The sequence below is a fragment of the Ailuropoda melanoleuca genome, chromosome 13 (genome assembly GCF_002007445.2).
Source record: "Ailuropoda melanoleuca isolate Jingjing chromosome 13, ASM200744v2, whole genome shotgun sequence".
Taxonomy (NCBI): Eukaryota; Metazoa; Chordata; class Mammalia; order Carnivora; family Ursidae; genus Ailuropoda; species Ailuropoda melanoleuca.
In genome coordinates, this window is record NC_048230.1 from 76,109,095 (window position 1) to 76,181,183 (window position 72,089).

Consider the following 72,089-nt stretch of genomic DNA (forward strand, 5'->3'; position numbering starts at 1 on the left):
CACACAGTTTAATAGGAATGCTTATCAAACCATCAACGAACAGACAGAGGATACTAACATACACACTGTTCCACATGATAGAAAAACCTGAAAGGCTAACTCAACTGCCCTTATAAGGCTATCCTAATGTTCTCTAAAACTAGGCATAAATAGCAGAAGAAAACTAATTCAACCTCATTTATGAATATAGATAATAAATCCTAAACAAATCAACCGGTCACTGTCAAAAGAATATCAATAGGTTTATGCCAATTATTGAAGGGTAATTCAACATTAGAAAATATATCAGCATCATTCACTCTATTAAAATTAACAGGTAAGTGAAAAACTATGGTTGTTTTCTAACTCCTCAAAAACTCACTGAATAAATTCCACACCTGTCCCTTGGGGGTGGAGTGGGGCTGGGGGGAAGAGATCCTTTAACAAATCAAGGAGAAAAAGAAATTTTCTTAATTTGATAAGGGTAATCTACTAGAAACCGCAGCAGCCATACTATTTCCCATTACAGTCAGTAAAGAAACAAGGGTGCCTACAATTATTAGTTACTGAAATAAGATAAAGAAAAAGCTGCATTAAAAATTAGAAAAATGCATTTGCAGATATGATAAACCAACTAGAAAATCCCAGACACTTAAATAACAAAATATTCTAACTGAATTCAGCAGAGTAGCTACCAGTGAGATCAATAAGCAAAAATTAACTGCCTATTATTGAAGAAGGTATGTAAGAAGATAGGAATTAAATTCATAACTAGTTTTTTAAAAATATAAGAATAAACCTTAAAAAGTACACAACACGTAAATGAAAAAACTCATCTTACTGGAAGACGTAAAAATTCTGAAAAAATGGAGACACGCTCTGTGTTCTGGATAGAAAGACTTCCTATTTTTAAAACATTAATCCTTCTCACATATTAATCCAGAAAATCAGTCCAACACTGTTCAAAATCCCAAGTGAACTTTTCTGGCACTTGGTAAGATGATTCTATGCTATTAAGCAAAAGAATATGTGGAGATTTTTTTTTTAATTGAAAAGAAACAAATGGGCAGCTGACCTGTCACGTGTCATAATATGAAGTTCCATGACTTCTCTCTTATTGGTAACTTGTGATTAGTGTAACACTGCTGGGTGTCACTTACTGTGACACAGATCACTGGAGCAGGTGGGATGGGTTTTAGCAGACGAAGGGTTTTTGGGAGGTACATTACATGTGAGCTGCCCATTACACCTCCAAGCGGAGATGTGGGCAGATAGCTGGATGTGTGAATCTGAGCTCACGGGAGAAGTCTGGGCTGCAGAGAGACACACTTGAAACCATGCAATGGACTTGTGCTAAACTTTGAGTTTTCTTCCTGTGACAGTACACAGTTTAGCTCTGCACATGTGCAAGTAAGTTTCAGAAGCTCACTCATCCCATCTGCATTTCTGTGTTTGGTCGGAGCCGGTAAGATGTATGCTTGGACCAATTTAGTGGAGGGGTAGACAAATTAATCTCTGCGCTTCTTTTATTATTCCTGTACTAATACTTTCCTCGTTATTTTAAAATACATTTCTCTCATTTTCCTTTACAATCTGTAAAAAAAAAATCTCCTCTCCATTGTTGGGATGGCTCCTTCATTCTCTCTGAACACACCACAACTACTACCATGGCCTCTGAGTTTACAAAGGCTGTGCCCCCAAGTGGCTTCACGACTACCCTGATCTCTACCCCGTTCTGCAAGGGCTCTAGAGCCTTGCTTCAACCTATTTTCCTTTCCTCTTATCTCCAACACACACTTGTATGGTCTTAACCATAAGCTCTCTTGCATTTTAAACATTTCAAATCCATTTCTCAAACTAGATGAACTCACTAAGGGATTATATTTGAATAAATTTCCACTGAGGAAAAACAAAATAATGCAATGTTCTTCACATGTACATTTTGGTTCCTACCCCCCAAAATACACAATCCAAACCTAAAATGCAAAGGAGTTATAGCCAAATCTAAATTAGCAGGACCCCGCGGCCAACCTAGAGTACCAAACTAGTAAACACGTGCAGCAGAACGCAGTCCACGGCAGAAGGGCAGTGACACTTCACCAGGGCTAATGGGACGGCCAGCTCACGGGTCACCCAAGTCCTAGCCAAGGCAGCACATCCTGCGCTCCCAGACCACGGGCTGCAGGATTTAGGTGTATCAGCCCAGGAAGGGCCAGCCAGGCCTGGGGGAGAAACTGGACCTCATCTTCCATTTAGTCCCATGATTGTCCTCGTTCTGCACACAGTAGTAAACAGGTTTACGGTAACCCGTCTGTGACCCGGGACAACTCGAGCCGAGTGAGAACTCCACGAGTATACATGCAAACACACATGCACACGCATGCCCACAGGCACACACACTCCAGACAACATAGCCAAGCATGCCATACAAAACTGTATGTAGACTGGGAAACAATCTGAGTTAGGAAACTAGGATTGTTGCCACCGCCGTTTATTTGTCTAGTTCGTAACTAAGGAGAGAACACTATAGCAGTGCTAGAAATGCAGAAAAGTCCCTGCCCGTAAGGGGCTTACAATCTTAGGGAAATAGTACAGGCACATAAAAAGACCGTAAGAAAGCACATGCTAACAAATGCCACAAGAATCCAGAAGGCAGCATAGTTTAAGAACACGGGATTAGGTATCTCAAAACCCAGCGCTAGTCCCAACCTGGTCAGTCAGTTAACTTTTCTGGGTTTAGCAGCCCCGCTGCAAAATGAAGCAGTGAGATTTAGAGGCTGCATGCATTTGTTTGCATCATGATTCTGATCAAAAGCTGAGCAAGGTCTGTGGATGAGGTGGCACCTGAGCTGGACACTGCAGGAAGACAGAGAAGGCATTTCGGACAGGGAAAGCGGCACTGAGGTAGGCGGAAGCATGGGGTTTGGAGGGGAGGAGACACAGGGACCATGGGAGTGAGGTAATGGGTGGCTGTGGTAGCCCTTAGGCACTACCGACACAGGAATGAACTGGATTCCTCACATTTACATCCGGTCAGTTACAGTACATAATTCCAGAGAGTAGAAAACATGAGAGAACAATGGCGGCGTTTTATCAAACATTGCACTCGATTTCCAGAAAATATAAAATGATTTTAACATTATACCTCTACATTTAAAATTGACATCAACAAACTGTTCCAACTGTCAAAATGTAAACCAAAGTTTACATTCTTAGTAAACATAATTAAATCTCTTAATTCAAAAGGACATTTCATACAAATTATATCATCCCGACAATTCCAACATTGATTTTCTACCATGTTCCATGCACTGTGGAAATAAAGAGTAAGACAAGTTCCCTGCCCTTGAAAGAGCCCGCAGCCTGGTAGGTGAGGCAAACTATGCCTACCTAGAATGTACTAGGACGCATTGCATGATCAAGGTATGAACATACAGCTATGGAGTAAAAGATGGATTCACCCCTTCCGCAGAAGTTTCCGCAAGAACTCAGAGAGGCTGATGGCTCAGGAGAAAGGAGTCTGGCAGGAAGAGTGTCTGTGGGGAGCAGAGGGCCTCCAGGCAGAGGGCACATGGCTACAGACAGGGAATAGTGTAGGAGCATGGCGTGGCCAGGGCCTCTCATGGGTACAGAGTGTACAGGGCAATAGCTAGTGATATGGAAATCTGGACTTAGTCCTATAGGAAAGGGGCTACTGCTTGCTATGCTTTAACTGTCTGCTAACCCTGGTTTGTAAGGTAGGGAAGGGACAGGAGAGAAAGGGAGCAGTGAGGTTCTGTCTGGGGCATAACCAGTCCTTGTAAGCTCTTCACAGCAAATTACACTGTTTGGGGAACACTCTCCCATCACCTCTCCTTTCCCTTAATGATCTGTGAGTCTTCGGCATGGAGCTGCACTGCCACTGGATGGAAAGGCATAGGGGAGGAGAGCAAACACACAAGACCAGAAACGCAATGGCTAATCAAGTTACCATAAGGTAACAGTCACTGCATTGTACAAAGGTCTGTAGACAAAGAAAATGAATTCTTTTTTAGGAGTTTTCTAAAACTGCCTAACTCACACCAAAGCGTTGGAAAATCTCATTCAATGTGGGAAAAGTATATAGAACCCTTGCAGAAGACTGCACTTCCTAAACTCTTTTCCATTAAACATCGGTGTTACAGCACAACACCACAGGATTTCAAAGCCTGTCTTCACACAATTAAGACTGAACCACAATTGCTTTGATTGGCTTAAAAAATAAAAAGATACAACGTGTAATTCCAAGTCTTAGGTTTTCAGCTAGTGCTAAAATACGTCAATGCCTGAATAAATTACCTAGTGAAGAACGTGCAGTCAAAGGTAGATGCAAATAAACCATAACTGTAGGGTAGGATTCCAATTCCTAAATTCCAACTTCTCATAACAAAATTAGAGAATCAATTCTATAAAAGTAATACCTTCTTGAAATTTCGTTTTATAAGGAAGAAAATAAATCTGTATATTTTATTTAACATTCATTCTTAAGTTACAGTTATGCCCAAACAATCAGCATCTAATGAAAGAAACCTTAGCATAACCCTAAAGCCATGCATCCACATTTAGAAGGATCTTCCACAGTTCTAAATAAATTACATGCCTGATGTACATTAACCAATAAAGAATACCAGTATGAGAATTCAGAACATTTATTTTTCTGCATGGGGATTTAACTACTGCACAACACACAAAACAAACCCACAAAGCAATGGTGTGTAATAGGTAGTGAGAGACTTAAAATAAGCATACTGAAAATGCCTACAGTTTTTTTTTTTTTAAGGGAACAACATATTTTCAGTCCTTGACATCTTCTCACACTCACCTAGCACCACAGATGCAAGGACTTACAGTAAACGTGTACAATCTCATGCTTAAAACCTAAAGCATGCACTGAATAGAATTTATACATTATGATCTACTCTATTAAGTATGCAGTACATACTTCTGATAGTTTATACATTAAATTACCCTGCAGCATTTTGAAACTTTTAACATTTATGCAAAACAACTTCTGAAAGACTTATGAAACAAGTTTTCAAGGATCACCTCCAGGCTGTTTACACAGGCATTGGTTTGGTTAAGTGGGAGAATGGCAGCAGCCTCAAGGTTCATACTGAATGAAAATGGTGTCTGTGCATGTCAATCCATGTAAAAAATACATATATACATAGATGGCACAAAGATTTGTGCAGTTGGAATCACCAGTGCAAATGCATGCATTTGAGGTACTTATTTTTTCCATGGTCAGGTATAATTCTGCATAGTCGTGTTCCTCAAGTGCTAAATGTTTCGGATCTGATCAAATGAAAGCTGTAGGAACTGTAAATATAAGATATTTATAGAGTTAATTTCAAAGCACTATGCTTTTAATGAACATCTGTTTAACGTTATATGTTTATATATTTAGTTTAATATAATATGTTTGCCAACCAATAAATTTTCTCATTGTAAAGAGACTGGTAATTATACCTGGCCAAGTGATTTAAATAGCATACTTGAAAGTTTAGCAAGAATCGTAGTGAAAGAGTGAAATCCTTCATTATTGCTTCATTGGACTGAGAAACCGAGAAGGCATAGAGAAACGGTGCTCAATGGAAAGTGAATACCAGAGCAGCGGTGCCTGCCCCCAGATGGCCTCTGCCCAATAAAAACTAAGCACTCTCCACGCTATCGATGCCGTTGGCATCCACATGGATATCAGGCTCCCCACACAAAGACGAGGGGACAAAACGGCTAACAGTGGGACACAAACAGCTCTTAAGCTCTGGCAATTCTTGCTTCAGGCGTTCCAACTGCTCCACTTGGAATATATTTGGCTGTTCAGGCATCCAATCGTATATCCTATGATGAAACAAACACAAAACACATAAAATAGTGTAATTTTACGGTTTACTTAAGACCTGTCTGACTTAGCCTTTTCAGGATGATTTGATTACAGAATGCCTGGAACAGCCATAGCACAATTGCCCCCCTCCCTTTTAAAAGACCTAAGTATCAGTTCAATTTAAAAATACATCTCCTCCATCTTTCCAACAACGCAGAATAGCGGCATTTCCTTTTGTGCCCATAATGAAGAACGGATTACAAAGCAACTGAATCAGAAAATGAAATAAACCTGTAGTTTACTAGTGATTGATTCTTCGGGTATCTTCTCTCCAAGCCAATCAGTCGGCAATGCTGTATTTTACAGATGGGAAGCTATTAAGAGTCAGAGTTGGAATTCATACCCAGTTGTGACTTCAAAGCACTGAAGATCTGCACTGTGAGAACCGTCCTAAAGTTGTGCAGCCCAGGCCGAGGGACCCATAGTTGAGAGGCCAGAAAAAGCCCCATGTGACAACGGCAGCACAGAGAGAGGATGGCCTTCCAGGCCTAAATGTGAGGCCAGGCAACTCATGTGAGGTGCTACTACAACAGAGGTCGTGGTGACATCACGGTAGGAAAGAATTTCTAGAGAATGAGAAGTGACCCCTGGGTCAAGATAGCAGACCGAAAACAGAAGCAAATACTTTTCCTGTATATCCCATTAAAAAGAAAACAAAGGGATTAAAAAAGAATCCATGCATATGGGGAAAAAAAAAAACAACAGAGACACAGCAACAAAATTTTGGAAGCTGGAAAACAGGTGCATAGGTAATAACAAAGTGTTTCAGTGAGCACGACGGAAAAGGCCAAATCACAAGCCAGTAGTGGAAAACATGAAAAGGCTGAGTTAAAAGCAGCGCCAGATTCCCCTAGAACTGGGGAAGGGGGGAGGGGGGCAGCTAAAACAGGGAGGGTGAGTGAAGGCTCTGAGCAGCAGTAAGCACCTCCCTTCCTCCTAACTTCCTGCCCTGGAGGCTGCCCGCACCCCACTCCCCCACTCAGGCTGATTTCGAGAACTTAACAGGAAATCTCTCGGAATGAAGGACTGGACCACCAGGCGGAATGGAGGACTGGACCACCAGGCGAGGGAGGGTGTGGGCATTTTACAAAAGCCACCAGCACCAGGGGAATTAGAGACAGTCCATACATATAACACATGCAAAATTCAGAGACATGCCCTCCCTTCCCCAGCTCTCTTCCCTTACCTGAATCCCAAGAACCCTGGGAGCCAGAGCTGGATCCTCTAGGTAGTTTATATAGATTCTTCTGTGAGGAATCTGGTCAGCCAAAAAGTAAAGTTCTAAATCTACTGACATCAGAAGTATGACCAAACAGGCCACCCAGATCACCCCACAGTGAAATCCAAGTTAACAAGCCCCACTTCACACACTCAGAGCCTCCAACAAGCTTTTTAGATCCCAATTTCTTACCATGAGAAGCAGGCAAAGAGTTCCAAACAACTGAGGAAAGCTTCTAACATGTAAGATAGTGAGTCAAAGAGAAGAAAATTCCAAAGACCAAAAAAAAAAAAAAAAAGTCCTTGATGCCTTCACAGAAATAGTTCACTGAACCAAAACAGGATGTTATATAGAGAGGAAAAAAGCATTCAGAGGAAAAAAGACAGAAAAAACTCAATCAAACAGTGGATGATAAGGCTGGTGAAATGTTTTAAAGTAGAGCAAAAAGACAAAAGTAGAAAATAGGAGAAAACATAAGAGAATCAGAAGTCTGGCCCAAGAGTGACTAGTACGTCAACTAAAGGATTTCTATAAAGGCGGAGGGAAAAAACCCAGAAAAACAGAAGAGACAAAAATCAAAGAATAATTCACAAAATCTTTGCATCTTCAAAGGACATATAGCAACAGATTAAATGGGCTGCTGCGTGCCCAGCACAAGGGATGAAACCAGACCCACACCAAGATCCATCTCTATGAAATTTTCCAGCACTGGTGTCAAAAAGACGACTCTGCAAGCTTCCAGACAGGAAACAAAGAAATCACACGTGTGGGAACAAGAATCAACGTGGCTTCACACTCCTCAACAGTAACACTGAAACTGTGAATGCGACGGAGAAATGCTTTTAAAATTCTACAAGAAGATGATTTCTAACACAAAATTTTAGGCCCAGTCACAATACTTCCAGGCACGCAAGACCAAACATGTACCTTCCTTATGTCCTCCCTTGCTCAAGAAGATGCTGAAGGATGTGTTCCATAAAAATGACAGGAAAGTGAAAAAGATCAGGACTACAGGAGATGGGAGCTCTGACACAGGAACGGTCAGGGAGCAGTCTTCACTCAGGATGACACTGGTACCCAAGTAAGTCAGTGAGTCTACACTGGAGCAGTCTGAGTGAAAAGGCAGGCGTGTGAAGGACTCTCACTCCAAGACAGCCACTGCCACTCGACCAGCACCATAGCCTAAGGACTGAGTGCCCGAGCAAGCCTGAATCAGAATATGTGGCTTGTCTTAACCATGTGCTGATGTCCGGATGTCCACATGACAGTTTACTATGCACTGGCCTACTCCTGAGAACTGGCAGCAGGCTACAATGGGTACAGAACCAAAGAATACAGAACCACCCACTCCAGAGGACCCGATTCCTGATGTACTTCCAATACCTGACCCATAGACAGATGCCTTACGATGGGTTGCAAAACATGTTTGGAAAGTTACGACTAGCGTTTAAAAAGGTGAAGGCCAGTGGCAAAATGGACTAGCATTTCAAAAGTACACATACAAACAGAAAATATCCAAGGGCCATTATTTTTAAAATTCTGTTTCAGGTACATACTTGTAGACGTGTGCACTGTGTCACAAGGCAGAATGCATTTCTAACTGGGTTGGGTCAAAAAGGTTTGAAAGTCATTGCCCTAGAGAAAATTTACACATGTATTCCAGAAGGCCTGGTTCAACAACGTTTACAGCAAACACTACAAAAGCAAAAACTTGGCAACTACCTAAATGTTCTCATACAGAACTGTGAAAGAAACATAGTCATGAATATTATATAGCCAAAAATATGAATAAATTATAGCTATATACAACAAATAAATTTTAAGAACATTATAACAAGTGGGAAAAAAGTATAAATAAAGTTTAAAGAATGCTATATTACTTAGTGATAGAAATAATTAAAAATTTTTACTATGAGAATAGTAATTTGATAAGCAGTTATATCTGAGGGAGGAGATAAAGGAACTGAATTAGGGAGAGGCATATGGGAGACTTCAAATCTAATAATGTTCTTTACTTTAAACATGGGTGTCTGTTACTAGATTTATTTTTTAATCATTTGAGCAGACACAGTAATTTTTTTATAAAAAAAGGAAATATTGCCTAATTACTCTATGAGGCAAGAATTTTCCCCATACCAAAATGAGACAACAACCAGTTGAGAAAGGTAAATTAAAGGTCATCTTACTCATTATCACAAATGCAAAACCCCCAAATATATCAGCAAATCAAACATAGCACAAAACCATGATTAAATGTAAAATCTACAATGTGTCACTGCCTTTATAAAAGATCAGTTTTGACCAACTAAAATACCCACTCTCATCAACGATTCTCCCCAACGTAAAACAGATCAAAGGCTCCAAAAATCACTAATCGTTCAAAACCTTCTCTATTATGTCTAGATTTGATATTAAAAAAATAATAGCATAAGCACATTAAGTACCAGAAGAAACAGATTAAAAAAAACATGAGGGCGGGGCACCTGGATGGCTCAGTTGGTTAAGCATGACTTTGGCTTTGGTTGTCATCTCAGGGTCATGAGACTGAGCCCCGAGTCAGGCTCCACACACTGGGCATGGAGCTTGCTTAAGATTCTCTCTCCCTCTCCTTCTGACCCCCACCCCGTGCTTACATGTGCCGCTCACACACTCTCTCTCAAAAAAATACAAAAACATTTGCGCCCAGGAACTCCGCTAAAAACGATGAAAGGGATAGGCAGAGGGACTGCTGGTTTTTATTGTAAACATTGCATACACACACACACACACAGCTCTTTTGATTAAAACGTTAAAAAAAACAAAAACAAAAAACTTTCAAGAGTAAACACCCCGTCCTGAGCTGTCTCCTCAATGTCTTCCACACCTTCAACACAGTCCTGCCCTGAGTCACGCTATTGCTTCTGCCTAAAACTCAAAACCTGTCAAAGCAAACTTAGCCACTATCAAAAACCAACTCAATGCTTCCTCTTTAAAAGTATTCATATTGGGGCGCCTGGGTGGCTCAGTTGTTAAGCGTCTGCCTTTGGATCAGGGTGTGATCCCAGAGTCCTGGGATCGAGCCCCACATCAGGCTCCTCCACTGGGAGCCTGCTTTTCTCTCTCCCACTCCCCCTGCCTGTGTTCCCTCTCTCGCTGGCTGTCTCTCTGTCAAATAAATAAATAAAATCTTTAAAAAAAATAAAAGTGTTCTTATTGACTGTGAGCCAGGAAGAACTCACTTTCTTCACGGCCTTTTATATCACAAAGTATCTTCCTGTTCTCCATTACATGTCACAGTTTGGCTCCAACCAAGTAAGGCCCTTCAAAGGATTTGTCTAAAACCTGTACACCCTACAAAGTCATACATAGTATGTCTCACATTTTCTTGCCTGAAAATATTTGCCATCATTCCTTCCTCCTCCTCAAAGAAATATTCTTCAAAAATTTTGCTAAAGCCAGCACTTGTTTCAAATGGTTACTGTAAAAATTTTATCTTCCTTTAATGAGTTGGAATTGTCTATTATAAGTGGTGATATTAACTACATAAGACAAGCAGTAAAGTGAACTAAACCCAAGGAAAGTATTCTCTAAAGCAGGCCTGGTAAGAATTTCATCACTTACTCTTTATATGATGTTGCTCAAGTATTAGCAAGCCTGTTAACCCCCAGCAGACTAAATGACATCCCTTCTAACCCAAAATTTCTTTATATTAAGCAATCTTTTCATCTCTCAGATTAGTGGCTCTCAAACTTGTTATCAAAAACACCTAGGGAGCTTATAAAAAAAGGAAAAAACTTTTTTCAACAAATATTTGAACCCCTACCGTGTATCACACATCGTTCTAACTTTTGGAGATACAAGAGAGAACAAAACAGGCAAAGAGCCTGTCCTCATGGAGCTTATGTTTGTGTGGGTGTGTTGGGGTGGGAGCTGAGGAAGAAAGATGGGAATCAGCTCATGTGGGGCCTTGGAAGGACCTTGGATTTTACTCTAGGTGACAAAGAGAACCGTGGGAGAGTTTTAAGCAATAACAGGATCTGACTTCAGTTAGAACAGGCTCCCCTCTGGCTGCTGTGCTGAGAACAGATAGCAAGGAAGCAGAGATAGAGGAGTGGACAGTCAGCAGACGGACTTCAATAAGCCACATGAGAAATGAGGTGCCTTAGCAGAGAGTGACAACAGTAAATATGGTGAGTGGATACATTCAGGATATATTCAGAAGACAGAATCAACAAGATTCTGTCTGACTGGTTTTAGCATATGAGTTTAAGAACAGAGCGAGGAAAAACTCCAAGGATTTGGACTGAGAAACCGGAAAGACAGAGTTGTCATTTATACTGAAATCAGGAAGTCTACAGAAAGGATAGGGTTAATAGCTGGATATAAAAATTTAAGAGGTCAGGGGAAAAAGACAAAAGTTGGAGATACAAAAATTGAAGAATAAAGGTATGAAGAGCCACAGAACTGGATGAGATCCCCAAGAAAGTTGGTGCAAAGAGGTCTGTGGGAGACAACCCCCACACCCCCAAGATGACAGTACATCTGGTGTAGAGCCCGGTCATCCAAATGTTTAATAAGCTTCCCACATTGGTTGTGCTATACTCCAGAGTTCGAAAAATTCCACAGACAAATGTTAACATAAACCTCAGGCTGAACTACAGAATTTTAACTTAACTAAGTTTAATATTATTTTTAATTTTATAAAACTATTTTTTTCTAACAATCCATGAAAACTTTTCATGAAAAACAAATACCTATCATAAATTAGACCATTAACTCCAAGTTCCTTCAGTTTCTTTCTGTTTTCGGGATCGTTGGTATCATCGCCCCAGCAGAATATGACTAGTCCCTTAGCTTTTGCCTCCTGAATATAGGACGGGTTTCTGAGCAGGTCTTCAGTATGTGCATTTATTCCCTAAAAGAAGAAAATAAGTTACTCATGAAAAAGTAACTTATTAACTGCAAGTGCTAAACGGTCATACTCTACATCAGTAATGTTCCCCAAAGGAGAGTGGGCAGAGAAAAATATTAGAACTTTTTCTTCCAATGTATTTTATCAAACAAATTTACAGTCTAGCCATTTTAGATGACTCATAAAATCCACTCAGAAAACTATAAAAACTTACTTAACTAGGCCCACAAGAAAATATTTTGTTGTTCATTTAAACTGCATTTCATTCTAAGATCTAATATCCTTATTTAAGTGGAGCTCTCAGCTTGTTATAAATGTGTCAAAACTAACAAATGAGATGTGTAAAATAACATGAAAATTTACTACTACTACTCTAAGACGTTTCTTAAAAAATTAAAATAATATTAATAAAAAAACATCAAGCATAACTTACCAGTAGGTTTTCAAACTGTGCAAAGCTCATCGCAATGGGGGTTGTCCGAGATCTGAGGTCCATGAGTTCAGGGTAAATATCAGATTTTCCTTGAGTCAAAAATAATATGGGGTATTTGTTCTGCTTCTGCCGAACCCTAAAAAAGACAATTTAAAAATACTTCTCATCAGGGATAGAATTCTAACATATTGTTTTAGAATTTCAGGAAACTCTAAAAATATAAAGAAACCACCTCCCCCAAAAAGAGAATAATCCCGTTACTGATATAATCACCATGAAGAACATGTACTGTACCTTTCAATCAAAAAAAGAAAAATTTTAAATCATTCTATACAAGAGCTAAAATATTTTCAGAAATGGGTGACAAGAAAGCCCTTGAGGGCTTACAATTTGGTAAGGAGGATGTCACATGCCTATAAAACAAAACACAGGGTGTGAGGCACTAGGACCCAGTGGGTGTGGAGTTCACTGGCGGAGCTGGGAGGGCATCCTGTAGGTAGCCCTGAAGGGATGTGGAAATATATGTAACTTAACTGAGAGGTCGTCAAGGGTGAAGTCCAGGCAACCTCCCTACCTCCAACCACAATCTTTGTACCCTAAGTCCCAGCTACTGTCTAAGAGTACGGTGAAAATACTCACATCGTGCAAATATCTGCATCAAATGAAGAAAACACTATTCTCCTCTTCCCAGAATTTTCTAAGACAGTTTTTAAAATTATATCCAAAAACAGATTCATGTCAAAATATGTTGATAAGTTACCATCCCACATTCCATCCTATGTGGAAGAAATAAACAGGAAAATAAAAGCCATTAGATACCCTAGAATCACAGTGCCAGAAAAAAATCTTGGGAACATCTAACCCAACTCTTACTTCACATGAGGAAAGCAAAGGCCTGAAAGGATGAAGTAACTTTTGCCCAAGATCACGCAGCTACTTAGCGATAATGCAGCTGTCATAACTCAGGTAGAGACACTTACAGACAAAGTGATTATACCATCAGTAAACTTTTGCTTTAATAAAGTTAACAAAATAAAAGCTAAAACTCTGGAAATCTGCACTCTACTGACGTTAAAATATTTTTATATAGGGGTGCCTGGGTGGATCAGTCAGTTAAACTTCTGACTCCGGCTCAGTCATGATCTCAGGATCCTGGGATTGAGCCCTGCGGCAGGCTCCTCGCTCAGCAGGGAGTCTGCGTCTCCCTCTCCCTCCTCCCCCCCACCCCATGCTCATTCTCGCTCTCTCTCAAATAAAATCTTAAAAAATACATTTATGCAATCTTCATGAACTTTAAGACAAAAGGACTTCGTTTGCTGATTCATTACCAAAAAAACCCAGGTAATTTTTTTTTTAAGTAGGTTCCATGCCCAGTGTGGAGCCCAACGAGGGGCTTGAAGTCATGACTCGGAGATCAAGACCTGAGTTGAGATCAAGAGTTGGCTGCTCAACCAACTGAGACACCCAGGTGCCCCACCCTGCTAAAACCCAGGTAATTATTAATTATTAATTAAAAACCTCATTCTTTGACTCTTAAGACATTATCAAGTACTCTCAACAAATAATAAAAATATTCTCTAAATATAGCTAAGAGAATGAGAGCCTGTTGATATTCAAATATTAGATGTTTTACATATTAGTCATTAAAATAATCCTAAAAGCACAGAAAACTAAAAATCACTTATTAAGAAAAATCACTATGTTAACTGGGAACAGCTTATCATGAACAGCTACTCAGAAGGCAATACTTGAAGGCAGTTATATTTGAGGGCACATTATTCTGACCAAAACAAATTCCAGGATATTGCTCTGATTGCCCAATCATACCTGAATTAACCACTTTCAGCATCCCCCAGGGCCAACAACCCTCTTACCATGCATCCCAACCATTTATACATATCTCCATCTGATATATTCAATAGATAACTGTTTTCCTCAACGAGACTCTAAGTTCCAAGAAGGCAAGGTATTATTCTGTTTGTTCACAACTTGAATCCAGCACCCACAAAATGCCTCACTCACAGCAGCTTTTCAATATGAACTGTTGAACAAAAAAATGACTAAATCTGGGAATGACTTAAAACACACCTGCAGAAATTTCTTTTCTTGGTTAACTATTACTAGCTACTACTGCCACTTAACAGAAAACTGCTTAGGGAATTATTTAAAATACATGTTTAGATGGAGAATAAGAAAACAAAAACTAATCAGTTATAAAGTTAACTGTCCAGTTTTCACTGTTCATTTTATAATTATATCCAGAAACCATCCATATTAATGTGCACATGAGACACACGTAAATTAAAATTTATACAATACATTCATCACTACTTTTAAGTACTCACATATTATATTGTATGGATATAGTACGCTTTATTAAAAAGGTACAATAATGTTGGAAGAAGCCACAGTAAGATTTCAGCATCACTTTTCCATTAAAATAAGGAGATGGAAACAAACGCATTTAAGAAATGAGGGGGAGAGAGGAAGAAGGTGTTACATTAAGGATTACTTACCCTCTGTTGACAGATCCATTTTATTTCTATGTTAAACCCTACATCTTCTGGCAAAGACTCTAAAACCTAGAGTTTTGTTTGTTGTAGGTGAATTTTATTTTGTTTTTGGTGAGATGAATGGCAGAATAAGAGAAGAAAAAAGAAAAAAGGAATCATTACAAAAAGCAACCTATAGTAAAACGTATCACTAAGTAAGGATAAAATGTTTTGTGCCTTCAACATAAACTACTATCTTTTCTCATACCCAAACTGATAAAGCAGCTGCTGGTTAAATAAGAAAGTCAGAAGAAACTGAACAGCAAAAGCAGTAGTCTTAGGCAACGTCTGTGATGGCAGATGCACTACCGCTACAAAGACGCATTTTTAACCTCAAATCCTTTCACCATCATGGGTCTTGGATCTACACTAACCAGCTGCATGGAAAGTACAGGGCCTAAAACAGTGTATACTCAATTTCATGTGGGGCTTCCGACTTTCTTCTCGGATACCTTTAGCCTTATTTTATTTAATATACCTATCATGTTTTTACTGGACTAACACAAAATTAGAAAAACTAAGGACAAAAGTGTATATTAGTGTTGAGACTGCTAAACATCAAATTTAGGGGCAACTGGGTGGCTCGGTCGGTTAAGCATCCGACTCTTGATTTCGGCTCAGGTCAAGATCTCAGGGTCATGAAATCGCGCTGAGCTCGAGCCTGCGTAAGATTCTCTCTTCTCCCTAGCCCTCTGCCCTCCCCCCCCAACTCCCCCCCATTGAGCTCTCTCTTTCCCTCTCTTACAAACAAACAAATAAACAGATTTTATTTGGCCTTTTCTAGTTTTTAAAATTTCTGGGGCGCCTGGGTGGCACAGCGGTTGGGCGTCTGCCTTGGGCTCAGGGCGTGATCCCGGCGTTATGGGATCGAGCCCCACATCAGGCTCCTCTGCTATGAGCCTGCTTCTTCCTCTCCCACTCCCCCTGCTTGTGTTCCCTCTCTGCTGGCTGTCTCTATCTCTGTCGAATAAAAAAATAAAATCTCTAAAAAAAATAAAATAAAATTTCTGTGATTAAATTATAGTGACAGTGGCAAAGTACATGAATAAAAGTGTGTTTAACTTATCTGGCTAACTAAATGCTAAACTGTTAATACACAATTTTTTAAAAGTTGTTTTTAATCACAAGTCTAGGAATCATGAGATTTCTCAGAACCAAATGATTTCAGATTTTTGAACCAGGAGTGACGTTACTTGGCTGGGCTTCGTAAATATCTGGAAAATTATTCCAAGCATGTTTTAGGAGCTCCCTTGTAGGTTCTTTTCTGTTGTGTGAATAATCATGGTAAACTGCTGCCTAAGACATCTACTGTACCTGACATCACCAGAAAAAGACAATGGAGAAGAACAGAAGTTAAGAAATGGAGCCAGTAGGAAAAAAAGCAGACCCAGCATGAGCAAGGAGTGCCCGGCATCCACAGGGGCTTGCCTGATACTGTTAAAGGGATTCCTGTTTGAAATGGGTTTAATTTTTATATCTTCATGCTAGTATTTGTTACACTTTTTCAAGTGAATTCTTGAAATTTGTGTCTCATTTTAAATAATGAGGGTATTTATTTTCTTTGGTTGGAGAATCTCATTTCTCTCTAAAAGCTAAGGAACAGTTTGGTTTGTTTGTTTCCCAAGTTTTTATTTAAGTAATCTCTACGCCCAAATGGGGCTAGAACTCACGACCCCAAGATCAAGAGCCACATGCTCCTCTGACTGAGCCAGCCATGCATCCCAGGAACAGTTTTAAATATTGTAAAAATGCTCTCCCACTGTCACACGTCCCTCCCACCCCTTTTTCTGTGCCCTATATATCTTGTTTATATACAGAAATACATGAATTTCCTGTTCTTACCAAATAAACCCATGGAGGTGGGGATTTTTATTCATTTGAGCAGATAAGTTACTCTTAAAAAAAAAAGTAGCATAGGTACACCATACAAAAATATATCTTCTCTAAAAAGAATCAATGACAAGTTTGTATAAATGTTGTCTTTTTAGTGCCCACCTAAAAGACCAAAATAACTTATTCGGTTATAACAGAATGAGATAGCCTTGTGCTAGTTTCCCTAAGGAACTTACCATCTTAAGAGAAGGAAACGGCTGATTTTCAGAAAAAGAATTTTCTTCCTCAACCACAGATTCTGAAAATTTAAATTATAAAAACTCAGGAGATAAAATACCATTTTATCATTAAGATCTTACCCTAAACTCTTAGGACAAGAAAAAAAAGAGAGACGTAGAGGTAATTATGAGATGCTTTCATGTGCAGTATTTTTTGCAAGTTCTTATATCTATTGCATTTAACCATTAAAACCTCCATTTTGAGGCGCCTGGGTGGCTCAGTTGGTTAAGCAACTGCCTTTGGTTTGGGTCATGACTCTAGGATCCTGGGATTGAGCCCCGCATCGGGCTCCCAGGGAACCTGATTCTCCCTCTCCCTCTGCCGCTCCCCCTGCTTGTGCTCTCCTGCTCTCTGTCAAATAAATAAATAAAATCTTAAAAACAAAAAAAACCCCTCCATTTTGAAGAAGCATCCTTTATGAAAACTAGTTTGCAACATTTCACAGAAACATCAAGTTTGAGGCCCCAACAGTGAATATTTTCTTATAAACACTGTAATACTACTTTTTACAAAGTAGTCACCAGCAGTGATTTGTTATTTCTCAATGGAATTAAGAGCTGTGTCCTCTTGCTAAGGCTTCTATTTGAAATATCAAAACCAGCTCAGAAGTTAGAAATTAAGAGAATTTAAAAAGAAATTAAAATAATGCTTTTGTTACCACTACCATTTAATTCAAAATAGATTATATCTCAAGACACCTAAGAATTTTTTCCCAAGAGGGGAAAAAAATTGATATCAAACTAAATACCAAACTTTTCTTTTCTTAAAAAAAAAAAAAACAAACCCTGTGTATTATGAAGACTGAAGTCATATAAAAATTTCCAACTAAAAATATAATAAATAAATAAATTTCATTTTATTATTAACACTCATGATATAGTCACAAAGCCTACAAAGTCACATCAATGCTCTGGGGATAACCTTTGGAGTCTTTAACACGTCACATCTTCATCAAGTCATTCCAGCCATCCTGTTATCACAGCTGAGCACCTACTACATACGGAGCACTGTATGTGTCTTGGGGATTACAAAAACATGTTTTCCACCCTAGCGAGATTTACATTCTAGTTGAAGTGACAGGACATATACAGAATCAAGGGTTAAAAAAAGGATCCATTAAACCTCAAATGAATGGCACAAACTATGAAGTTCTATGAGAGTGCCAGGTAAAGCAGAATTACAAAGGGATTTTGTAGGCAGGACAAGTTTTAGGGAAACTGAGTAACAAACTGGTTAAAGTAACCTGCCCAAGGTCACAGCTCGTAAACGTTAGAGCTGGATTCAAACCCCTGACTCTAGAGCCAGCTTTATACTTGATATATTCTCCACTTTATTCTTTGGTTAAGAATGTTTGGAAAAAATGGTTAAGTACAAAATTACAAAGAATTCTGATCATCAAGCTAAGAAAACTCATAAAAGTAAAAACTCATAATTACTATACACATGACAAAATATATCTGAAAATTAATATATGTAAAGACTTCATGTCTATAAAATTTAGACAGTCCAATATTATATTCATTAAAATGACCAAGGGTAGGTTAAAAAAAAAAAAAGGAAATACCACATATATGTTAACTACAAAATGAAAATTAGTGCTTCCATATCGGTACATACCTTTCAGATCTTTAGATTTTAGGGCAGTCACATGAGCGAGCTAGAAAACACACACACACACACACACACACAAAATGCAATCAGAAAAAAGCCTTAGTTTATGAAGATATGGTTAACAGAACTGTAACTTGAAAAGCTAGCAAGTTAAAGAAAACCATAAAATGTAGAATTATCAGTTTAGTAAGAATAATCACTAACCACTGTATGTATTTTATATGTGCATACCTACATATAAGATCATGATCAAATACCCAAGTAGGGAAGGAAAATAAAAAAATTCTTAAGAAACTGTTTATACTCAATTAACCATTTATATAGGTATCTAGTGAGAACAGGAAGAGTGATCATATAAAATTTCATGGTATAAAAAACAGATCTTAGATATTAACAGAAGTATAAAAACCAAGGACAGCATAAAAGGCCAATTATAAAACAGGTATATAAAGAAGTGCTAATGCAGACCAGAGGTAACCTAAGATTATGGATAAGAAAGGTCAGTCCCTATCTACAGTCTACTAACACACTTATAGCCCAGCCCCTTCACATATGCAAAACAGTGGGGTCCATGGAAACTGTTAGAGAAGACAGATGGATTAGCGCAAACCCATTCTTCCTAACAGAACAGAGAACCAAAGCATACACTCTACTCATGCTGAATATATTGTCATCTCCATGCACAAAGAGAACATAAAGTATAAATCACTCTAAAACTAAAAGATTATTTACATTTTATGTTATCATTATTACCTTTAACAACTGGAGTTGGTCAAATGTTAATTCCTTTACTGGAATTTCAAATAATTCAACTGGATCAGCATCAAATTTCTAAAAATAAAGAGAAAAACAGGCCTCAAATTATTATTGAACATTTCACCCTAGACAGGCTTAACATCCCAACTTAGTGAATAATGAGAACAACTGTTCAGAGGCCATAGCAAGCCCATGCAGGGGGGCCCCTCTTTTCTAAACGCCACCTTCTAGCTCTTAAATTCTGGTTTTTGTTTTTGATGTAGGTGGGAGTGCCTGGAAGAAAAAAAACAGCTAAGAAGAGGATAGGGCCCTGACATAATGAGACGCTGAGAACAAAGCCAAAAATCAGTCATTTCCCCTACTTCCTGTCATGCTGTTGACATTTTATTTGACATACATATATCAATGCGACATGACTAGGCAATCAACATGTACAAGTACTATACAAGGATTAATTTCTGTCAATAAGTTTCTAAACTTTTCTAAACCTTTTAAACTTAAGTTTGGTTAAAAATAGCAACAGAAATCAATGGTCATGGAAAAAAAAGTCTGATTAGCTTTAAGCAGTAATACTTAGCAGGAACTCTATTTTATTTTATTTATTTATTTTTTTAAGATTTTATTTATTTATTTGACAGAGAGACAGCCAGCGAGAGAGGGAACACAAGCAGGGGGAGTGGGAGAGGAAGAAGCAGGCTCATAGCGGAAGAGCCTGATGTGGGGCTCGATCCCACAACACCGGGATCACGCCCTGAGCCGAAGGCAGACGCTTAACCGCTGTGCAACCAAGGCGCCCCATAGCAGGAACTCTATTTTAATAAATGTTTTCCCCATGAACAAATTTGTTTTATTAGATTTTACTACCATGTCAAATGTCACAGTATTTAGGCACTCCTACCTTAAGGAAACGAATTAATGGGCCACCAATTAATCATCAATCCAACAAAGATGCTAAAATCCATTACATTCATATTCATTCACATACATATGGTATAAACCTGTGCATACGGCCCTTCTAGATGACACACAAGAAACTGTTAAGAGTAAGAGAGTGTGACCAAGGAGAAAGTGGAAAGGAATATTTATTTTTCATTTCATAATCTTCTGCAGTTTTACAATGAACATGAATTGATTTTGTTAAGGAAAATACCAGCTTAAAAATTAAAAACTAAAAATCAATTTGTTACTTTCATTCTCTAACTCATCCAGGTTCAAATTAAGAGCAAGATAAAGGCTGGTGAAAACAGGATCAGTAATACTTTTCAATTAACTCTCATAGGTGTTTTTTTTTTTTAATTACAGCTTGATTCATGAACCTCAATCTTGGTTACAAAGATCTTTACTGCTCCATTCCTTCCTGTTCCACTTTTACTTTGATTTTTTTCCCCAGAGCAAAACAATCTGCTCCTTCTCTACTAAGTTATTTTACCTCTATTATCTGAAAAGGTGCATTTCCTTCCCTCTCTCTACTAAGACTACAGATTATAAGGGTCAGCCCCTGTGGTCTACCAACAAGGACTTATACCCTAGCCCCTTCACATATGCAAAAACAGTGGGGTTCCCAAAAACAGTAGGGTCCACTTCTAGAAATGGAAGCGTGCTTTTCCATACATCATAGTAATCCAAACCCCCATGACTGATTCAAATCCACGAGCAGGCACAGCCAGGCACCTTGCCATATACCCTACAACAGTCATGTCTGGTAGAGTGTCCAATATGTTAGCAAACTAGCCTTAACTTTAAATCACCTCAATGGAAAATGATACCCAATGGTTTTATAGAAAATGCCAAATGAACCCCCCTAGTTTAAGTTCTTAAGAAATCACCTGGTTAATTTGTACCCTGAAGTTTAAGCTCTATGCAATTATCACAATTAAGTTTGCACAGCAATTACAATTTTTAGGAAACAATATGCATTTTCAAATCTCCTTCTGGACTTTCTCCTCCATCATGCCATTCTCCATTCTTTCTCTACTCTGGTCCAGGCTTACTGTACCTTTGGCCACATTACCACACCCCTGGCCTTCAGTCTCTGTCCTTTTAAATTCCCCTTATATCAGGTACTTACATCTAAAGGCTGAGTTCTGAATATTTCCCTTTTTGAGTCAAAAGTCTGTTGCATCTCCCTAGCTCCTAAATCTAGACCCCTTTCCTGAGGCCATCCACTACCTGGCTCCAAAGTGCTTTTCCACCGTGGCTCTCCTCTTTTTGGCCCAATCATACTAACCTAATAATCTGAGGAAAAGCTTGAGGCAGAAATAGAAGGGAGCCTGGAAAACAGACACTATGACAGCTTCCTCTCTTGCTTCAAACAGGATCAGTGGCAGACTGATATAGAAGCCACCTGGAATGTCCTTTTGTTAGATAGTAGAAGGCAAATCAGCAATACAGAGACCCTACTCCAGGCAATTATTATTCCTGTGTCCTTACTCTCTCGATGTTGAAGGCTTGACAGAGGAAAGAACTGGCAGTAATTGAGCAAAAAAATGAACTGATCAACTCTAATAAGTAACTATACACTTATATGTAAAACAAACTTCCTAGTGTTTAAACCTATCTAACTGTAAGGGTTTAAAATGAAGGAATTTGGGGGCACCAGGGCGGCTCAGTCGGTTAAGCATCCACCTCTTGATTCCAGCTCAGGTCATGATCTCAGAGTTGTGAGATCGAGCCCCGTGTCAGGCTCTGCGCTGGGCACAGAGCCTGCTTAAGATTCTCTCTCCCCTCCCTCTCTTAAAAAAAATAAATAAGATGGGGGCGCCTGGGTGGCAACAGCGGTTAAGCGTCTGCCTTCGGCTCAGGGCGTGATCCCGGCATTCTGGGATCGAGCCCCACGTCAGGATCCTCTGCTGGGAGCCTGCTTCTTCCTCTCCCACTCCCCCTGCTGTGTTCCCTCTCTCGCTGGCTGTCTCTATCTCTGTCGAATAAATAAATAAAATCTTTAAAAAAAAATAAAAAATAAAATAAAATAAAACGAAGGAATTTCAACATACCTTTTTCATTGTCAAACAACAGGTGAGATCATGATACACCACAGGCACAAAATCTTTCGAAAGATGTACATCAAATTCTACAAAGGCTGCACCCTAAACGGAAACAAAGGACACAGGTACCTGAAAAACATTACCTGGCCCACAATACATCCAAAACTACAAGGACATAAGAAATTTACTGTTCACTATAAACTCATAGACCTGTACACAAAACAAAAAACTTCCTCGTGAATTAATATTACGCTTCAAGATTTTTCTAAAAAGTAACTTCTCTTACAATTCATTTATTGTCATTGTGATAGCATAGCAATTTGTTTCTGGCAAAAACATGGGCACCGATCCACCCTAACATGCCCCAGGGCCACTCTGTGGCAGCGGCCAGCCTGTCCCCTCTGCTACTGCTCTTAGCAGAAGGGGAGCCTGCCAGGAACAGGGAGTGGGGCCTCTTTGTGCCTTACTGCCCCTAAGTACCACAGCCAGACAGCTGACCCTCAAAGATGAGGAGGGACTGGGAAACCGCCACAACGTCTCAGCTCTGCACCTGGTGCACTTGAGCAGCGCACCTTCCAGCCTTTCCTGGCAAAACCCCAGGAGCAGAGTCAAGAGAAAATGACAGGTGCTGCTGAAAAGACAGAAAGCAGCAAGGGGGTCAAGTACAGCGCCGCACAAGCCCAATCTCCTGACAGAGCCTCAAAAGGAGGAAGCATGACGAGAATGAGTTAAGGATGCATTTTTCCAAGTTGGACCCATTCTGACATAGGAATTAATCCAAATGAAGCTGAGAACATAAACTGACCCACAAAGGTGTGCATTCACTGAAAGAAAGCTGGCTGGGACCAAAGGAAACAAGGTCTGAGTATTCTGTATGTGACTGCAGCCCAGAGAAGTGCTTGTGTAAGGACGGATGACACACTTCCACCCCTCCCCGAGCTTTAGGTCACAGAGGGGGAGGGGTGTCCAACTTGGGAGCACACATGGATCACAGACTAGAATCGAAGAAGCCTACTTCCTTAATGACTTCCGAAGCAGGAAATAAGTTTAGCTCCTTCTAGTGCTATAAACAAGACAATAACACAAAGCATTTCTACCAAGAGAACAAACCCCTAGCATCCTAAAATAGTTACAATAATTAAACAAATTATAGCTCTGTGGTTTAAATGTTCAACTTTACAGGATAATTTTACGAAGAGATAAAACCTGATCCCAAAATCCATGTGTGAGCTTTAAGAAATAAGTCGATAACATATGAGTACCCCTTCAAGGATATGTTTTTAACATTAAAATAAACAAGCCATTAATAACTAGCATATGGCATTCTAAAATGTAATTCTTACAAAGGATCCCAACAGAACATGGAAGAAAAAAAGCTTAATGAAATTTTCTCTCAAAAAGCATGGAGGGATGCCTGGGTGGCTCAGTCAGTTAAGTAACTGACTCTTGATTTTGGCTCAGGTCATGATTTCAGGGCTGTGAGATCGAGCTCTGTGTCGGACTCTGTGCTAGGCGTGAAGCCTGCTTAAGATTCTCTCCACCTTCTCCTTCTCCCCACCTCCCTCTCTTAAAAAAAAAAAAAAAAAGGCATGGGGACACTGAAAGTTCCTTAACAGGATCTCACATGCTTACAGAATAAACCAATGTTTAGAATAGTTAGCTACAATGAACAAAAACTGGTTGCAAATCATGAACTAGAGCCCAACACTCATAGATTTAATATCATCCAAAGACAAAGGAATCCACTATTAATAATTTTAAACACTAAAATAATTAATGTAAATTGATATGAATTATAAAATGCTTCATATACCAATAAATGGGGAAAAAAATACTGCCCATGACACCAGAATGCAAAGCTAAGAAAGTTGTAAAACCCTTCACCAATCGTAGAGATGCTCAAATATGAAAAAAGTATGTCTTAGAATAGAGGTTTACTTATATAAGTGATAAAATTAAACATCACACTAATCAAGTTTACTTGCACAACAAGTTTTTAAAATGGCAAAGTTTAAGGCATGTGGAGAACACTGCAGGAAAAAAATGAAAATAAAAAAATGAGCTGTTCCTCATTTCCCCCAGTTTAACTTTGGAGCACGAGGTTTTTCAGTCAGGTACAAGGCAGCAGGGGGAGACGGGACTCTCAGGTTCTTCATGAAAAATGTCACGTTGTAGTTGCTGAAAACGCTAAAAGCTAAAAAATGGACTCTAACCTTTTATAAATGGATAAAAGGAATTAAGAAATTTAACATAATCAAGTTGGTATACAGGATATAAACTGACAGACTTATGTGTTACATAAAACCACCATCAAATCCTTCTGGAAGCATTATTTCCAAAGTATCTGAAGGAGCACAATATTCAGTTAATGAAAACCAATGCTGAATGGGGAATGTTTTTCTTGTCCCAATCACTCAAAACTTGTAATCTCAGGGGCTCCTGGGTGGCAGCTGAACACCTGCCTTCGCCTGGGGTCATGATCCGAGGGTCCTGGGACTGAGCCCCACGTGGGGCTCCCTGCTGAGTGGGGAGCCTGCTTCTCCCTCTCCCTCTGCCCCCACCCCGACCTGTGCTCTCTCTCTCAAATAAATAAAATCTTTTAAAACAAAAAAAAAAAACTTTAATCTCAAAGATGCTAATGATTCTATAACTTTCATCACAATCTTCACCAAGAATCTTAAAAAAAATACTCAAAGATACTTTATCTTTATTCAGAAGAAGCATGCATTTTTAACCTACTTAGCCTTTTTAAGCTATTAATGGAAGAGACTCCCCAGACCCACATTTCTCTACTTCGCCACCTTTGGACAAACAGTTCCAAGTTGTTAAAGAAGAGAGGGTCACTTACATGACTAGCAGCATTTCTTAAAGACGCGATAGTATTTTCTTGAACTTTAGCAAGCCTGAAAGAGAAGAAATATATAGATATATAGTTATCATCCACTATAGGAAAGACAAAGAAAACAAATGTAATAAAGAAACCAACTGTGGCGCCTGGGTGGCTCAGTCGTTAAGTGTCTGACTTAATTAAACTCAGGTCAGGACCTCAGGGTCCTGGGATGGAGCCCTGCGGACGTCAGGCTCTGCGCTTGGCGAGGAGTCTGTTTGTCCCTCTCCCTCTGTCCCTCCCCCTGTTCGTGCTCTCTCTCTCTCAAATAAATAAATTAAATCTTAAAAAAAAAAAAAGCCAACTCTATCTTTAACAATGGAAACAGTTCAATATTCTCTCTTCTGAAGCTACTTCTCCCATCCCCAAATTAAGACTGTGACCACCACTTGGTGGGTGTATGCATTTATTCCAAAAACACAAGCTCTAATGATTATAGGTATTTATAAGCCAAATATAAACTTATCCCACACCCACACATACCTCCCCAAGTGAGGTGACCAGTCAAGGAAAACAATCCCTTGCAGTGGCATAAAGAAGAAGAGACACAGAGAGTTGCTCCTTGCAATGATGCCTCAAAGGACTTAATCCTGGCAGACCAGGGGAAAAGGAAAAGGCGGACACCCAGGACAGCAGTATGGAAATGTTACCAAGAACGGGTGAGGAAACCGAGACCCAGAGAGGGGAGCATGCCCAAAGTTGGGACCACAACACACACTGAGTTTCCGGCTGCCTTCGCTTCAAGCTTCCTTTCCTGGCTTTCTCTTTTTAATGTCCCTCTTGGCATCAGTTCAGTAGATATTAGAGAGACTGACCAGACAGAGTCTCACAAGTTAGTCTCTATTTAATTTGAAGTGGGAACCCTAAAATCACTGAATTACATTAAATTCCAGGTAATAATAAAAGGATCCTTTGACCTTTAATGGGCCAGACCAATGGAACCTTATCATGCGTAAGCTCCCAAACGCTAATACCACGCAAATATTCAACCTACTGAGCAGTTGTTGTAGAATTCCCTGCACCTCGATGTCCAACATCCAAGGGTGTTCTCGGCTTCCAATACTTAGAAAATGAAGATTTCATGTCACAACTGTATCCTGGTAATGGCTTAATAATTATATAGTCAACTTCCATAAAAAAAAGGGGGAGAAACAAAGATAAAGCTGATTAAAAAGGCCACAATGAGCATTTAAAGTATTTACATTTAAATACCACTGGAACAAACTTTATCAATCTCTATCAAATAGAAAATAAGTAACAAGTCAAAACTGATTCAAAGTAAAGCTTCCAGAAAATTTCACAGATGCCCCTTATTTCTGTTGTAGTTAATATTCTAAAAACAAATTAATTTAACACCATTCTCAAAAGCTCAATTTGAAGCTAACTAAAATTTGAACCTAAACCTTTGTTCATTTGTAAAGAGCCACTCTTCTTCTCCCAGCTTACCTCTCACTTTGCCTATTGTTTTTCTGGAATTTCTGCTCATGATGGGAAGAGTGAGAATTCCAGCACTCTTCCCACTCTCAGCAATGGTGGATGATAAGAGGCATGCTGTCCCTACATGTCCAGGAAGGGCATCACCCTGAACTACATGTTCACTGAGATCTTCCTGAAATAAAAAATGAGGTTTAAAATAAGCCAAATTCTTTTTTTTTTTTTAAAGATTTTATTTATTTATTTGACAGAGATAGAGACAGCCAGTGAGAGAGGGAACACAAGCAGGGGGAGTGGGAGAGGAAGAAGCAGGCTCATAGCGGAGGAGCCTGATGTGGGGCTCGATCCCAGAACGCCGGGATCACGCCCTGAGCCGAAGGCAGACGTAAAATAAGCCAAATTCTTATACTTCGGTATTTCCCATTTAAGAATCAAAAAACTCCCTTAAAATTAATTCAGATTCTATTGAGGAAGATCAATAATAAACAGGAATCAAATTTATATTCAGGTAATTTCGATAGATTCTTTGTAAAATGATACATTTTCTTTTAGTATATAAAATTTTAAGATTTTATATGGTACTTTATTAGTCATAACTCTGTTGATTGGCACTTCTGATCCTCTAACATGTATCAGATGAATTTAAAACACTGACAAAGTTTCTAAGTATTTTTTTTTCCCAAGACTAACAAACACCTATAGCAAGCTGTTAATGTGTATTATATTCCCTGAAAATGCATCCACACAGAGGACATAAAGGGATAGTTAACTCTCCAGGAAACTTAATTCTCATTTGGAGATTACACTGGATATTTTATCAGCCTGGTCTACGAATAAAATAGTTTTTCTAAAACTACTAAACAAAAAGGAAGTTAGGATGTTTAAAAGAGTATTAAAAGGTAGGTCCTTAAGAAATAAGGAAACATTCAACCAAAACCTAAAGTCCCACAGATCTTACTACTTAGGTAAGATCAAATTACAGGTTTTTTTAAAAATAAAATTCCTTATTATAGGTTTTTGGAAGGAAAGAGTTTACATTTTGTACAATGCAAAGTAGCCAAAAAGCCAGTTGCAAAGGCAATGCATAAAGGCATCATCAAATTAAATAATTCAAAGACTATAATGATTTTAATTAACAAGTGTAGCAAATGTTACTTGTGGTTAAGTTTAAATCCATTTTGTATTCTGTTTTCACAAAACTGTGGCTAGGTGCTCTCATCTAATGGAAATGGGAGTGGAAGTGCCAAAGAGCAAGAGCCTCAGGAAAGCAGTACACATAACCATGAGCTGGGCACAATAAAGCAAGGACCTTAGCCAAGGACCCTGCATGACTCGGGAAGACGAGACCATCTGAACAGCCAACAAGCCAGAAGGCTCTGGTGTTGAGTCTCGAGTAGCTCTGGAAAGCTGGCAGCAGATTCTGAACAACCTGGCATAATGTTCATAGTAATTTCTTTTTCACTACATATTTATAATATCAAGTTGTAAAAATGAGTCCAGTGTTATGAATTCATAATAATAAAATGCCTCGGTAAACGACAGATTTTAGTCATGAGGAAGACTCAATCATGTTAGTTACACTGGGTTGCCCATCAGGAGTTATACAGTCTGATCGTCCCTCTATCCTTGGAGGCTCCTTTGGATATTATTCATTTATATTTAGAACAGGCACAGGGGGCGCTGGTTGGCTCAGTCAGCAGAGCAGGCAACTCTTGATCTCGGGGTTGTGAGTTCAAGCCCCATACTGGTTTTAAAAATTAAAAAAAGATCTTAAAAAAAAAAACAAAACAAAACAGGCACAGACATTAAGACATCTGGTCTTGATGTAAAACATCAATTCAGCTGAGATTTTTTTATAGTACTTGAGTTTATCAATTCCAAGTTTCTTAAGTCTGCTAAAATGTATAGAAAAATAAACATCTAAAAAGGTGTATGAATCATGGGTTTACACTCAGACTAAAATAAAAATCAAAACATAAAAATAAGCGGCGCTGGGTGGCTCAGTCGTTAAGCATCTGCCTTTGGTTCAGGGCGTGATCCCGGTGTCCTGGGATCGAGCCTGGCATCAGGATCCCTGCTGGGAGTCTGCTTCCTCCTCTCCCACTCCCCCTGCTTGTGTTCCCTCTCTCCTTGGCTATCTCTCTGTCAAATACATAAATAAAATCTTTAAAAAAATAAATAAATAAAAATAAGCCTATGCCTGCATTCTTTCTCAACTCCTTCCGTGAAATAATTACTCACCTCAAAAAAATCAAATATTAGTTCCAGGTTATCTGGCTCCATTGTCTGTATGCTGTACTCTGTCCAACGATCGGGCTGTAAGCCATACCCACACTCTGGCTGTGAATGCCTGCACTTGAACTCATTGTCGCTTATTAAGGATATCTCTAGGCTGTTGGACATTTTGTGAAGAACAGTGGGAGACACCCTATCATCATCATCTTCTTCCAAGCCCTCTAGCGTCAGCTTTACCCTACACAAATAGAAAAAATAATGAAATGCAAAAAAATGGAAAAGGAAAACTCATACAAATGTTACCTAAACGCTAACTTTAAAAGTGCTCCCTGAATATGCTAATCCTGCAAGTAACAAAAATACGGTATCATACAAAACTACACATGCTACTGGTTTAGGCATTAGTTATGTTTTATAAGATACTGATGTTTTCATCTACATATATTTCTGCAAAGAATTAAAACAAGATAAATGCTCATTATGCCTAAGGTTGTTTTCAGTAATTCTTTTTCTATAGAGGCATTTACTGTTATCTCATTTATAACTGGCTATCTCAGCTTCTTTTGAAAAGTCTCACAAAAGAATATATGTATAAAACAAGCACAAAACTGAACCATATTCTGTTAGTGTACATTAAAAGACGAGAGTTGGAGGCTTAAATTTTCCCCTTTCTTCTACCGTACCACAGTTGAGTCCAGGTATTTTGTGAAAAGTACATTATTTAAAAAAATATATTGCATTAAATGTTTACTGGTATGCATGCACACTTTTTACATGTGTGTATGTATTTACATGTAAGTACTTTTTAAATCAAACAAATAAACAGGGTGCCTGGGTGGCTTAGTCGGTTAAGTGTCTGCCTTCAGTTCAGGTCATGATCTCAGGGTCCTGGCATCAAGCCCTGCATAGGGCTCCCTGCCCCTCCACCCTGCTTGTGCTCTGTCTCTCTCTTGCTCTCTCTCAAATAAATAAATAAAATCTTAAAAAATTTTTTTAAAAAAGAATAGCTCTGGATAACTGACTCTATTAAGTGAACCTGAAGGAACGTTCTCTACCAGGATATATGAAGAGAGACCACATTTGGACAGTAATAAATAAGCAATAAAGGCACAAAGATAAAAATAACTCTTCTGCTAACAGCAATGTGCATTTACCAAAAGAAAAAAAAAATCAAGTTTAAAGGGATTCATGAAAAAATTTTGGTCATTTATGTTAAAGTTTTTCTTCAAATAGTTCTATAACGGTTATAACCTATCTTTCCACTTACAAGAGAAACTTGTTTAAATCCTGGTGGTAATGAAAAAAGATAAAAAATAAAACTTGCTGGTAATGAGAAAGAACAGCATGCCTAGTATTTTATTTAAAATGCATAAGCTGGGGCGCCTGGGTGGCGCAGTCATTAAGTGTCTGCCTTCGGCTCAGGGCGTGTCCCCAGAGTCCTGGGATCAAGCCCCTCATCAGGCTCCCTGCTCCGCTGGGAGCCTGTTTCTTCTTCTCCCACTCCCCCTGCTTGTGTTCCCTCTCTCATTGGCTGTCTCTCTATCAAATGAATAAACAAAATCTTTAAAAAATAAAAATAAAATAAAAATAAAATGCATAAGCTGTTGCTGAGTTTTTAAAGTCCTGATATTCTTGCAGATAAATTTATTTCCTACCCCATGAAGGTTTAGTTTATCATTAAATACGAATCTGGAGGAAAAGGTGGTCAGAACACAAATTTCTAGGTATACACAATTTTTTAATAAAGCTTATTACTTTTTTTTTTTACACCCAACATGGGGCTCAAACTCACAGCCCTGAGATCAAGAGTCACACACTCCTCAGACTGAGCCAGCCAGGTACCCCATACACAATTATTTCAACAGCAATCAGTTACTTAATTTGTGGAGCCCACCAAAGTTTAAGCCTCACTGACACAATAATATATACTAACACTCAAAATAACTTCTATACAAACAAGAATGGTATAAGGACTCAGGATGCATTTGCAATCAGAAATCTGCAAGCAGAACCCCAACCATTAATTATCTATTAATTTCTTAACTAAAGTCAAGGAAAGAAACAAATCCTCATAAGCCCAACCAACCATCTGGTTTATCTTCTACAGCTATCCTTATTTCAAGGTCTTGTTCTAAGAAGACACTTTATAGTTGTTAACACAATTTGTTTCTTTTCACACGTAAATAAAATATTCAATTATGTTAAACACACTCCACCCCAAGTGCAGAGTCAGATCTCACCACCCTGAGATCAATACTTGAGCCAAACTCAAGAGGTTTAACTAAGCCACCCAGCCTATGCCTTTCCCCCCAGAAGAAAAAAGGGTTCAATTATGTATGAAAAAGGCCTAGAAACGCTATGCACAAAGGTAAGATACACCCCAAACCTTTCACGTCCTCTCAGAACAGCCAAAGCAAAGGACTGTGAAGTGCTACTGACCCTTTCCCTTTTTAATTTATGACTGGGATAAGTACTACAGTATTTAAACAGTTATTACAAAACATTTAAGGGGGCATTAACTGCAGGATCTTATAAGCTGTATTCCAAAGACAGTAAGTATTGTATTATTAATTACTTCAGTTGCTGAAAATGGTCTTTTCAACCCAGCCCTGACATTTTGTCAGAAAGGGATGCATTACAACCAAGACTTAAAACTCTCAGTCTGTAAGTTACAAAAACTCAAATGGGTCACTGAGAAGCCAGCTCACTTAAAGGTTTATATGATGATGTTACAGAAAAATAAAGTTACTCACTACGTAGCTATTTACACAAAGCTTGAAATCTATTTTTAATATAGAAGTTAAAAAGAAACTAATCTGGAACTGCCATGATCACTGCTAACCTTTCTTCATGAAAAAGTTTTCATTTTCAAGCCAGAGGAAAGTTTAGAACACTGAAGGATATTTCCAATAATCATTTTTCTGTTTATGCCATTATCCCCTCATTTAGCACAAATTCATTTCTGTCTTACCAATTTTCAAACTACTGCTACACTAAGAAATTTTATTTTTTATTTTTTTTAATAATAATATTTTTTATTATGTTAGTCACCATACAGTACATCCCTAGTTTTTGATGAAGTTCCATGATTCATTAGTTGCGTGTAACACCCAGTGCACCATGCAATACGTGCCCTCCTTACTACCCATCACCAGTCTATCCCATTCCCGCCCCCCCCCAAGCCCTCAGTTTGTTTCCCAGAGTCCATAGTCTCTCATGGTTCATTCCCCCTTCTGTTTACCCCCCCTTTCTTCTTGCCTTTCTTCTCCTACCGATCTTCCTACTTCTAATGTTCCATAAATGAGTGAAACCATATGATAAGAAATTTTAAATGGGGGCGCCTGGATGGCTCAGTCTGTTAAGTATCCAACTCTTGGTTTCAGCTCAGGTCATGATCTCAGGATCATGGGATCTCAGCATGCAGTGCTTGTCCCTCTCCCTCTGCTCCTCCCCCAGCTTGCACACACGCTCTCTCTCTCTCTCTCAAATAAACACATAAAATCCTTAAAAAAAAAAGAAAGAAAGAAATTTTGAATAGAATCTACAAAGATACATACATTTGGAAATCACTTAATCTATACAGAAAGAAAATTTTCTGGTTTCAAAGTTAGCAATTAATACTAAGAGAAGTATGTTTAACTGGAATAATGTGAGTCAGGGAAGCAGTTCACTCTCACAAGACCCTTCAATAAGAAAATGTAACATTATCCGTAAGTGTGTTATGTTCTTAGTTTATACCCTTAAAGGCTAAAAACAAATGGGTCAAAAATCTACAGCATGAGTAAAAATAAACAGCCTAAGTGACAAATACACATGCTCATACCTAAATCTAGATTTTTTTAATTTTTTCTTTGTTATTGAGACAGGAGGTTTTTCAGAATAATGCAAACGTAATCTTATTTCAGTCTGACATGTCAGCCATCCAGAATCCAGAGTTTCAACACCATCTGGCAGAGTAAATATGAAGAACAGTAATTATTATACTTATGTGAAACAATCTGATAAGTACAACACACCTTTGACAATTCTAGTTCATGTTCACATTTTGATACACTCAGTTTATATACCACTGGAACTTCTCTCCAAAGCAAACACAAAGGTAGTCTTAAATTTATCACTCCAAAATTTTTATATGAAGGGGGGGGGAGTTAAATGTTAACAATTATGTATTTAACAACTTAAGTAAATTAAAATGTTCTTATTGAATACACTATCCAGGTAATAGCATCTATTTCTAAAAGAATACCACATTCCTCAGTGGCTCTAACCTAGCAGTTGTCTCACTGAGGACCACAATCACACTTCAAAAGCATCACAGGAGCTGTTCAGCTGAAACTAGTTCTACCACCAGAGCTGGAGCTTGAGACGTGAGAAGTTTAAGAACACAAGTGTGAGTCAATTTTGTATCCTTGCATTTATAAATTCTGACATAAATAAATGGCAGGATTGTGATAACACTGTGTTAGCGTTATTTAATTTGAAGTTTCCTGCCAACATATGTCATAAAATTTTCAAAAATACCAGAGAGCTGTCAACTGTTTGGACCTAATTTTTTTTTTTAAATCAAAAGGACTTCAAAAACAGAAGAAATTTTTCTCTTTACGTATAACTTTAAAAGGTTCAATAATTATCAAATTTTAAAAATAAAGAGAAACCACCATCCTCTCTTACTTTTAAAATGTTCTCAGAAATGAACAAAGTTGGAGAGATGGCTTTCCTTCCTGACAGCTAACTAAAGCTGAGTTTAAGAGAACTACAAAAGAGGAAAGAAATGCCTGCACTTATAACTATGCACAGATATTAACATACAATAGAGAGGTCATGCCTTACAGTTAAGGACATGAGAAAGCTACTTCTCCATCCAGCAACCTCTGTAAAACACATAGCATAAATACTATCTTTTGTAAATAAAGAGAACAAGACTCTAAAACACTAAAGCTAAAGCTATGCAAGTATTTAGACTAACCTTATAATGAAATATAATAATCCCAAATAAAATTAAGGAAAAGAAGCTAAATTCCTATCCAAATACTGCCAAAGCATGTACATCTCTCAAGTGCACAAACACAGGCACCTAGTATCAGCAAGTTATCTCTGGTTCACAGTCAGTGCAAGCACACATTCTGCTCACCCCCTTTGTATCTTTATACCTAAAATAAAAAATGCAGTTTAGCATGATAACGCTGTTCTACCGTGAGAATTCCAGTCACCAAAGACAACTTGAATCCTCAGGATAAAGTATTTAGTGAAGCAGAAAAATATATGAATGCATGACATTTTCAACATATTCAGAAGTAAAAGGATTGTCTACTGTAAATTAATTGTTCAAGTCTCAGGAGAATTATTGGAACATTTTGTTTAATCTGGGTTTCACTGTAAATGCATATACACACAAAATGCACAAACCTAGCTTAAGAGTTTAGAATGTTTAGAAACATTAATACTAAACATAAGGGTTAAAAAGTGATGCTATATTAACAGTTAAGTATAATACTCTTAAATTAAGCATATTAATTCATACATTTGAAGTCACCAGTCAAATAAAAACCAAACGGATAAAATTTTAAAGCTTAAGAATTCTATTGGAAACTATTATTTAACAGAATGTACTTGTTTCTTGGATGTAGTCTCTATTTTCAGTATCATGCTGTCATATTTCCCTGGGCGGTTTCTAATGAAATGTAAGGTAACATCTCAATCTTATCAGTAAAGATTGTCAAAACTCAGTCTCACTTACTGTGGATTCCAAATTGTCCATCATCAATAATAATTTCACTTTCTAGAATTGAAGGAAAATAAAAAAGCCTAGTTAAAATTCATGAGGTATACAGAATGAACAATTGAGAAATTACCCACCTTAAGGATTTTAAAATATGAAATCTAAAATTTAAAAGCAGCCCAAAGTGAATAAGCATATTTATTGTAGCCCTGAATAAAGAATTCCCTTTTAAGGAGGTTATCACACAGTAAAAGCTCTTAACAAACTTGGTGATGACTCGTGGTGTTACAAGGAAGGGAAAGAAAACCCCTCAGAGAGGTGCTCTAGGGGCACGGGAACAAACCTCTCCACCCACCAATTTATGAGACAGGCTGCTGGACATTATCATCTGGTTGATTTTTTAAACCAAAGGTCTTGGCACAATTAAAATGCTTATTCTTATGTAGTGCATATTCTGAACTTATCTAGAACATAATTCTCCTCGAATCCCAACTATTCTCTACAGCCAGCTACAAGCTTTACAAACAGCACAAACTTACCTGCGTATACAGAGCTGTGAGGAACTACCAAAAGAATAAGTGCTAGCACATTCCCTTCTAACAGCAATTTCGGATAAGTAAGAGCTGGTAAGTCCCACCCTCACGAGTAAAACACTAATAATCTTCCCTGCTACTTCCTTTCCCAGTCTCACTTTAAACATAAGTCTGAAATATTTGTCAAAATAAGTGTGATAGTTCCCAATAAAGATTCTTGGTAGATTTCACGCAGCTCTTACGTTTAGAGGTTATGTTTTCCAAAGGTATAAAATTAATTTTTAAAAGACCAGAAACAAACATCCCACTTCTCACAATAAGAAAATATATTTAACTGTAAGATGCTTCAAAACATAACTTATTTTTTAAATGTTTAATACCTAATAATTTCCAACCTCAGTATGGGACTATTGTAATTCTAAAGTACACTATTCATGAAAATTCTAAATATTTTATCAAAAATGTATTAAAACAGAAAAAGAAAATCCAATAAAGAGGATGGAATGAAATATCTGTTTAAACAAGACGTGTCCTTGCCACAGGGTAAAGCAGGATCTCTCACTACTTTCTAATCTAAGATAGCTACTAGCAAGCCTTTTATTATCTTTAAACTCTAATTTCCTCTAGAAACTAAAAGATACAGTTCTCAGCACGAGTCAATTTACAGATGAATCCAAGTGGGTATTTTATGTATATGAAATGAACTTCAAATTTTAATCTCAGTATGGAAAAGGAAATTCAAAAATACTTGTATGAAGAGAAATGCCATTTTTTGGCACAAGAAAACTGAATGATGTTTCAGGGGAAAAAAACAAAAACAAGAACAAAACAAAACCAACCATCTGAGTATCAATTTTAACATAGCCAGCAGGTATTTAAGTAAATCAGAAGAAAATATGTCTGCTACAACCAAGAAATTTGAATGCATTCATACAAGTTTACTGAAGTATTTACTAGCTGAAAAAAAAAACCAAAAACAAAGAATAAATAGGATAACTTATTCTATTGCTCTTACTATTCAAAGTTAAAAATTTAAGAATCGTTTTGGATTAATTCTTTCCTCAAATGTTCTCTAAACTCTCTGAGCAAGTAATCAAATAAAGCCGTGAATGCTCAATCAAGAAGAATGTCATTTTACAGACTTTGTGAACTACTCCAAATGAAAATAAATATTCCACAATAAAATTAAACGAATCCCCCAAATAAAAATAACTTGGCAAGCATTTCTAACAAAGTTAATAAAGAAAGGCAATTCAGAACTGTTTAGTTTTAAAAGATCCATGATATGCTAAGTGAAATTTGCAGTACTGACAATGCATTGATCTTAAACTTCAGAATAAAAATTTATTAAATTCCACTAAGCCATTGTGCAGCATATTAGTAACTTTATGCATATGCCTCAAACAGATGCAGTTAATGCCCATACCTAAAGGGGTTATTGATCGTGGTTGTAGATGAGTCTCCCACTTGTGAACTATGACTTGGCATGGACCACCGATAGTCTGCAATTTAAAAGTTAAACGTCTGCAATAATTTCTTATATCTTATTTTCTACCCATGACTCCATTAGATGTTTGTGGTCTTAGTCTTATACTAAATATGAAACCAAAAGATTCATCTTGTTATTTATCAATATTATATGCCAAAACTCAGGAATGTACCAGGTCATAAACCATTATGAGTGCTGGAAGAAAAGGACAGTGAGGCAGTAAACAGAGAAAAAGGAGATGAAACTGGCACATAAAACCATCTTAAACCCATTCTTAAATCTGCCTACAATACTCCAAATTGTTTTAAAGAAATTTTCATCCTTAGTTGATGTTCTGTCCCCTAAGTTAAAGTTAACACCAAATATACTTTATGCTTGGTTGTCAGCAGTCAATGAGGTATCACTGAATAAAGTTCTCTCAAGTAACTCTCCAAGTGTTTGGGAAAAACCTACACTCTATGATTGCAGGAATAGTAGGTACGAGTACTTCAAGATCAATGATCACAAGTTACTCAAGGAACTAGAGGGCGTAACAAAGTTCTTTACTATAATAAGTAACAGGAAGAACATCAGATTTCTTGTATCACAGTAACCAGTGCGTCTAAAAAGCATAGGACAACCCTAAAAGAAAGGACATGTACGTGACTAAATTTGAAGAATAAGTCTGGCAAAAAGGCAACTACCACCCAGTTTTTCTCTTTACGCCTTCCAGTTCATAAACTCATACAGTGTGAAAACTTCTAATATTGTCTTCTTTTATCAAGCTCTATTACTAAAAGGGAAAATAAAGCTTTATGTGCTAGTATCTACAGCAATTTAAAACAAAACAAAAATAAACTATCAACTGAGATTCCCCACATACGCCTAAAGGACTGAAGTACTAACTAAATGCTTCCTAATTTTAATTATTAAAAAAAAAATTGACAAAACTTATGTGCCAAAATAAAACCATTAAATACACATTTTAGAAGCAAAATTTCAAACTATAACCTTACAAAGTTATTTTACATTTCTCTTCCCATCTTCAGAAGACATTTAGTAAAATACAAAGAAGCAAAAAGAAAACACAAAAATCATCATCACACCACTTAGGGATAATCACTATTGATATTTTCATACATCATCTTCAAGCCCTTTTCTAGGCATATATTACAGACTCTTAAAAAGCACAGAACACACAAGCTTCTCCCTCTATACCGTGTACACCTTTAGACGGCGCTAAATACTCTTCTGTGTCATTTTACAGGTTCCAATATTGATTAACGATAAAAGTGCCGAATGATAATAAGCGAGTATGAGACAAATTAGGCACATTAAGTTATCAAATGCAAGAGATATTCTGCTACTTAAAAATAACCAGAGGCTGAAATCTTTTTTAAACCTTGCAAACTTCTGAACTCTGAAAACTAAAATAGCATTAGATACTCATTCAAATTATATAGCAAATGGGATAATATAGCAAATCCTCATTTTCTCTAGCTGAATACCTCCTTGTTTTAAGGGTTCAACTTATGAGTTGGTAGACTTGTCAGATGTTTTTAAATTTTTTTTAATGTGAAACTGCTCATCTTAAATATAGTGAATTTCATTTCCTTTACACTAAAAAAAGGGAGATACCTTTAATCCTACATCTGCTAGATGTTTTTTACTCCAACCTTCCTGTCACATTTTTTTGACTTTATTTCTTAAACATCAAACTTTCTGATCCCCAAAAGATGCAAATATATACATTAAAAAAGGAACAATGTTTCTTAGCAATAGACAGTAGCGAGAAAGATCTAACCTATACCCTTCCCCCGTTCCTCTCATGTCCCCTGCACGACCCCCTTCCCAAAAAAATATCATCTTTGCTACAAAGATGGTATAGATCTACATTCTTATAGAAGTTACCAACCAAAGGTGACTTCAAAGGGTGCCAGGAACATACTATTAAATATCAGTAGGGATTAGAAGTGGATAGAAGAAAGGAGAGTTTGTTTTTCTATCAATCCAGTGTCAGGGAAACTTTACACAGTGTTGACTACAATATCTACATCTAATCATATCAGAATAGCCCTGTGGATAAAATATTTGGTAGAGAACATATTTTAATAATATTTCAGTAACTCCACCTTCATCTGCTTTAGCAGCAAACCCACTACTCACTGCATAAAACAACCTAGGCTTGAATAGAATGGAGCGTTTGAGGAGCTATCCAAAGAGCTGATTCAACAGATGACTTCTAACTGGGTATACAAGCGTTCATACTGCAAATCCATGCTAGTTGGTACAACAGTGTTATAATATAGAAAAAAAAAATTACCAAGTTTTAAAATACAGTAAACTTTCAAAATTGTTATGAATACTTTATTAAACTTCAGAAGGTAATCTTAAATTTTAGCTTACTGAACTTCTTAAAAAATATTTAAGCCCTGAGCACTGGGAAATTAAAAATCTCAGTAATGACTCCAAAACATGCAACCCTTTTTAATATGCTAAATGTAATAAACTCATTCTTCAAGATCTTAGAAAAAAGAACAGTTCCATTCTGTAAAAGGCTGCCATAATTTTAAGCACTTTGGAGTCAAGTGCAAGGTAGATCTTTGAAGAAAAAAATAACGTCATCAATCCAAGATATTATTCCATTAATAGTATTGATAGAGTTGTTTCACAATTTAACATGTAGTAAATCAGATGATTGCTGAAATGTTTCCAAACAAGCATATTAATAAAAATACAAAATAATCTATTTCTGCAAATAAAGAAGAGCACAATGACTGCTTTCTTATTAAACAGTGATCAACATCACTCAGCTACATCAAGCACTGAGAGAGACGAACATGTAGACTGAGGTTTTGGTCTGTTTTGTTTTGAACAAACCATGTAGCAAAATTATGAACTAGTCATGTAGTATCACTGCTTTCAAAAATCATGAAAAATGTAACTTCTAAAATTTTACTGTTGTCTTTCACATTTGGGGGGGGGAAGGTACATGTAAAAGGGGCTCTGAGGAATTTTTATCTATGATGGCAAGGCCAGACCAAAAGTCATTTAAAAATCACGATTTTTAATAAGACTAATAAGAAAAATGGTCACTTATGGATAAGTAAAGTGTGAGGTGAAGAAAGCTAGGCAGACAGACATCTGTGAGATGGTTCAAGTTTGAGGTTAACAACTGAAGTATTTAGCATCCAGAAGAATTTTATTAAGAAAACCACTATACAAAATAAGATACCTGGGCTATCCTGAAAATAAACAATGATGTGACTATCACAGATGATTGACTCTTTTGTTAAAGGATTTAAACAAAAATCAAGGGAGATTAAGAAGAAAGGGTTTATAATAAATCTAATTATAAGTGAATGTGAACACCTATAAAAATTAGAAACAAAGAAGTTACTGAAAAATAGCTATTTCCATTGAAATGAAAGGAAAAATCACAAACATTATTACAAATTGGCTAACATTTCAGTATCAAGTTACATCTCTAATTCTAGCCACAAGTATAGAAGGATGGACATGGATTTAAAAAAATGTTTTAATTAACGTTCACTGAAAAATTATCTCTGGTGAAGATGTGAAATTAATGGACCATCTGCAGACTCGCACCTGTGTTTTCATTCCAAGAATATCTACAACCTTTGTTTGCTATGTTCAAGGTAGTATTTTGATTTGTCACCTGTAAAATTATTTTAAAATTCAACATATTAATACCTCATTCTAATTCTACAAAGTAGAAGACAATAGGTAGCTATGAAAAGTTGAGAGAAAAGGGACTTTAAGACTCTTCTAAACTAAAAAGAATGTGCCAGAAAGAGCAAAAATGGAGAAAATATGAATGATAAAATTTTATTTGCAATAAAATTTTAGCCATGGAAGGGACCTAAAAAATCTATGGTCCAAGCCCTTCATTTTACAGATAAGAAAAACTGAACTATGAAGGTCAAGTGACAAGACCACAAGATTTTTAGCTTAGGTTCTATGTATGCTTGGGTAGCAAGCAAACCTCAGTAAAACTAATCTTATTACTCATTTCAGCTTTTCAGTGTTTCATATTTACTTTGCTTTCCTATCATTCTTTATATTCATAAAATATATATTCCAATAATTTACATTTTACAATTTAAGATTCTTTGCACATTAGTTTTATCATCTGACAATGCACAACTGAGACAAAATTTCATAATTATTTCTATTTAAAATTATGTTTCATTTAAAGAGCGCCACCAACTTTTAAAAGAAGAAGTGTCACTTTAAGCTGGCATGTGGAAAAAAAACCCTCTAGCTCTATGCATGGGATTTTATGTAGCTATTTACTCTAGTCCATGAAAAACATACTTACCATGGCAGCCCCTGCATCACACGGTACATGTGTACACGATACAGAGCACCTACTTAAAGAAACACACTCACCAACACATACTGTAAACTTTTGCAAGTATTACAAGGGGAAAAACTTGTTTTTTACTGTAAGCAGACTTCTTGCCAATTTTTTCAGAAAGGCAGTTTGGACTGATTTGGTGCTTTTGGTTACATTTTCAATGAAGAGGGGAAAATACTGTAGGTTGGCTTGATTTGATCTATGTTGACAATAGTCTTACTTTAGAAAACCATGCCCAAAGGACTCATTATGATTATTCTTGTCCAAATGCCCCTTTAAATAAAATTTAGTTGATTTCACACATTACAAATTTCACATACCAGGATCCTCAAATAAATTTTCAATGTCATGAGTGCTATGACCTACTTATCACTGCATAACTGTTCAACTTAAACTGAAAAACTTTGCCACAATGCATAACCCTTATGCCAAACAAATGATCTTAAGTCATTAAAATGAGACTATTGTCAAGATAAGCCAACAACGATCAACCATAATGTAATTTTAATTACTGCGTATTTACAATATATTCTTGGAATAAGAAACGTAATAAGTGCAAAAGACAGCTGAAGTGGCTTTGTCAGTTTTTTCTTCTCTATAATGGTGGCTAAGAGAATGAAGTAACAGTGGCTGCTTGCATTTTTCACATGTAACAAGTATTCAATGATACCAAAGGGAAATAAAAATTTGAAAACGGTTTAATCCATGTTTTGCTTCCTAGACTCCTGCCTAAACCCCTGCTCACATGCAGCCTAAGTGTGCTCAAAGACAAAAACCTGAAGGAAAAGAATCCTTCCAGGAAACAAGCATCTTTAAAATAAGAGGAAAAGAATTAACTTTTTTCTTTTCTAAATATGAAAACAATCCCAAAATAATAAATCATTGTGAGCAAGCAGATTAGATTTATCAGATACTCCAAAGGCCTTCAGAAAAGATCCCAATCTATCAACACCATGGTTGTAAAAAATCTAAGAGGAATGACTTCAGTTTTGATAGGAGTTAAAACAAATGCAGCCACTACGAGATGGCTGTTGTGAAATAATTTGTTAAAATAAGTACTCATTTAAAGCTGGCTCTATGCTCCTTCAATTATATTTATACCACATAAGGACTAAAAAATGAAATAAAAAGAAAACCCTTTTAACTGGTTACTAACAGGTTTACAAAAGTTACAGAAAAAGTACAGCTACTGAGAACGCTCATTTATCATTAAAACCGATTTCATGACAAGAATACTGCAGGATATACTTACTATTAGGCTTTTAAAAATTCCACTGCGGACATTGTCTGCCTCTGAAGTGGCTACTTCCTTGCTTTTTAGCACTAAAATATTATTAATCTAGAGTTCTGTTTTCCTGATTTGATCAAAACAAGCTACTATTACTTTTAATGTTTCCAAACTTGAATGAGTTGCTTTTGAAAGAAGTAAGCTTGTTAAAGAAACTGGAAACTAGATAAAGAAAACATACCTTTGGTTCTAAAAAGCAGCCTCTGAAGTAGCGATACTGAACTGACGCTCCTCTAATGAGTACAATGGTTGCTTTCCATAACATGCTGTGAGGAGAAAGGGCAGAAGCATTAGTATCCGACTGAAATGCATAAAGACCTCATAACTCATAAAACCCCTCCAGCAAGGTCTGTGACCAACACCACTTATTTATTCCTACAAAATTACACTCCAGGCCCACATGGCACCAAGCGTTGGGGAACACAGTGAGGACTCAGTCAGAGAGAGCCCTATCTTCCAACAGATGGCTTTCTTGTGAGGGTAGACAGACAAATAACCAAACATTCAGAGTAAGGGCTATTTGCCCTTTCCCACATGACAGGAAGTTTTGGAGGAGAAGCCTCAATGAGGAAGAACAGTCTGAGAGGAGTCCTACATAACGAGAAGGAACCAGCCATACAAAGACAAGAAGTACTCCAAACAGAAAAAATAGCACAAAGGTAGAAGTGAGAGTCAGAATCTTCTCGGACTTCCCACTTAGTTGGAGATGTTACAGGGCGGCTAAGAGGCTCTGGGGCTGAGGCAGGCGAGCTATCCTCAGGTTCCCAACTGTCCCTTGTCCTGACCGTCCTGTCCAGCCTCTGGCTATTCCCCTAGCCAAGCAATTGGGATTGTATCTTACTTGTTTCGACTCAATGTCTTCCTCTGAACTATGCTAACACAGTCTACTGCTATTCTAAAGCTTTGACTCAGCAGTCAAAGCAGTCACTACAACTCATGATTATAACTGGTTTTTATTACCTTCCAATCGCAGACCAGTGGTATCCAAAGTGTGATCTGAGGATCGTCAATATCACCCTGGAGCTTGTCAGAAATCCAAGTTTTCAGGCCACACCTAGACCTACTGAATTAGGTCTGGGGGGAGAGTCCAGCAATCTGTAATTTAACAAGCCTCCAGGTGACGCTGACGATGAACACTTAAGTTTGAGAGCCACTGTCATAGACCATTACCCAAACATTAATTCGGCATGAACAGTTTAGTGAATAAACAGCAGCTCCAAATGTTCTTCCACAATACCAGATGGCTAGCACTGCTCCCCACCTGGCTCTGCCCGGACAGGCTTCAAGGCATTGTCCTCACTCGGACTCAATCCTGGGTTCCTAACAAAATATCCACACCCACCTGTCACCCATGGTCAACAATTAGATTAATCTGGTAGTAATAAAATACATATGCCCTGGCTCCGCCCTGGGAGACTCTGATTTCAGAGGTCTGGGTGGAGCCTGGTCGTGTAGAGTTTGATAAAACTTCACAGGGTCTGTGAATATAGGAGGCTGGTTGAGGGCCACTGCTGTAAAAGCAAAAACAGCAAATGCTGGGCACATATGCACCCTGCTACTTGTCCCTGATAAGCCTCCGAGTCCTTTTCAACACAGCATTCCAGCCAGACTCTACCGACTCTGAGGTGAAATTATGTCCCATCTCTGCTACAAAAAAAACGGCAAATTTCTAGTACTATTTCATTCAAAAAATGGTCAGCAAGAGTATGTGAAGCCACCCCAGATGTGTACAGCAGAATTAGCAGGAAGCTCTGAAAACTGTGCTGCCCCCCCCCCATGCACTAGTCCTCATTCCCCAGGGGTAGGATCTAGACGTGTATTTTTTAAAGCCCTCACAAGTGAGTCTAACGTGCGCCCCTGGTTAAGAAGCACTAAATGAAAAGAGATGGAGAGAGCAAAGCAATGAGTTTTTTTATTCCACTTCCCTAAGTAAATGTTGCAAAGTTAAAAATGAACCGGAACTGTTCGATGCATCAAAAATAAACATAATCTGATGAAATTCAAGAAAAGTCAAGAAAGAGGGGCAATGAGCCTTAGTGCACCTGCCTGATTTTGAATGCCCTCATATTCTCCCCCCAAATACCATGAAATCTACAAAAGCGAATAAAACCGCAAGTGACCCACATTTTCTGCATTATTAGGAAACCATACTACAACTTTCAAATTATCTGTAAGTTGAAAAAAAAATCCTAAGAGAGCTCTGTCACTACAAGCCTATGGGTCTGGAGAGCCTTAAGAGACTCTGAAAAAGAGCTTTGTACAAAGGGCTTAGATGCACAACACACTGAAATCCAAATAAACACAATTCTAAAACACAAGAATGGTGTCCAAAGCAAACGCCTTTTGTATCCTCTTGTATCGTCTACTTCCTTTCTCCATGTGAAACACTGTTTATCTGCCATACATGAATCGATTACATTTCAGTGTGCGTCAGCAAGGTAAAGTGGCTGGTCCCTTCAAGTTACGTAGGTAAATGTTATCTCATCTGTTCACATAACTTTGACCAGGCTGGCTGAAATGGACTTAAGACAGGTGACAGGGCAGCTCAAGTGTTCAGAGCAAGGTGTGTTTAGGAAAAGTTCAGAAAGACATAAGGTTTTACTTCAGACAGGAGTGGCTGATCTGAAAATGGAGGAAAAAACAGCCACTTGAAGGGAATAAACATTTCGTTCCTCTGCGGTCCCAATATTATTTACCAATAAAACTTTGCTCATAAAAACAGCTGAGAAGTGGCTGAGAAAATGTGTCACACTAATGACAAATAGGAAAAGGATGTTTTATAGACTTCTTCTTTTTTTTTTTTTTTTAAGATTTTATTTATTTACTTGTGAGAGTGAGAGTGTACAAGCAGCGGGAGCAGCAGGCAGAGGGAGAAGCAGGCTCCCTGATGAGCAAGGAGATCGATGCAGGGGATCCCAGGACCCTGGGATAATGACCTGAGCCAAAGGGAGACGCTTAACTGACTGAGCCACCCAGGCGTCCCTGTTTTTTTTTCCTTAATTTGCATTATGGTACTGTATTGTTATTTTCTTTTGCTTTGCCATCAGTGCTCCTCAAACTATCTGCTATGAAGGACCCAGTGTTTGTTTGCTTGTCTGTCCTGTAACCAATACTTCTGATCTATGTATCCAGCGCAAGAGAGATGAGTCCACAATGACCCAGCAATGTCAAAGTGCTATAAACATTTCTAAATGCTTGCTCTTAATTTCTGTATTTCTCATGTAATGCACTGATTATTAGAAAAACTGAAGTTTTTTTCTCTAGCACTGGCCCACAGGCCATATTTTCAGTAGCACTGCTCTGCATGGAAAACAATTTGAGTTTAATAATCATGTAATCTGGTGTTTCTCCCTAGGGCCACTGCATGTATTTGCATACTGTTTAAGATCTCCTCTCTCCTTACCTCCACACATACATCTTTTTTTTTTAAAGATTTTATTTATTTATTTGACAGAGAGAGACAACCAGTGAGAGAGGGAACACAAGCAGGGAGAGTGGGAGAGGAAGAAGCAGGCTCCTAGCAGAGGAGCCTGATGTGGGGCTCGATCCCAGAATGCCAGGATCATGCCCTGAGCCGAAGGCAGACGCTTAACGACTGCGCCACCCAGGAGCCCCCACATATACATCTTGACAACCCATAACACTTCCAAATATCCCCGAGTGAAGAAGTACCATCTTTGTCAATATTCACTGATTCTGTCCTAACCCCTTTACCATACAGATGAGGTAACCCTAGGCCTAGAGAAATGTGATCTGCCCAAGATTGCAGTTAACTGCAGAACTGAAACCAGCAACCAGGATTTTCCTTCCCCAGTACAATGCACCAATACACCTCTGCTAACTTTAGTGCTGTATTTAATATCGGTTGCAAACACATTTCAGTACATTAGCAAAAATACCTGCTCCACTCTCTGCTATAGAAAATTATTTTATAGGTTAAAGCAAAAATCAGATCTTTTATCAAGAATATGTACTGAGAGGGGCTCAGGTGGTTAAGCATCTGCTTTTGGCTCAGGTCATGATCCCAGGGTCCTGGGATCGAGCCCCGCATCAGGCTCCCTGTTCAGCGGGAGCCTGCTTCTCCCTCTCCCTCTGCTTCTCCACCCTGCTCGTGTTCCCTCTGTCTTTCTCTCCCTCTCAAATAAATAAAATCTTTAAAAAAAAAAAAAAAAAAAAGAATATGTACTGAGAGGCGCCTGGGTGGCTCAGTCGGTTAAATGTCTGCCTTCTACTTAGGCCATGATCTCAGGGTCCAGGGACCGAGCACTGTGTCAGGCTAGTAGGGAGTCTGCTCCTCCTTCTCCCTTTGCACCCCCCCCCACCCCCACCCACGGGCTGGTGTGCGCATAGGCCTGCTCTCTCTCTCAAATAAATAAATAAAATCTTAAAAAAAAAAAAAGAATATATACTGAGAGCCAAAAGATAATACCTAAAAAAAGCTTAAAAAAAATAAGAAATAGCAATATAAGCCTGTTATTTAGAAATACGGTGGTAACTACCAAGAACCAGACAAAAGTGAAAATGGCTGAGTTGGGAAATTGAGAAACGGAGAACTTTTTTTTTTTTTAAAAAACCAACCTTGTACAACTACTTCAGTCTGTGCACATGCAAGAACTGTCATAAAAATTAAAACTAAGAGAGGAAAACTATATGAAGGTATCTTAGAAACCCCCCCTAAGTTTCTAATCTGGGTGTCACAATTATTCCGTAACCTGTTATTTCTCTTCTTACCTTTCACCTGTCTCATTTTCTGGAAGAAGAGCCACGGCATTCTGAGGACTCCAGTTTCCCAAAGCATCACAGCTTCCACATATGGCAAAAACTTCTCCTAAGAAGCAGAACAACCAGTTACAGTGGGCTCAGAAAGAAGGTTCCAAAATTTAGTTTTAGGAAGCAAGGGAAGAGCCGTCAGCTGCACTAGTTCACCTGGATGCAGGGTCACCTTTCGCAGACATGGAGGAGCCTCACTGGAGACGAGCGTCACCAACACCCATGTTCTCACCTTGACCTACGTCTATAGAGCCAAAACCAAAGAAAGTGGGGGTGTATAGGGATGAACTATTCTTCATTTGTTCAGCTACTTAATTGAGCCAATAACAAGCACCAAGAAGACAAAGTCAATCATGCCACAGTTCCTGCCTTCAAGGGAGCGTCCAATTTAAAAAGGCACACACTAAATGCATATAAGTATTCTAGAGAAATAGTAACCAATCTTTTCCAGGAACTCAGTGGCTACTAACAAGCTAAAGATTAAGAGAATTATCAAAGGGACAACAACAACAACAAAATCCTCAAAACAAAGACTTACATAGTGAAAAATCTAGTTTTCCTTACTAAAATAATGACTATTGTTTCACCCGAACACTTCTTATCAATAGACAAACCAAAATATAGCTGTCACCTGTATTTGCTGAATTGTGTATATTCAGCAAAAGTCTACAACTTCAACGTGCCTGGTTTGTTTAGTCAGTTGAGCATCTGACTCTTGGTTTCGGCTTGGGTCATGATCTTGGGTCATGGGATCAAGCCCCACGTGGGCTCCACACTGAGCAGGGAGTCTGCTTAAGATTCTCTCTCTCCCTCTCCCTCTGGCAACCCCCCCTTCTGCTTGCACATGCTCTAAAATGAATAAATCTTAAAAAAAAAAAAAAAAAACTTCTTGGACATAAGAATGGAGAAATCTTTTTTTTTAATGTTTTATAATCTTGAATTCTTTTTTAAGATTTTATTTATTTATTTATTTATTTATTTATTTATTTATTTATTTGACAGAGAGAGACAGCCAGCGAGAGAGGGAACACAAGCAGGGGGAGAGGGAGAGGAAGAAGCAGGCTCCCAGCAGAGGAGCCTGATGTGGGGCTCAATCCCATAATGCTGGGATCATGCCCTGAGCCGAAGGCAGACGTTTAACGACTGAGCCACCCAGGTGCCCCAAGAATGGAGAAATCTTTAACTTACATAGCAATACATTCTGAATTACTATAATTAAAATTCATAAAGAAAAATATAATGAACGGAGGCCAAGTGAACAAAGTTCAAGACAAACTCCTCCACATTCTGAGTGGCTTTTAGGCACTAATGCAGTAAAGCCAGAATTGTAGTTGGTTTTAACCACCTGCGTGATGAGTATTCCGTAAGCTTGGACTGTCTAAAACTTAACTAAAACTTCAAGTGCAATAATCACTCAGGAGTTTGGGGGGTTCTAAATACATGTCTGTCAAGCATAGAGTGGTGACATATAAAGATTTCATGTCAAAATATTCACCGATCCTTTAGAGTAACCAATTTTGTTTTGTAATTAACTTGGGTTATCACCACCTTCTCTGATTAAAAAGAAAGATAAACGCTGTTGCTAAATACGAGTATTAATTCCAAAAGTCACACACATGTTGCTGTGCACAGTCCTCTCTTACATTCCCATCTGCTACTATCTTCCCTCTAGTCCTTGAGACTAAGACCCTCGTCAAGCTCACCCTTCTAGGGCGAATTCTATGGCTGGTCCATATGCCTGACATGGCCAGCTCCTTCTCCCTTAAACTACCTGTGTACCGTTCTCTGAAACGGAACGACAGACACAGCTCCGCAGTCTTCTCTCCACAGAGAAGGCTACACACTGGACTAGAGGTGAGCTCTTGACCCAAGTGAGCCAACCTATCAGCTAACTAGCAATCTTCTATCTGCAGAATCCTGCCCAGAGATGGGAGCTCTCTACCAGATCACCTTGGCTAAGAATCTGAACTTGGACAAACATACACTCTGTCAACTGCTCTGATGGCTGCTAGACCAAAGATGCTGGATATACAGAGTGAATCATTTATTCTTTGAACACATATTTACCCCTGCTCTGAGCCAGGCACTGTGTCAGGTGCATGCACTCAGCATGAAAAGGCAAAGTCACATTTTCATAGAGCTTACAATCTATCCATAAACAAATTTACTCAAACAATTCCATAAAACCTGTAAGGTACTACAAGAAGTCCTGGAACCCTGAATTTCACAGAGATCCTAACCTAGCTAAATGTGGGCTTGGAGTTAAGGAGAGTTAAAAGGGAGAAGGGAGGCCACAGGTCTAGACGGAGGATACAATTTGAGAAAGGCCCAAAAGAGGTAAAGAATGTAACAGATTTGAGGAAATGGCCAGTACAGTGAGTATATTAAATAAGGAGATACATACCCCAGGCGTGATAATATTTTGATATGCTATTTACCCTAAAATTATTTCACACTGCTTTAGCAGACAGCAAAAAATACAAAAAGCCAAAAAATTTACAAGTAGGGAACAAAGTCATCTTAACCAAACATTTCACCAACGTCTTGCACTAGCAAAATTCCGCTCATTTTCATGTTACTTAAAAATCATAGTTCAACTATCTTCATCCTGTGCAAAATTAAATAAATTCACAGCTTTCTTGGAAAATATGAGATTAAGACGTTTACTATTTGGGGAAATATTTTTTTTCCCTAAGTTTACTATACTCCAAGCACATTTCTGAAATCAGGTAAGTCCTAAAGACAGTTTCATCTAAAAATTAGACCTACTGTAATAACGAACTGCGTATTTAAGATAATCAACATAAGAAAAATATTCATTTGAAATTTTGTTTTAAAGCAAAATTTTACAATACCTGGTAACAGAGTTCCTCTTATTTCAAAGGTAACCTGAGAAGGTGTCATTCTGATGGATTTATTTTACAGTGTTGAGCTAGGAAGAAAAAGAGACAATGTCATTTAAAATCTACAAAAATCTTAGCTCTAAATAGCTACCACCAAGAAACAAATTAAAAAACAAAACAAAACACAAAAATAAATAAACCAAAACTGTGAATGAAAGATTTCAGAAAACTCACATATAAAGGCTGAACTATTTAGGAAGTACCTAGCAATTTCTAAGGCCTAATGGTAAAACCTATTCTGTGTGTAGGAACCAGAAAAACTGCAAAATAAGTGTGTCCAAAATTTTTTTTTAAGGATTCAAGATTCTCTTGTTATAAACTTTCTCTTCTGATAAGCAGCTGTTCTGAACTCAACCTATCTTTCCCCACCAGGCTCATGTTATGGAGAAAAAGAAGCAAAACAAAAACAAAAAACAACTACAGATAGGGGAAAACTTGGCTCAAGAGAGGATTTCTACTTCGATAAGGTTTCAACGTTAATAACAAGGAAGCACCCGAAGAACCATGAAGTAACACTCACTGAAACAAACTAGCTATGTTCTGCAACAAGCGGCAGGTCCTGCTTCTAAGTAATGTAACTAATAACTTAAAAAAAAACATTCCCCCATAAACCACTCTCCTCAGATTTTCTCTGTATTAACCATAGGACTATCAGGACTCTAGTTCTGCAGACTCAAATTTAGAGTCTCAACTCTCCCAACTATTACCAAACCCTGCTGATTCTAATTGATCTTACATATATGACCTCCTTTCTCTGGTCTGAACTTCATTCAAAATCCTAAGTACCCTAACCTGTGTTTTGGCTTCTGTCTTCCCAGTAATACATTTTATGTCCGTTAGAATAGTCCTCCTTATGTCCCTGACTTGGAATTACTTCGATTACCTACAGAAATCTAAACCCCTAATCCTTTGATGTCCTATCCACATTTTCTCTCTAGCTGATTTTTCATTTCTTGGTTGTTTTCCCCAACCAAACCAATCTGTTTACCACCCCCTAGTTTAAGTACCTGAGGGAAGATACAACATTTTTTAAAAATATATACATATCAATTCTAAAGGAGGCTATGTAACTTATATATAGAAAGAACACATACTCTACACAAGGACAGAGCATATTCTATGTAACTTTTCCAAACCCTCCTCAAAATGTTGTGCCCCAATTCACCAATATGCCTAAAATAATTCCAATGTCTTTACTCTGCATCATTTCATTAATTTACCAACTTCAATGTTATCTGCATTTATAATACATTATTTTAAAAATCAGAGAGTAATTTTCATAGCTATTCATTCTTTTATTTCCCCTTTGCTCCCTTTCCCTCCCCATGAACGTATACTCAACTCTGCAATAACCATTCAATGAACACTGCTGCTCAGGTTACTACACTTCCAAGTCAAGGTAGATCTATAGCAGCAGTTCTCACTGGGGACAATTCTGCCCTCCAAGGGATATTTGGCAATGTCAGGAGACATTTTTGATCGTTGCAACTGGGAGTGATACTGCTGGCATCTAGTGGGTAGAAGCCAGCAGTGCTGTAAACACCATGCGATGCACAGAACAGCTCTCCACAAATCCCTGTCCAGCTCCAAATATCAACAGGGCTGAGGCTAAAAAACCTGATCCACAGGGGGCTGCTATGAGCATCAAGAATCCAGATTCAATGTTAGCTACAAACTGGTTATCATCCCACTTACATCAATGATAAAATGTAAATGTTGAATATTCATATTAAGCAAGACCACCAGTCAATGTGGTTTCATATCACCTGAATACAGAATTCCCTATTTGATAACTCTACCATTGCAGTTAGAAAACCCAAGACCGTACACCAGAGAAAATCGTCCTTGATCAAAATAATTTCTGTGTCTAAGAATAAACATAATCTATTTAAAGCATATACATCCAGTTCTAGCACTACCAAAGAATGTTCTAAATCTAAAAATAGCTGTAGATTATTAACCCCCTCATTAAGCAATCATTATCCAAGTATCTTATTAGCTCTCCTTTAACATGACATCTGATAGGAATCAGAGTACTAACTCTAAGAATAGGAATATTCCCTTTTCTAATAATTAAATAGTTCACTGAAACACCACACTCTTACATTTATGTAATATAAAGAAACCTCAAGACTAGCAAAACAGCTTGGGTTTTATGTAACTGAATTAACTTTGAGACACAGCAAAAAGCCCCATCATCCAGCAAAACTGCTGAATAACCAACCTTAATCTCAACCTACAACTTCTACTTTCACCCAGTGTTTACTGTCACACTTTTCAACAAAGGACTACATAATCTCATCTCCATAATTACATAGTTGCTACTCAACTATTTTCTGATCAATTTTAAAGATATATTTTAGCCAATTGTAGGGAAATCAAATGTAATTATTCGTATGTATTAAAATCAACAACTGGCACAAATTACCTCTGAATTTCTACTGCATTGAATGGGAAACTTACATAAATTCAATTGATTATTAAAATTGACTTTCACTCTTAAGATTGCTGGTAAAAGTGGCTATCGTAACTTGGCTATAAACAGTTGCAGTAGACGTACTGTACAAAACTCTGCACACAAGCCCAAAAATACCCCCCCAAAAAACCTCCCTGGATGTCAACAAAACATCATTTTCCACTTGGATTGCCAAAGTCCTATAGCCTGGTTTAATTTCCTCTCCTCCTCCTCCCACAATTTAATACATACCAAATAAAAGCCTGGGGAGCTGCTCCTACACCAGTTTACTTGATCATGGACAGAGGCCAAAATTCTGGTGCAGGATTGGCGTGCTCAATTTTGGCACCCAGCTACCACTAAAACAGTAGTGATAAAGTAAAATACTGTCCTGTCGCGGAATGCAAAATTTACACACCCACAAACACTTCCTCTTCTCCCAAACAAGCAAAAAAAAAAAAAAAAAAAAACCCNCCAACCTGGACAGGGGAGGACACAAGAGTAAAATGAAAAATCTAGTCCGTTTTCATGTACATGAGCTGACTGTAATTTAACCAACTCAATTTGTTTTATATGTAACTTCCATCTTGTGTCTTTTGAAGAGAAATATCAAACAGTATTCTCATCTGAGATTTTGAGCAGCATCTAACTGGATCTTAACACTTTTTTAAAGACTTAAGCCAACTGTAATTTACATTCAAGAAATATTTCAGAGTTTACACTACCTGCCAAAATAAATTCTACTCTATTTTTTTTGGTCAAAGAAACTATCCCAACACATGACCTTACTGGTTTACCAGCTTGAGGTACAAAAGGGATATTTAAGCAAACCAAGGTACAGGAACATTTAGTTTAGAGCTAAATTGAGATCACAGATATTTTTAGCTAAAATGTGTTTTCCTGGCCAAAAAGAACATCTCTGTCTTCAAGTTTTTTTCAAAGAAAAAAGCCATTTCCAAGTCTTACTCTTTCCTAGACTCCAGCAGCTTTGGTCCTCATAACTGGCTATAAGGAATATATGAAACGCCTGTTTTCCTGAGTTAATTTCTGTTCATCCTTTTGGAGGATCATTATGACCCCACTATTCTGACCCCAGTATACCTGAGCCAAAATTTTAAACAAATATATGCAGACATGAATGGGTTTTCATAAAGAAAGCATTTCTGGAGATTTCACTAAGCCAGGTTTATTCCTTGTTCAACATTCTTTTTTTTTTTAAAGATTTTATTTATTTATTCGACAGAGATAGATACAGCCAGCGAGAGAGGGAACACAAGCAGGGGGAGTGGGAGAGGAAGAAGCAGGCTCATAGTGGAGGAGCCTGATGTGGGACTCGATCCCAGAACGCCAGGATCACGCCCTGAGCCGAAGGCAGATGCCCAACCGCTGTGCCACCCAGGCGCCCCTTTGTTCAACATTCTAAGCAATGCTGTAAAAGTTTTCCAAATGTTTTCCATTTCACGTATAGTTCATATAGTTTCCTTGGTTAGGTGACATACAAGGATTTGATTCATCAACCTACTTTTTGTAGGTATCAAATTTTACTCACCCTGCCACTGTCAGATTTCTCTTGTGGTCATTATTTTTCTGAACAGAACTTTCCTAAGTCTTATTTTGTCTAGAATATTGGTTCTCCCTAGTTCTTAAGTCCAGAACGGATAAGTCATGTGCAGTTTTACCTGTTTGCTTTACCCTGAATCATTTGTATTCAGACCATCAGGAGTTGAAAAACGGACTGACAGCTTGTATTTACTTCTCAGCTAAGTCACAACTGTCAGAAATGGAGCAAGAGGGAGAAACATGAATGGGTAGAAGAGGTGGTAGTCACCGGGCACGAATAAGGAGGGCCACAGAAGAGTATGAAGAAAACATCATCAGTTCTAAACATCCTGCTTGGTTCGATCTTTTTCTATGTCGGCACTACATCGGACTCCTACAGCTGCCTCAAAATGAAAGAATTCTCTCCAATTCATGACTGAATTCGTGAAGGATTTCCTTTATAACGGGGCAGTGGGGTAAGAGGGGGGCTGATGAACTGATCGAGGATTTCCCCCAGAGGTCACCAAGGCAATCTGAAGAGCTTTGGGCCAAGTGCAGTTTCGGAGAGAAGGTGCAGCTTTCCCAAAACTGCATGGAGAGCAAAGATGTCTATTTCTGGGACCTCTCCTTAGGATAAAAAGGCACTTCGGGTTTTTTGGAATAACTGAATTATACAAGCATGCCTTCGACTATGTGCTTAGGCAATTTCAGAAAATTAGCAGTTGCCAAAACACTATGAATTACGCATAGACGGATCGAGTGGACGAGAGGCATGCTGCGGGTTAGGGGTGCACAAACGACTTCAGCGGCAATTTTTGTTTCTTCGTTTCTTAAGTTTGTACACTCGTGGTGGTCTTACGCTCTATGCATTCTGGTACAGGGTAAATACTGTACTTACAAATTTTTCAGAGGGGAACTAAGCACCAGGCAACCCGGCGGAATCGTGGCAGCAAACAATGAAAGTCAAAATAGATAAAGGCTGCCCACCAACGTACCGGCGCGAACGTCCAAGCCGCTGTTTCCCCGGAGGGCAGTGCCCGCCGGGGCCGGGGCACCCTGCCCACCCCTCGCCCCGCCGCGTCCCCGACCGGGCCGCCCTGACAGCTCGGCCGCCACGTGAGCTGCCGCCGCGGCCCCCGCACCGATCGCCGGGCCAGGCCTGGCGGCCCGCCTCACCTGCTGGGTCCGCGGGTCCGCGCCGTCGTCGCCGCCGCCGCGCTCGAGAGCGAGGACCTCGAGCCGAGAAGCCGAGAGCCCGCCGTCAGCGCCTCGCCAGCGCTCCCCCAGGCAGCCCGCGGCGGCTCCGCTCAAACCGGTTTCAGCTGCTCCAGACCAAACCGCCAGGCCACCCCCGCGGGGCGGGGCCGGAGGAGCGACGGGGCGGGGCCTGACGTCACGCCGGCGCCGTCCTGGCCAATCGACGACCGCGCGCGGGGGGCGGGCCCGCGCGTTCCTGGAAAGGGCTAGCGTCAGCGACCGGGGGCGGCGGGGCATCCCCGGGGTCTCCCACACCCGTGCGTGTTTTCCGCAGACCCGAAGGCCAGCTAGGTGCAGCGCCGGGGCGTTCCTTGGTCCCCAAAGCCGCCTTAGGCCGACCAAACGTGGAGGCTGGAGCTGCAGCTCTGAACTGCATTTTTTTTGCCATTCAAAAGTGAGGGAAATTAGCAGGCCTAGTGTTTTCTGGAAACTTACTTTCGTTACAAAACGGCAAGCACATTTGGACCAAATCTTTAAAGCTGAAAACGAGAATTGCGTGGCCTAAGATGTTTGAGCGTTCATACCTTTGCAACACAGTCTTGCAAGGCCTGCAGCATCACCTGGGAGCTGTCAGAATTGCACTCCCAGGACCTTTTCAGTCCTGCCTAATCTAATTTGCATTTAACAAGATCCCCAGTTATTTGTATGCAAATTAAAGTTGAAAGAACTTTTCCCAAAGCAAGGCACACCCTCCCTGCAAATGTTGTACTTTATCATTTTGTGAAAATATCAGCCCCACCAAAAAAAAAAAGTGTTTTTTGTCTTTTGAAGGTCCCCCCAAAATTAATCAGCATTTGCCACTTACCTAACTTAAACTGTTACCTTTCCAGCGTCAAAGTTAACTTCTGATTAACCCCTAATACAAAATTACGTTATCAATATTTCTTTTAAATCGAGTGAGATACTGAAAATTAAAGAACCACCTTTTTTAGGGGCACCTGGGTGGCTCAGTCGTTAAGCGTCTGCCTTCGGCTCAGGGCGAGATCCTGGAGTCCTGGGATCAAGCCTCACATTGGGCTCCTCCGCTGGGAGCCCTCTTCACCCTCTTCTTCCTCTCCCACTCCCCCTGCTTGTCGTTTCTCTCTCGCTGGCTGTCTCTCTCTCTGTCAAATAAATAAATAAAATTCTAAAAAAAAAAAAAAGAAGAAGAACCACCTTTTCAGTGGATGTTGAAGAACTCTCGCAGTAAGAGATAATTCCGAGTTACAAGTTGGGTGGAATGAGCCTACTTTAAAAAAAGCATTTGTATTAGATAAACTCTACCTTTAGGAAGAGTTTCTAGTTTTATAAATCAAAGTGCTCACAACCACACTTGATATTTCAGCTTGGATGAGATCCCAGAGCATTTCTGACAAAGTCACCCATTCAGTTACTAAATAATTATTAAGTACATGCTTTGCGTTAGGCACGGGATGCAATGGTTTTTTGATGACGCTTCTTTTAATCCAAAATTTCTTAAGGAATTAAAATTTCCTCCCAAGTATGTACCATTATCTGCTAAAGCTTGCTATTGTACATTTCCTAATAGCTTGGAGTTTCATTTCTCCTTGTTAGTCATAGTTCAGTGATGGATTTCTTCCCTTCAAATTTGCTTCCTTTAAATATTTATAATAGACCTTTATTTTCCCGTGATCACCACTTAGTCAAGCTATTATTTGTCTGATGTCCGTAGTTCAAGTTGATGAAACCAATCCATGTTCCTTCCTTAAATCCTACTGAAATTATAGAAGAATTATACACATTCGAAAGCTGCCATCACTGGGTTGGAAGTTGAGGAACTACTTCAAGATCTTAAGCCAGCCAGGAGCATTTGATGATTGAAAAAATAATGAGAACAGAGAAACTTGGACCCACGCAGGGGAAGAAGGTACTCCTGGAGATGCCATTTTACAAAACCTTGCTAAGAAACTCTTTAATAGTGCAACATATTTACATTACATCATATATTCCCCATTCTGATTGAGATATTGAAATATAATATAGATAATATATTCTTTCCTCCCGCCACTTCTGGGGAATGTTACAATTTTTCAAAAACATGGTTAATGAGATTAATTTACTCATTATTTCCAGAACGTCTCCATATGTATTGAATTTTACAAAAGATTAACATCTTATTTGATTACATAATAAAATATGTTAATTCATTTGTCTAAAATCAACACTGCTTTATACATTAATTTTTTTTTAAAGTGGTAATGTCGCCAGCTAGACCCCAAGAGCTGACCTTTCCTGCCTACGTACTTGTACTGAAAGCACCGACCGTAGTCTTACATTTTCCCTTAAGTTCTTCTTTCCGGCTTCCCTCTTAACTCAGGCAAATGAAACTTGAAGCCACCCCTCAGGTGACAGCAACTGCTTTACCAAGATCTCCCTGGCCCAGAGCCCCCAGACCCTTTGAGCTAAACCCCGACTTTAGCCTGTGTAGAGGGACCATGGAGGGACCCCTGGAATGACCTACCATTACCTTTACCTCATTATAAAATTGAAACCTCTGCTCAGGGAGGAGCCTCAGGCTCATTTACATACAATGTAAGCATAGGCATGTTTCTTTAAGGAACATACGCTACCTTATACCTGCCCCTATCCACGCTGACAAGACTTCCCTATCTAAATATTTATCCTAACTCTAAACATAAGGTCCCCATTCATCCATTCTCAGGGAGTCATGGCTTTGGAAGCTGTTCTGCGTCATCTCCTTCTTTGCTGCAAATCAAGTTCTTTTTTCTTTGTGCAACAACTCACTTGGTGTAGTTTCTGTGACTCACCAGGGAACAAACTAGTGCTGGCTCGGTTACGGTAATGATGTTGATGGAAAAGCTTTAGATCCAGGGGCCAGACCTAGACCTGAATCCTACCCCTCACCATCTCTGACATTTTGACTATAAATCCTTGAGTAAAAATAACCATTTTTCATGTTTCCCGTCTTCGATTTGACTTTGACTGAAGTAACTTTTCATCTATAAATAAGTCATCTGTGGGCCCCATCGTGGGTCATTAACCAGCCCCATATAGATGTTAGCTCAAATTTTCATATTTAGAGTCGTAGGATGCCATCCGTAAATGACCAATACATTGGTAAAACTGGATATCATGGAACAGTCTCTAAAGAAAAATTACCACACATAACATAAACATAATTCAACTCGGGAAAGCATCTGTCTTATGGACTCTAGGAATCAAGATGTTGTAAAACTAAGAAGTACAAGTTATATCAGAAAATGCTGAATTGGGGCGCCTGGGTGGCGCAGTTGTTAAACGTCTGCCTTCGGCTCAGGGCGTGATCCTGGTGTTCTGGGATCGAGCCCCACATCAGGCTCCTCCGCTATGAGCCTGCTTCTTCCTCTCCCACTCCCCCTGCTTGTGTTCCCTCTCTCGCTGGCTGTCTCTGTCAAATAAATGAATAAATAAATAAAATCTTTTTAAAAAAAAAAAAGGAAAATGCTGAACTGAGCCATTTTGGTTTTAGCGTTTTCCACTTATTATCTTTTGTCTTTCCAAATGCCTCTCAGTCTTACCCATTCTGCATTAAAATGGATTCCCCAAGGGAATTCCCTTTACTGCTCAAGTTGTTCAACAGTTGACTGGCTACCATTTTATCATTTCAGTGAAAATATTGGTGACTGTCCACAGAATGAGCTGTTGTTTTCTGGGCATATCCTTACTCTGAACAAAAGGACTCTAACAGCACCACTACCACACAGCAGCCTCGAAATCCCAGCTGCTTGCTCCCAGCTGGCAGCATGCCAGAGAGCCAGGACTGAAGTCCGGAAGACAGAGGCTCTTGCAATAGCGGCGCATTTATTACGTGAATGATTTAGATGGGGGGGATTAGAGGCAATCATTCATTGCCTTCATTGTACTCCCAACTTGTTGGCTCGTACCATACCATTGTTATTTTTCCTACAAAACGAAAATGAGAGTGAGAACTAACACTTGATTGCTCTTCATTGTACTCCCAACTTGTTGGCTCGTACCATACCATTGTTATTTTTCCTACAAAACGAAAATGAGAGTGAGAACTAACACTTGATTGCTCTTCATTGTACTCCCAACTTGTTGGCTCGTACCATACCATTGTTATTTTTCCTACAAAACGAAAATGAGAGTGAGAACTAACACTTGATTGCTCTTCATTGTACTCCCAACTTGTTGGCTCGTACCATACCATTGTTATTTTTCCTACAAAACGAAAATGAGAGTGAGAACTAACACTTGATTGCTCTTCATTGTACTCCCAACTTGTTGGCTCGTACCATACCATTGTTATTTTTCCTACAAAACGAAAATGAGAGTGAGAACTAACACTTGATTGCTCTTCATTGTACTCCCAACTTGTTGGCTCGTACCATACCATTGTTATTTTTCCTACAAAACGAAAATGAGAGTGAGAACTAACACTTGATTGCCTTCATTGTACTCCCAACTTGTTGGCTCGTACCATACCATTGTTATTTTTCCTACAAAACGAAAATGAGAGTGAGAACTAACACTTGATTGCTTTTATCTGTTATATCTCTACTTTGCCCTCTTATAATTCAACCCTCAAAGGCCAAGGACCCTGTATTATTGATCTTCATATCCCAGCACAGTGCTTGGCACACGGCAGGTATAAACGTGCTTATAGAAATCTCTGAAGATTTCAGGAAAAAGTGTTAAGTGGTAAGTTTGTCAATGCTAGATGTCAACATTTAATACTAAGCAATGTTATGTCTACCCACTGGAGAAGCAGGGATTTAGCTGCTATGGATTCCGTTGTACGGCCTCCCCTTGCACTCACAGCACCTTGTCTTACAGGGGTACTGCTCTGGCTATCAACACTGACATTGAGTCCGATGACGTTCTGACCCACAGCCAGGGATGTACGGCTCACACAGTGTTGTTGTTTTAAATTTAATTTTGAATACACACCCTAATCCAACATAGACCCCACCACTCCCTGTTACTCATCCATTGTCCTAATCATACATTTCACATGTCCTTCCTGGCCCAGATAGGCCTCTGAGTTTGGCTTCCAAGGCAACGGAACAAACTGATTATCCTACTACAGCGAGGCTGAAGAGAACCTTGTCTTCCTTTCATGAAAATAAGTGGATGCTGTGGCTATGTTCCTTATTGCATTTTCCTCTGAAAAAAGCAAGCGTAAGTCCCAACCCAAGGGATGTGGAGAGAGGGTGAGAATCATCCAAACCATTTGGGATTCGTCAACCTTACCGTGCAATCAATTAATGTGACTATACCTAAAAAATGCGAAGCCATCAAAAATTAAAATAATCAAAATATTTTACGAAAGAAGAGGAAGAAAACACCAAGGACCTATGAAACTGATGGCAGTTAGAATTTTGAGGCCATCTTTTTTTCTGAAGATCTAACTAACTACTAGGCTAGGTTTTTAAAATCTGAATAAGCAAAAGTCCATCAGAAATGGAAATCGTTTCCCAAATGATTTTCTTACCCAGCTGACAACAGAAATGAGCATTGATAAATTCAACTGTTTGGCTTTAGAGATGTTTATTTTACTGAGTCTGGGGGGAGAAGTTCCAAGTAGGGAGTTTATTACAGAAAAGTTCTATAGGAAAATGGCCTCCACGCCTGAGAATACTTGTCATTAAAATCAGTGGTTATTTCCTTAGGTATCAGATCACAATCCAGAGAAGCCACAGCCAAGTCACCAATTCACCATTCAAATCATAAAATTATGGCCAAAGCAGGCACCCTTTGTGTAATGCAAACAACCCCCCATTGTTTTGTAGATAAAAACTTATTTGGAAATTTTAAGGAATTCAGAGACCCAAGAATCCTGTAATAGCCAAAAATCTCTTTTTGTCCTCGAAATAGTGCTGATTTCACTGTGTGCCAAACTCAGCCAAACCAAGTTTTCCTCCAGGATATCTATTCACCTCTATGTATATATTGTTGGCATATGTTGTCTGTGTTCTATAGGCCAACTTTGTGTTATAAATGTTATTGTTATGAATCTATAGTTTTAGAAGTCTTCCCCTTTGCTTGCTTCAAGTAATTCTCCAGTTATATGGCCTAAATGCAAGATGAGGAGGAGGAGGAAGGGGAGGAAGGGGAAGAGGAAGGAAAGGAGGAGGAAAGAGAGGACAAGGAGAGGAAGAAGAATTCTTAGAAGAAAACGACTAAGGAAAAAGGGAGAGGGTGGGAGATTTATTCTCCATAGTCTGCTTCTCTGAATTAGATTCCACCATCTCCCCCAATTTATCCTTCCTCTTTTTAGTATCCCAATGGCTCTCTACCATTAGATAGTTATTTTTTATTTAGCTCTCACTTACCTTTCAAGCTTTATTTCTGACCCAAGCCACTCCTTTCCTTCCCAGTCATTCTAAAGGATTCAAGGCCTCCTCAATCTAGAACTTCGGCATTCAAGATTCAAGGTATGGTTCTTGGGCCAGCAGCACCGACATTCCTGGGAGCTTGTTAGAAATGCTGAATCTTGGGGTGCCTGGGTGGCTCGGTTGTTAAGCATCTGCCTTCGGCTCAGGGCGTGATCCCAGAGTCCTGGGATCGAGCCCCACATCAGGCTCCTCTGCTGGGAGCCTGCTTCTTCATCTCCCACTCCCCCTGCTTGTGTTCCCTCTCTCGCTGGCTGTCTCTCTCTCTGTCAAATAAATAAAATCTTAAAAGAAAAGAAAAGAAAGAAACGCTGAATCTAGGGCCTTACCCCAGACCTGCTGATTCAAAACCTGCATTTTAACAAGAACTCTGAGGATTCATATGAACACCAAGTTTGAGAAGATCTCTTAGAAGACCCTTCTTCACTGGCCACCCACCACCCCACCCACTTGAACCAATGTAAAATTAGCTTCAATCAAGTGATCTGCCACTCTTCCTGGAAGCATTTCCTTGTAAACACCCTCCTCCTTACTTCCGAGTTCTTCCTTTGTGGGTGTGACAAAACTTTCTGTGGGTAAATTTGCAACAGCAAATGTCCCTCACACCCGGATTGAACTCTATGGAAGCTATTGGTTTCTGGTTTTTAATCTCCTCTGCCCTCCCCAACAAGACTGTAAACTCCTTGAAGTCACAAACCTTATCTTATTTCTATTTTGAAGTCCCAGGGCCAAGAACAATGCTTCTAAGAAGGTCTTGATGAATTCTGTTGCCTGAGGAAATAAAGGATTGCCTTTTAAAACCCACCCTATCTTGTAATTAGACTCAGCCACTTAAAGGATCATCTAATCTTTAGTAGAGTTTAAAGGGATTTCAGAATCACAAATCTTGAATCTCACGGGACTATTTAAATTTGGCACAGCGCTGAGCACTAAACTAATCTCTATCCTGTTTCCGGTACAAATTAGCTCCCCATCCTGTTTCCAGGACGAGAGATGCCCTGAGCCAAAATGAAGGGATCTGCCATCTTTGTGCCGCTCTATTGCCACCACAGGCTTATACCTCGTGTAGTGCTTTGGTCTTTGAGGTTTGAGGGCAAAGGCGACTCTCTTCGTCCCAGGCCCCAGGATAGTCCCCTTTGACTCTGGGTCCAAAGACTTCTCCTAGCAGCCAGCCCATGGAGCAATCACTTACACCCCATCTCTAGTTCTATGACCTGTAACCGCTTCAGTTTGCAGGAATCCTTAATAAGGAGGCAATCGCAGAAACGTAATCTGTGTCCATGATAAGGATTTGTAGCACCCACTGTTGGAAGGATGTGAGGAAATGAAGGCTCTGGAATGTTAATCCTTATTGAATTCATTGATAACACTTTTGGGGAGAATATTTGGATCACAGCTATGAAAAATTTAAGTATGCATAGTTTTCAACCCACAAGTTGTGCTTCTAAAAATGTATATTTACAGAAATACTAATATAGGCACGTAAAAATATACCGAGAATATTCATGTAGCGTAGCTTGAAATTGCCTAAAACAGCCCCCTTCCCCCAAAAAACCAGAAACAAAAACAAAAGTAAAAAGGAAAGCAAGGTAAACACCCTTCAAGGGGAAGTGTGGCGATGGATACGTTGGTGATGCTCATTTATTTACACGTGAAATACACAGCCACTGAAAGAATGTGATTACTCCTCACGTACACACTTGGAAAGATGTTCACAGCCTATTCTTAAGTTAAAAAAAAAAAAAAAGCAAATGGTAGAGTGCATAATATGATCCCACTTTTAAAAAAAGTATATGTTGATATATGTATGTATTTATAGCGATGGATGTTGCTATAGTACTTTTTTTTTTTTTAAAGATTTATTTATTTGACAGAGATAGAGACAGCCAGCGAGAGAGGGAACACAAGCAGGGGGAGTGGGAGAGGAAGAAGCAGGCTCATAGTGGAGGAGCCTGATGTGGGGCTTGATCCCATAACGCCGGGATCACGCCCTGAGCCGAAGGCAGACGCTTAACCGCTGTGCCACCCAGGCGCCCCTGCTATAGTACTTTTTAAAAGGCTGAAGAAATGCTCCGAAAGGTAGTGGGGCTATGTGATATTGTGGCTTTTTTTGCATTTTTCTCAGTTTTTCAAAGATTTGATGTGAATAAGTGTTAATTTTTTGATTGTGCCTGAGAACGATAGGAAAGATTTTTCATATACAAGCGCTCTAAACTACAAGCCCATCTTCTAAATACTGAATAATGGTAACAAAGGAAACAAAAATAAAACAAGAGAATGTAAAATTGGGGGAACAAAGGAAAAGTATCGCTTCTTGTTTCCACTGAAAATCCTTAGTCAAATCAGGTGGAGAAATGCCATCTACCAAAAATAGCATGTACTTGGCACGCAAACCACAGCTCCCCCTCCTCTGTCCATGGTACGTAAGCAGGACGCACACACAGCCCTGCTCTACCCCTCAGAGGAGGGGCCCTGCTGTCCTTTGCAACATGGGCCACAGCATTGGGAACCCTTACCAATGACTGGGCTTGGAAGAAACACATTAGCTTTCCCTAACTATGAATTTGTCTGACTCAGTTCTCTCCCCATCGCTCTTGCAACATTCGTGGGGGATATAATTTACAGCCACCATGTGTGTCCCCATGGGCGATCCGACCCTCAGCCTTGGCTGCACCTCCTTTCTTAGGACTCCCTCTCCAGAGAGAAAACACCATAGCACACTCGAGTGACAATGACATTATTATTCCTGCTCTAATTCCTTTTAAAAAGTCATTTGCATACATGGGTATGCAACCTAAGCTCCCATCACGATCCAACAGAATTGTACTCAACAATCGCTCAAATACTTCATCGCAGATAAAGTATTTCATATGCTCAGCCTGCCCTTCCCAAGTCATATTCAGCCAGAACGAGCATTTTGCACCAACACTGTTAGCAGTTAATATTTTAAATTTTCTTCTTTTTTGCCTATTGGTACACTCTAATGTTCTATGATGAATATTTATTGCATTTGAAATAGGGAAAAGCTGCATACCAGACAATGTGCTAAGAATTTTACATGCATTATTTTATTAAATCCTCCCAACCATCTTAGGATACTTTTATTAACCCACTTTGCAGCAAAGGAAACAAAGGCCATTGAGTTGAAATAACTTGCTGACGTCAGCTCTGCTACCTGGCTTTATACAAACGCCTCATTCTCTTAGGCACTCAATTTTACGGCCTGGAAACTTACGATTGCTTCGACCTCATCAAGAGTAAAGATTAAAAAAAGAATGTCGACTGTGAAGGAGTTCTTACGTGAAACACCCAGTCTAAAGAAAGCATCTTTTTAAAATTTCTCTACAGATGTCCAGTGTAACTATTAAAATAAACTCCGAAGCAATAGCAGGCAGGAGCTAGCTCGTGAGGGGGTTGTGCACGCCTCTTCCCAACTTCAAGTTAACTGTCTTTAGACTGGTGGCTTGAAATGAGCCAGGATGGGAGTCAGAAACCAGCAAGCACTGCAGATCAGAGCCTTTCCCTCTGGAGGGTCGGTTGTTGGATATTTACCAGCACACCACAACTCCTAGGTTGAAAGATAATGGATTTACTGGTTTGGCTCAAATTCAGGTTTTATTTATTTATTTATTTAGGGAGAATGATTCATCACTTGGCTCTGCATGTCATGAGGTCTATTTTCCCAGTGCAATGTGAAGGAATTTCAAGAATGGCAAAAAAAGCCCCATAAAAAGATTTTTCCCATTTCAGCTGTTTCAATCTGATTAGAGAAACAATACACCACATACAATATCTTTGGGTGTTGATGTGGGCTTTTTTTTTTTTTTTTCCCTTTTGAATCTCTATCCTGCTTCTTGCTGCCATAAAGGGCCCAGATTAATATTTTTATGAATAGCCCATTTTGTTTGGCATACTTATGCCTTGAAATAAGCAAATTCATTAATCAGATCACGTTTCTTCTCCCGTGGAACCATATCTTGCAAGAATGCGTGGCATGGAGAAATTAAGATATTTTATCAAAATAAGGCAGTATTGGTCAACATTATTTTAGTGATTGGTATTCAACACTGGAAAGCTTCCCTTTCCTCCATGATAAAAGATTGAGAGTTTCTCATTGAGGCCTGCAGAAATGAGAAACTTTGGGGTTCATTTTCCCTTCTTGAAAGCCAAGTTGCAAGCCAATGAAGACAGAGAGTAAGAGTCCTGCTTCCTTGCCTGTATCTTCAAGCCGCTGGCCACACTCACTGGCCTTTCTCCAAACGGATCCTAGACTGCCAGCCTTCCTATATTAGACATGTAGGTCAAACTGCCCCACTCAGAGAGTTACTCAGGCCGGGAAGTAAAGCTGGCCTCTGATTGGACCAGGGTTAGACCCCCCGAGCAGCTTCTCTCAGCAACTTTAGCTGGGATACTGTGATAGTTTCCTAAGACTTCTGTAACAAAGTACCACAATGTCAGTGGCTAAAAACACCAGAAACTTATTGTCACAGTTCTGAAAGCCAGAAGAGCAAAATCAAGGTGCCAGGAAAACCATGCTGTCTCTGAAGGCACTAGGAAAATCTGTTCCATGTCTTTCTCTTAGCTTCTGGTCTTGCCAGCAATCCTCAACATTCCTTGACCTGTAGATGGATCGCTCCGTCCAGTCTCTGCCTCCACCCTCACATAGCATTCTCCCTGTGTGTCGTTCTTCACGTCATCTTCCCTCTGTGTGTGTTTCTGTCTCCATGTTTCTTCTTCTCTTTTTCTAAGGACACCAGTCATATTGGATTCATGCCAACCTTAATGACCTCATCCTAACTTGATTGTATCTACAAAGACCCTTATTTCCAAGTAAGGTCACATTCACAGAGATAGGCGTTGGACTTGAACTTGTCCTTTTGTGGGACATAGTTCATCCCATAACAGACACTGAGAAGGAAGTCCTCAGTAAGTGCTATGTATTTAGGCCAGGAGGTTGTAAATAATCAGGGCAAGTCCAAGATGAGTCAACAGGGGAAGGCCGCAGGAAGAGGAAGCAACGGGCAGAATGGATGTACAGAAGGAAGCAGAAAGAATCTCTGAAAGATGGATGGTGTGATCTCTACCACATCCTTTCCACGAAAACATTCATTTCTCTCTTTATTTTTGTTCACTTCAGAAACTGTCTCTTTGTGTACTGTAAAACCATTAGACCTCCACCTGGAAGAGTGATTTCCCCAAAGTCAGTGTGGACGAGTCATGATTCCTTGGAGACACGTTCACTAGCCAGAAGAGAAATGAGAAATACAAAGGAAATGCCATAAATTCTCCACGAAGCCAAATTTATCGCATAAAAAGATATCCCGTAATAAATACTATTTATTCTACTTTTTAAAGGTTAAAATAGCCATTAAAATAGAAATGACAGTAGTTTGTTTTGTTTTATAATGGTTTTTTTTCTTATAACACCTGTAGATTGTTACTACCATTTAGTACTGTGGAAGTTGAGACGTAGCGAGGTGAAGTTCACATGGCTAGTACATGGCAGATATTTTATATGCTTTTATATATATTTTATAGGTTTTATATGTTCTATTTGGCAATAATAAAAGTTGTCAATCCTATGTCTAGATCCAGAATTTTTAAAAAATTGACTCTGTTGGATTAAAATTTCTGGAAGTCTGATAGCCACTGACCTATGCTGAAACCCATGAATTTCACACACATGACACCCACTAGCTCTTCTGAGTAGGAGATTCAATTCCTTTCCCTAATTAATTCCATATCAGCTTTTTTCCCCCATCACCTCCTTACAAATCAATTTTCAGCAGGCTGAGAGTTCTGCCAGGCTTCCCTTGCAGCGACCATGGGGCTCACAGCAATTCCTCATTGCTTGGAAACTGCACTCTCAAAGGGTAGATACGTGGGGGCAGCTTTGTGCTAAGAGGCCCAACTCCCGGGCTGTCGCTAATTGATCCAGAAGTGAGCAGCTGTTTCGGCTTGGAAAAATCAGATTTTTCTCTCCTGTCATTCTAGTTTGCATTTCTCCAAAAGCAAACCCAAAGACAAAGATATGTGAGCAAGTAACTTATTTGCATGGGGATCTCAGAAAGTATTATGAAGGAGTGAAGAAGGGGACAAGGAACAGAGAACAGCTGGTAACGAATGTGTAAGTCCATGGAGAGATGATAAATGTTTAATAATTCACTCTCCAGGAAAAAAAATCTAATTTGCAGGATTTGCCAATTTCCATGGTATCAGTACTCCCACCATGGCCATTTTTCAGCTACCACCATAACATCATTGAATGTGAGCTGCGATGAAATGCACAATTGTACACCACTGTACAACATTTCCATCGTGCAAATATAATAGGTGTAAATAGCCTTAAGAGCAATTAGGAAGTGAGTTTGAGTATGTATTACCTTTGTTTTTGTTTTTTTTAATCTTTAAAAATTATTTATATTTTTAAGATTTTATTTATTCACCTGAGAGAGAGACAGAGAGCATGAGTGAGGGGAGGGGTAGAGGCAGAGGGAGAGGCAGACTCCCTACTGAGCCAGGAGCTGAGGCAGGGACTCCATCCCAGGACTCTGAGATCCTGATCTGAGCTGAAGTCGGACACTTAACTGACTGAGACACCCAGGTGCCCCTTATCTTTAATATAATTTATTTTAATAATGGCTTTGAGCTTGTGCAGTTTCTGAAAAATTAACAAATGGCTTTTGTGAGCCAGTACAACATGACTCCAGTGCATTACACGAGACGGAGTGACCACTGCGGGCAACCGGGGCTCAGTCCTCCTGGGATGCATGCTACCCTGCTGGAGGTGAGGGCTGAGGCACATATCCACCAAGTCTATCTTATTCTACGAGGGCTACTCCTGCGGGCATGAGCCTCGCATACCTGCTGGCTTGCCTTGCTTGAGAAAGTGGTCAGAGAGCAGCTCTGGACCAAGAGAAGGTGTGGGAAGCCATAAACACATAAGAGAATGGTGCACAGGTGATCTGAGGGCCATGGTTGGGGCACCGATAGAAACCACTTCACTGGGATCTGGGAATTTTGAATTCAGAGACTAGAGTTGGGGAGTACTTGTGCTGAATCTTTTCTTTCTTTCTTTCTTTCTTTCTTTCTTTCTTTCTTTCTTTCTTTCTTTCTTTCTATTAAAAAGAAAAGTATTGGGGCACTTGGGTGGCTCAGTCAGTTAAGCATCTGCCTTCAGCTCAGGTCATGATCCCGGGGTCCTGGGATGGAGCCCCACATCAGCAGGGAGTCTGCTTTTCCTTCTCCTTCTGACCCTCCCCCAGCTTGTGTGCTCTCTCTCCCTCTCTCTCTCTCTCTCTCAGATGAATCCAAAAAAATCTTTAAAAAATTATTATTGAGGGGCGCCTGGGTGGCACAGCAGTTAAGCGTCTGCCTTCGGCTCAGGGCGTGATCCTGGCGTTTTGGGATCGAGCCCCACATCAGGCTCCTCTGCTGGGAGCCTGCTTCTTCCTCTCCCTCCCCCTGCTTGTGTTCCCTCTCTCGCTGGCTGTCTCTATCTCTGTTGAATAAATAAATAAAATCTTAAAAAAAAATATTATTGAAATATCGTTGACCTACAGTGTTACATTAGTTTCAGGGGTGCAACATAATGAGTTAGTATATAGAACTACCTCTCACCATAAGGAGTGTAGTCGCCATCTGTCACCGTACAACAGTATTACAGTATCATTGACTGTATTCCCCACGCTGCACTTCTCATCTCTGTGACTTTGCGGTAAGTCTTCTCAACGGTGGGCTCTAATAGGAGGCGTCGTGTGCTCCCACAGTTCCTACAGCTCCAGAGTTGCCGGGTTCTTGCATCCTAAGGCTTGGTTTGCAGCTATTGCCAGCTCCTTGAGTCTCCTGCCTCACCCCACATCAGTGCTGCTCACTTTAACAAGCAGGTGATCACTTGGGTATCTTATTAAACTGCAGACTGCCATTTAACCGTTCCAAGGTGGGGCTTGAGGTTCTGCGGTTCTTTAATTCAATCTTTTTTTTCCTAAGTTTTTCTAAGTTTTAATCTTTTTTTTCAATGTGGGGCTCGAACTCACAACCCCGAGATCAAGAGTCACATGCTCCTCCGACTGAGCCAGCTAGGCACCCCAAGATTCTGCAGTTCCGACAAGCTCCCGGGTGTTGCTGATGCTACTGGTCCAGTGACCACACTTTTGAGTAGTGTGGCTCTAGTATATTCCAAGTAGTATAGTTCGAATATATTTGCTTTCTTACAAGATAAGGAGAATCAGTCTTTTTGTTATTAGCAGCCCAAAGAATATTAACTAATACCAGGGCCTACCCTTTCTGATGAAATTTCATACTCCCTTCCCCAAGACACCACCTAAGAGGCCAGTGCCGGGCCATGACCTCTGCTGAGCCATGTCTGTTGAGAGTGTGGCCCCCCTACGTTTTCTGAATTTCCCAAGTCCACACTGGTACCTAAAGGGCAGACTATTGCCACTACTGCACAGAACTTTTTGGCTGTTCCAACCAGGGTATGGAAAATATTTTAGCCTACAGGGGAAGGAATATTAGGATGGAGAATCTGAAATTTTTATACCGAGTCCTTGGTCTCAATCCTGTGAAAACATTTCTTGCATGAGCTTGCTAAAACTCACTAACTGTGGTTTAGAAAAAAAACACAGGCAGAAGGACATAATAGCCTGTGGAGTATTCAAGCCTAAAATAGGTCATCTGAACCTAACAATGAAAAAGTCATGATTGGTCTATACCGTTCCAGGATGTCACCTCATCTTTCTTTGTCTTTGGCAGACAAAGAAAAGCTGAGGAAATGTTCCAAATTAAAGGAAATTACAGAGACACGACCATCCAATATACCATGGGCTCCTGGGCTGGATCCTGTTTCAGAAAAAAAATCCTATACAAGACATTTGGGGACAACTGATAAAACTGGAATATGGACCGTAGATTAGGTTATAGTATTTTGTCAATGTTAAATTTCTGAGATTTCATAAGAGAATATTCTTGGTTTTAGGAAATATACACTAACGTATTAGTAGAGAAACAGAATAGAGTGGTAGTTACCAGGGGCTGGGGGATGTGGGAAATGGGGAGGTATTTTTCAAAGGGATCAAACTTCCGGTTATAAGATCTAATGTACATGGGGACCTAATGTACAGCAGGGTGATTAAAGCGAACAATACTGTATTGTGTACTTGAAAGTGGCTAAGAGAGTAGATCTTACCACAGAAACGGCACTTACATAATAGGATGGAGGTGTTATGGCTAATGCTATGGAGACGATCATTCTGCAATATAGAAGGGTATCAAATCAACAAGTTGTACATCTTAAATGTACACAAGGGTGTATGTTAGTTACCTCAATAAAGCTGGAAAGAAAATCACACATACTCAAACCCAAAAGGTGGTTAGCCCTCGTCAGTTCTCCCTAAAGACATTTCAAAAAAAAAAAAATTGCACCTAAAAAATGATTGGAAAGATAGCTTAAATGTGGCTATTTGTTCTCAAAGATGATGGAATATTTAAGCAGGCATAGAGGAAAAACTAAATAAAACCCTAATTAACTCTAAGAGTGGAATTCATGGACAAGGCAAGCTTTTTAATATTGCAAACTTTGAATTTCTTTTTTCTTGCTAAGCAATCAGTATAAATAATCTCCAGAATCATAAAACTCAAATCACAACTTTGAGAAAATATGGTACGATCCTCGCCGACCCTACATAAAAAAGGGGGGGGCATGGGGGTAAGAGGTATAATAGATATGGCCTCCTGAGGTAGTGATTTGTGTGCGCGCGCACAAAGAGGAAGAGAGAGAGCGTAGCAAATATTGTAAAATGTTAAAAATGGTGAAACTAGGGGCACCTAGCCAGCTCAGTTTGTAGAACACGTGACTCTTAATCTCGGGGTTGTGAGTTCAAGCCCCATGTTGAGGGTGAGGGTAGAGCTCACTTAAAGTGCATCCGGATAAAGGACGTACAGAAGTCCGTTGCATTATTTTTGTAATTTTCTTTAAGTTTGAAATTAGTTCAAAATAAAATAGAAACAAAAGAAAGCAAGGGGCAGAGTCCTGAGGCTTCCTGCTGGGTAACTTCGGTGAGTGCTAGGATCTCAGCGACTGACCACAGGCTAGCAGAGGAGGGAGGCAACGCTCACACCTTCCCACGTCCTCACTCAGCTCCAACTCAGCTCCAACTCAGCCGCGAGAATGATCACCACAGCCTTTCCATGTCCCACTTTCAGCTCCTTTACAGATTTATGCTGCATGGAGGTGGATTTGACTTCTCAAATACTCATAAAAATGCATGAGTTGAGGGGCGCCTGGGTGGCTCAGTTGTTAAGCGTCTGCCTTTGGCTCAGGTCATGATCCCAGGGTCCTGGGATTGAGCCCTGCATCGGGCTCCCTGCTCAGCTGGGAGCCTGCTTCTTCCTCTCCTTCCCCTGCCTGTGTTCCCTCTCTTGCTG

General features: G+C 39.2%; 1 protein-coding gene across 3 annotated transcripts; it reads right to left on the minus strand.

The window, feature by feature from the left end:
• Nucleotides 1–4,628: 4,628 nt before the first annotated feature.
• Nucleotides 4,629–55,367, minus strand: GPCPD1 (glycerophosphocholine phosphodiesterase 1). Of its 3 annotated transcripts, XM_034640773.1 has the most exons (20): nucleotides 55,228–55,367; nucleotides 50,010–50,086; nucleotides 47,116–47,212; nucleotides 42,566–42,650; nucleotides 36,674–36,749; nucleotides 34,733–34,774; nucleotides 32,819–32,942; nucleotides 29,002–29,233; nucleotides 26,773–26,935; nucleotides 26,321–26,453; nucleotides 25,288–25,342; nucleotides 22,449–22,541; nucleotides 19,453–19,530; nucleotides 18,706–18,745; nucleotides 17,046–17,107; nucleotides 14,941–15,006; nucleotides 13,064–13,200; nucleotides 12,425–12,560; nucleotides 11,834–11,994; nucleotides 4,629–5,838 (listed from the first exon to the last, which is right to left on the minus strand). In XM_034640773.1, the coding sequence occupies exons 2-20, from the start codon at nucleotides 50,056–50,058 to the stop codon at nucleotides 5,649–5,651; spliced, it is 2,019 nt and encodes a 672-aa protein (XP_034496664.1). In that variant the 5' UTR covers nucleotides 50,059–50,086; nucleotides 55,228–55,367; the 3' UTR covers nucleotides 4,629–5,648. The 3 variants fall into 3 exon arrangements, with proteins under 3 accessions (XP_034496664.1, XP_034496665.1, XP_034496666.1); XM_034640774.1 differs by lacking the exon at nucleotides 14,941–15,006; XM_034640775.1 differs by lacking the exons at nucleotides 14,941–15,006; nucleotides 17,046–17,107; nucleotides 18,706–18,745.
• Between the last annotated feature and the right edge of the window lie 16,722 nt (nucleotides 55,368–72,089).

What these genes read in the sequence shown, in the direction of transcription:
- GPCPD1 (XM_034640773.1), bottom strand. Translation starts at nt 50,058, where the DNA reads ATGACACCTTCTCAGGTTACCTTTGAAATAAGAGGAACTCTGTTACCA. An exon ending in TTAAAAAAATCTAGATTTAG is followed by an intron (nt 29,234 to 32,818) that starts GTATGAGCATGT and finishes CTATTTGTGTAG; the next exon opens with GGTAAAGCTGACGCTAGAGG. An exon ending in AATGGTCTAATTTATGATAG is followed by an intron (nt 5,839 to 11,833) that starts GTATTTGTTTTT and finishes GTTTCATCATAG; the next exon opens with GATATACGATTGGATGCCTG.